This window comes from Ipomoea triloba, chromosome 2 (assembly GCF_003576645.1).
Source record: "Ipomoea triloba cultivar NCNSP0323 chromosome 2, ASM357664v1".
NCBI lineage: Eukaryota > Viridiplantae > Streptophyta > Magnoliopsida > Solanales > Convolvulaceae > Ipomoea > Ipomoea triloba.
The window spans coordinates 15,568,091-15,640,179 of NC_044917.1; the positions used below are offsets into that span (position 1 = coordinate 15,568,091).

Below are 72,089 nucleotides of genomic sequence, written 5' to 3' on the forward strand. Positions count from 1 at the left end.
TTAGCACAATGGAAAAGAAGTATAACCATGCAAGAGGGAGAAAGAGTTATGCGAAGTATGTTGAGTTGAATACAAAGGCAGCAGTGAAGTCCTCTGTCCAAGAATCTGTTTCTAGTATGGTGGGTAGTGGGTATTTTGTTCACCCTTCTAGTGGCAGTAGCTCAAAGTTGGTTCAATTTAGTTTTAACTTATTGAAGAAGTATAGTGGAATTAAGGTATAATTGAAATGAAACTACAGTATAGATGAAATGAAACTATGGCATATATGAAATGATACTGATTTTTTAACTTAATGCGCTTTTAATATTTTGTTTTTTTATTGCATAATGAAATTGCTTTGTAATTCAACTGAAAATGCCTTCGTTGTGAAAAGTAATTGTAGTATAAACAATGTGATAGTGCAATCAGTCAATAATATTTCATAAAATGTCCTCTATTTTACAGTAAACCCTATAGTATCAGTTGATACACACTACAGTTTCTTTTCTTAAACACTGCAATTTCTTTTTGTATATATTACAGTGTCAGATGGAATTGCTCATTTGAATTGACACCACCTTATTAGTTAAGTTTTATAAACAATGTAAATTAAAATTAAATTTTACATAATGATAGTTATATATCAAGCTATTGTCTTTTTCTTATACCACATAATAATATTTGACAAAACATACTCAGTTCCATTTTGTGAAAACTATAGTATCAGTTGACGAATAATATATTTTCTTTTTATAAAGACTGCAATTCCTTTTTGAATATTAAACTGCAATTTTAGATTGAATTACAGATAAGAATTGACACCACTTTATTGAATTAAACAGAAGTATTTGTGAATGAAAATGTAGCATGCAGGAAATGATATTCTATTGATATATATTGACATGATAAGTCAACAACTTAATAGTTGTGTTCACTGTCACCAATATTTTTAATAGAACTCTAATGTTATCAATGGACTTGTTAATCAGCAAAACTCTCAATGAAACCTTATACTTAGTTTCCAAAAACCTGCACATCAAATGTAGTCCATGCTACCTTGGTTTCTAAAACATTTACATCAGAATGTTGTCATGTGTCAATGCATCCACATATGTCCTTACAATCCCATTCACAATCACCGTTTTTTTCCGACAAATAATTCTTGAGCTTTCTTTATCACATCTGCCCTGCATATATTCACTGGCATCATGGTAATCCGCGATGCATACAAATACCCGTAGAGATGTCAAGTAAAGGTCATGCATTTGTGTTACTTGTCTGTTACATACATATTTTTTTAAAACAAAATGAGCAGTAGAAATGTGTAAAGTACTATGTAAACTTACATTTGGTTTCTTCGGAGTAAAACCACATTTCCATTGTGGATTGCCCATGTATGTCTCCTTGTGCCTCATGCAGTATAATTCATAGTCAATCTTTTTATCCACTGATCTCCAATTCATTTTTATCAACTCAACAGGCAGTTTTTTCACATTCTCTTCTAGATTGGTGTGTCATTTTTTATGCAAATACATTGCAAATGCGTTTTCTGCAATTTAAAACTAGTTAGATATGCATCATATATTCATGTGTGTCTTTATAATGAAGTATGTAATTAGAGTACTTACTAGGACTTGTGGACTATCACCATACTTTTGTTACATTTTTAGCCCTTTGGTGGAGTGACATGTTGCCAATGATTTCAAGCATTGACATCTTGAAATTGAAGCACATGAGGAAGAAGTGACCATGCTGGAAGATGGTAAAGAAAATCTGTTAACAATTAATAAAAGATTAGTAGTTTGTTTGACCTTAAGTATAATATTTGGTTTGCATAAGACATGATTTACCAGCTGAGCATCACTTATATCTAAGTTTGCAACATTTCCTATCTCAGTGTCCAAGCACTGATCAAAGTCTAGCTATTGTCCAAAATGATGCTTTGCGCAATTTGATGGGCTGTCTAGTTGGAGCTGTAAAAAAATCATTTTTATGTTATACGATGTTATTTATAAAAATCATGCATAATGTAAAAATTTGTGTTGCTTACAAAAGCTTGTGTCGAGAAGAACATACTTTTTGGCTTATCAACCCTTCGATTGAGATCTAACTGGTTTAGTCATAGACAACAAATGTCTAGGAACATACTCTCTGGCTCTCCACTTCTCAAAGTCTGAAATGTGTCTCTGCTCAGGTAGTATCCACCATTAATAAATACATCTTCCCTAGCAAAAGTATAAGTATAAATATTTAAGATAGTTAGGTAAAAGAATTGATATAATAGAGAATGTGATGAGTGTGTTTCATACGTTAAAGGATGTTCTTCAGTTGGATCAAGGAAAACATAATCTGAAATTAGCTTGTCCTTGGGACCAACATTCTTCAGTTGTTCATCATAATTACTTCAGTGTCAGTTTAATACAACTATAGTTTCATTTATAAGTATGTGAGGCATGCTGTTCAGTTTCATTTTACAAACACTACAGTTTCTTTTCATAGACACTACAGTATCAGTTGAATACTACTACAGTTCCCATTAGGCATCATACAATATATATGGTAGACATGCTGGTCAGTTTCAGTTCATAGACACTACAGTTACTTTTCATGAGCACTTCACTATTAGTTGAATATAACTATAGTTTCAGTTGACAACATATAATAAATAAGTATGTGAGGCATGCTTTTCAGTTTCATTTTACAGACACTACAGTTTTTTTCATAAACACTACAGTATCAGTTGAATACTACTTCAGTTCCCATTAGGCATCATACAATATATATGGTAGACATGCTGGTCAATTTTAGTTCATAGATACTGTAGTTACTTTTCATAAGCACTTTAGTATCAGTTGAATACAACTATAGTTACAATTGACAACATATAATAAATAATGTGTAAAAATCAGTGTATATATAAAAGAGTTAAGCATACCTATCAAACAATCCTTCTGGTGTTGTCTCTAGTTCTTCATCATTAGAAATTGTCTGTTCACTATCATCTTGGATATCCCTTGCAATGTTTTGGATTTTAATAGCAAGTGATTGATCTTGTTGTTGGTCTATTGTTGTAGAGACATCTTGTGCTGGTGCAGTTGGAGTAGAGGACAATCCAAGATCAAAACTTGGTGTTAGAATTTGATGTGGTGATAGTGATCTTGCAGGCTGCATTGGGCAATTATTTGTTGTTTGCAAGAGTGCATGTTCAAGGGCACTCACTTCCTCCAGAAAGCTTGGTTGATTAAAAATATCATCATCATCTAATAATCCCTCTTATGGTGGTGGTTGAGATGAGGATACAACATTTACCATTCCAACAATGTTACAAAAGGTTTCCTTTATGATTTCTCCTCCTGTTCTTGTATTCCCTATTTGAGCCATTATTTCACCAAACTCAACAACGGTGTCCGCCATCTTCCTCAAGACAGTAGTAACTTTGGTTAGGGATTCAGTTGACAAATCGTCAGCAACAGCCTCATCATTATATCTAACTATATGCCTCATCATTAGGTGACAAAAGGACAAATTTCCCGAAATGGCCCTTGGCTCGACCACGCACGCCACCACGCGTGGTGGAGGGCGTGGATGGCTACTGGAAATATTCCATGCCCCTCCACACGCGTGTTGGGCTGCGTGGGACGATACTGCTTTGCGGCTTCGTTTGTCTTTTGCTCTGTTTAGCCTCAAATCCCTTTCCAACCTGTAAAATACTTCAAAATCTTTCCTAGAATCGATGTTAGAAGATTTTGATGACATCCGAGCTAAAATGCACGATATTGTTATGATCGAATGGCAAAACGTTACACTTCTATTCCATTTTAAACCCTTTTTATGTACTATTCTTGGTGCTTATCAAAGTTTTCACACTTAAACCTTGCTTGTTCTCAAGCAAGCATACTTTTCTAAACTCTAATCATATAAGCACCAGGAATAGTATGAACTCTCATCGGTTGATCAATCAAGTAATGTGCGGGCAGTTAGAATGGAGTGAATGAAATCCTCTACACTATCCACCAAGACCGCTAAGCTTATGTCATTTAAACATAAGGAATATGCCAAGGAAGTTGGAGTCTCAAAAGATAGATTTGTAAGAAAGAAAATTATATTCACACATCTTCAAGCATGCATTCAATCGGAGTTCACCTTTCATTTTTTAGGGGCCTAGAAAGCCGATCCCACTAGTGGGAACGATGCGCTCACCCTAGCCGAATTTCCAATCGTACGCCAAAGCCCCTTTACATAATATAAATGAGGGTATGGACATGGACCGCTCATCGCCATGGCTTGGGCGATCACCTATTTTCTCACTTCCTAGGATAACGTCATCAGGCGACCCGACTTCACATGGAGCCCCATGTTTCTTCGAAGACAGTGCAATGGGTGCCTGAATCCTAGCGAAGCAGCTCACCTCCTCTATATTTTTCTCATCTTTCAGGATTTCTTCGGGGTAACCAACTTCACATGGATCTCCATGCTTTTTCGAAGACGGTGCAATGGTTACCCCGTATCCAGACTAGATGGCTCGCCTCGTGTTTTCATCTCTAGGAATGGCCTTTGCCTTTTTCTACTCTTTCACCATGTCAACCCCTCATGCCTTTTTCTAGGGAGTAGGGATTTTTTTACTCAAAGCTCACTTTAAGGCTCACTTTTTGCCCCAAGTCCTACTAAGATTAGTTCAATTTCCGGGATTCGCTGAGCTTATCTTTCTCAAACTAAGGGGGTACGCACTCCCACTTCGAGAGATCCTTGACTCAGGTCCCACAAAAATGATAGGTGAATATCATGCAATCACACAGAGATATTGACAATGTAAGATAAAAAACTTCAAATTAGGTGCAATTTGTACTTGCAAGGCATATTTCAAATATTAACTTTGACACGAGATTAGGAGCCCTCCTGGATAGTATTGACAATAACATTCCCTCTTAATTCCTAAGCCCTATTACTCGATCAGTCAACTAATTCAAGCAAGGTGATACCCATCATTTCCACACTTAAAAGATAACATCGTCCTCGATGTTTCCATAAGGATCGGCGGACAAGGGAATAGGGTTCAAAGGGTTTCTACAAACGCCCCTTTTCCACACTTAAAACTGTGAACTGGGCTAAAGCAATTCTAATATAAATAAAATCACATCCGACACAACAAGGTCATGCAACTCTTCATATATGCATCAAAGAAATATAGCAATCAAAATCAAACAGGGCATCTAAAAGGGATAAAAGAAATACTCACAGGGTGCATCCCTATTAAAAATATGTGCAATCCGAACTTGCCCTTCAAAACTTGGTTAGAATAAAGGTAAAGAAATAAATGAAGAATTTAGATTCTACCTTTCAAAATTGGTACTCTTGGATGGAGGTGGAGTGGTCTCTTTTTCTCCTTATGCGTGGGTTGCCTCCCACGAGCGCCACGTTTAACGTCTTTAGCTAGACGAAACGTGCAAAACGAGATATAAACAGTAATATAACCAAAAATATAAACAAAAATAAAAGGATTGTCCACAGTCATAGTTTTGAATCATCGAACACAATTCATCATCATTTTTCTTTTATGTGCTCTCCCTCTCTTCATATCTTCTTGATGGCCTTGACTTCTCTTGCAATCTCTTCCAGCTTTTGCATTTTCTCCAAGTGCAGCTGATACTGAAAGTTCTTGAGGGATCTCCAATCTGTGACTGGGGTGAACCAATTCGGAATGTTGAAGCTTGCATGGTGGGAAGTTTGTTCCTCAGTTTGTGGTGGAGGTACTGATAGTGCAGGCTCGCAGGGTGGTGGAGAGTACATTGATGAGTCCACAGGTGAATATATCTCATGGGAATATGGGGAAAGAAATGACATCGGCGAGGGTGTAAATCCGGAAGATGTCATCGGCGTGTCAGAATGATCTCCCGCCATCTCGTTGTCTTCCCTTGTTCGCGCTAGATATCTCATATTAAGCTTCGCAACGTCCTCGGGAGATAAGGGAATGATGTGTGCTCCCTGCAACCTATGTTCGAACCAATGTATCTTCATCTGGTGACCCAAAGAAACACACAATCTGGTTACCAACGGGCCTATAAAGATTGCCCTAGTTGACTCTTGTTGTTGGGCAATGAGCAAATTTTTGCATATTAAGCTCATATTCACCGAGCTGCCTGTGTCTATACTCCATAACATGAATAATTCTGTCTTGGAGACTCGATCATAAGTCTCCGGCCTTCCTTCCCAAGAATGCGCAATTACCTTCCACAAAACTCTTAAGTCCTCCCTCACAATGTGAGACACTCTCACTCTTGACCCAACCCAATCAATACCCGGCCTTGCAACAATCATCGACCAATATTTCCTCTGGGCATCTCTATCTTCGAAGTCATGTTTCAGCCTTCGATACCAGATCTTTGATTGGTCGCCTTCTTCATAGAATCCTAAGAGAACTCCCAAGTAATTAGCCGAAATATGATAGTCTTGGTTAAAGAGCCGAAACTTGATCGTTGGGCTATAGAGGTCTCTGGTCACTCCCTCAATATGCAGACTCGCGATAAATTCGTGGACCAAGGGAATGAAGGTATCTTGCCTCCAGCTCAACAGATGATTCCAATAAGGCTCATGGATCAACCTTTCCAGCCCGTATTTGCACTCAAATTCTTCTAGAACGGTTAAGTCAATGTACTTCCACTGCACTATCGGGAAGTTAAGTAGCTGCCTATATCGACCCAACATAGTCGGTGTCATCAACAGAATTTGGTTCCCTGTTGGCACTTCAATGTAGTTAGTTCTTGTGTTCCTTGTGTTGTTTTCCTCCTCAGGTGCTTTTCCTTTTCGGAGCCTCTGAGCTATTTGTTGTGCAAGTGCAGTTGGGGAAGACATTTTCCTCTAATATAAACAAGCAAAACACCATACAAGGAAAACATTTTCCACTTTCAATATAAATGTGAACAATATTGCACTTTAAAGAAAAGATCATATAATCTCATTGCATGCAACATCATCTTGGCGTTTCATCAACAATTCTATCATACACATACATTAGCTCATTCTATTCCATATTCAACCCATATTCAAAAAGTCAACAAAATGGTCAACTTCATCTTCTTCCTCAAGACTAGCTTGAGGTTGAAAAATGGAGAAAACATAAAAGTTCAAATTGGACCAAATAACATGTTGGGTATGGTAATGTGGTACCTAATGAGTAGGAAAGTTGCAAACTTTACCAACCATGCCTCATATATCATCATAGATCTCATCATAACAAGAAAACATTCAAGGCATATGGGTTTCGAAATCTTGATATCATTAGGTGGAAAAGGATGGAATACTTGTCATATATGGGCAATGTAAGCTACATACAAGTCTAAGAAGTCATATAATAGCAAGATATTTCAAGAAAAGCATCTATCATCAAAGACCCATTCATATGCTTCAAAGAGATTTATAGTTCTAGCATTTAAGCACTTAAGAGTAAAAGAGGAAGAAATTTACCTTTGGAAAGATTTTAAGAGAAGAAAAAGACTAGAAGATCTTGCAAGGAAATGCTTTTTGATGAAGTTTTTTCAGCTTAAGAGTGATATTAGCTCGTGGTGGTGAAGAAATGGGGTAGGGAAGGGTTTTAAACTACTTCGCGCGAAATTTCCGCGAAAAATCTGGTGCCCGCCCACGCACGTCACCACGCGTGGTGGTGGGCGTGGCAACTCACTGGTTTGTTCCCACGCCTGCTCACACGCGTGGTAGTAGGCGTGGAAGGCGTGATGTGCAAAATTTTACCTTGATTTTCCTTCATTCCTTTGCTAATGCTGATGTTTGTCGATCGATTGTGGGCAATTCGTGACTCTCGGGTTGATGATCTGTACTTGTTAGCTCAACCGAGGTTATAGAAACATTATTGAAATAATGATAAAGAAGAGTATATTATGGATAATAAGAAAAACTTAAAGGAATGTAAGATAACATTGGGACTACCTACCAAGTGCGCCATGGTTTAACGTCTCCTGGCCAGATGTAGTATGTCCTATCCTTCGAGGCATACTGACTTAGGAACCTTACCAAGCGTCCCGTGAACTTTAGCTTCAAGGTATGTCCCAAGATGGGTAACATCCTTGAATTCCCACAAAAATAAAGGAAGAACATTATGCATTAATGAAAGATTTTTAGACTCAAACACCCTCCTTAATTCTTCTAGGATGGTGTGCACTTCCTTTTCCTCGTCCTCTCCTTTTTTTCTAAAGATATATTCATTTGTAGTACTTGCTTCATACCATATCTCATCACTCCCATTTTCATTTTCGCATGTAGTCAAGTCTCTCCACTCAACTTCCTCAACTATGTCAAAAGTGAATATCCCTTCATTTTCTACCATATCTTCCTCACAGTTTCTTTCCTCTTCTTCCCATTCTACTTGGTTAGAAAAATTACTCTCACTCTCACACGAGTAGAATGAAGCATCGTCCCCCTCACTCATCAATTCAATGTCACCCAAGTCAAAGGATTCTTCTTCTAAAAATTTAAAACAATCATATTCATCTTTAAACAAAAGAGAATCCTTATAATCATAAATCAATATATCACAATTTTCTACGGAGTCATCCTCCCGAAATTTAAAGCAATAATAATCATATGTAAGGGAAATATTAACGCAAAGGGAGTCATCCACGCAAGTGTCAAGAGTGTTTTCAATAAGAGCATAAGGATTTTCAAGAATATTAATGCAAGAATGATTAAGAATTTTACCACATACTTGTTCTTCGTCTTCCCACACTACTTCGATATCTTCTTCCTCACTCTCCATCTCTGCCTCTTTTGGATCCTCCAATTCAAAAATTGGGACTTTTTCAAGCACCGGGGTATAACATTCCTCTTTCTTTTCGACATCCACCTTCCTTCTAACATTTTGTTTTTCACTTTCTCGTACAATCCTTGAATTGGCTTCCAAAGTCAAGATATCACCTATGATGGTGGAGTTAGCACGTGATTCATTAATTTTTATGAGCTCCTCCATCATGGTTAGCATCTTTGTTTCAACCTCTTCTAATGGAAGTCCTTCCTCTCAGAGGGTAGCAAGATAGTCTTTCAATCCGCTCTTGATTTCGTCTTTTAAATTAGCCGTATCCTCCTTGGCCATCCTCGTGAATGCTTCTATTTTTTCTCTTAGAATTTCAATTTTGTCCTTGGCCGGTGGGATATAATCATAAGGATTAGATGGGGTAAAATATTGGTTGGAAGGTGGTGTTTCAAAGAAATGTGAAGTATTGTTTCCTTTATGAAATTGTGATGGAGGTGGGTAGTGGGTATTTAGGTGGGAATTGGGGAACGAATTTGGCTCGTGAGTATATCTTGGATCAATTTGTTTCATCATTTGCACAAGCTTACTCTCAATATTTTGGGATATTTCTCTAGAGTTCAACGAGTCATTTTCTTGAGAATTGGGTGATTGTGAAGGGTAGTAATTTTCTTGGAAAGGTGGAGGTGGTGTTTCGTATGGGTGTGGATAATGATTGTATGTATGAAATGGATAAAGATAGGGAAGTGGTAAATGGTGGTGTGGAATTGGGTAAGGATTTGGAGGCGGGTAGTGATATGTTGGTGGACGGTAAGTATAAGTGGAATGGGGTTAGTAGGGATATGGTTGTGATAGAGGATTTCTATAAGATGGTCATCTATGATGTGGGTAACCACGGGGATTCATTTGAGCAAACGTTTGTAAGCTTCAATTGATTTGATGAAGAAAATTTCATGTGCAAAGCTTAACAAACAACAAACAATTCGCAACTAGAAGTAGTTGCAAGTGAGTAGCAAAATATTCAAAGATAGTATACTCACTTCCTCAATCAAATAAACAAAAATAAGAAAATAAAACAAACAAAAAGAAAGAAAGCAATTCAAGAACTCTTTCAAATCTACTTCAAAGATGTCAACACAATTCAAGAACCGTTTGCCATCCCTGACAACGGCGCCATTTTGACAGGTTGTTTGTCTAGGGTGAGGTGGGTGTGTGATGAAAGGTGTTAAAACGAAGAGTCAAGACTCCCCGAGTGTCGTGTCTCTCAAGGATGACAAATTAGAACGAATGTGTGTGTTGGCATTTAAGAAGTTGAAAGGGAAGAGTTGCAAGGATTACTAAGGGTAGGATTCATTTGTAAGTAAATGGAAGGTTGAAAGTGGTTGTGTAAAAGGAATGGAAAGGCGGAGATTGGGGCTTTAGGCTTCTTCCCTACGTGGTCTACCGTTGTATGGTCTTGCGAGCAAATGACGTTTTAACACCACGTAATTTTTGGACCTTATTAGTTTTAAGATAGGACTGCTTCGAGGACGAAGCTTTCTTTTATGGCGGGTAGATTGTGATACTCGGTATTTTTAGTTAGTATTATTTATTATTTTTGAAATGAATATAAATAAAATTTATTATTATATAATTTATAATTATATTAATTTATGATCATACTATTTTATGAGACCCAAAATTATTTGAGACTAGTGAACTAATCTACTATTATTTTATTCCTAAACTTAATATAATAACCAATTCCTAATTATATACATATAAGTTATGTATGTATATATGCTAATGTATATATTTATATGTTAATATATGTTAATGTATGCTAATAGCTGCTAATGTAGTACAGTACGTATATATATGTTAGGCAAAAACTTGTGTGAGACCGTCTCACCATGAGACGAGACCGTCTCACCATGAGACGAGACCGGTCGGGTCGGGTCAAGATGCAAATGTAACACTTATATGCACAAATGCCATACTTATATGTTCAAATGTAATACTAATCAAGAATAAAAAATTTGTTACTTATTAGGGTAAATGTAATACTTTTAAGGGAAAATACAATACTTTTACATTTCGATTTAAAAGTATTACATTTTTCCTCAAAAGTATTATATTTGCCCTTATAAGTGAGAGGTACTTGTCAACATTACTTATTATGAAAAATGTATTACTTTTTCTCTTATAAGTAACAAAAATTGTATTTTTGAGTAGTGTTATATTTGAGCATATAAGTGTGAGATTTGCACATATAAGTATGACATTTGCATGGTGCTTTGACCCGACCCGACCCGTCTCACGAATAAGGATCCGTAAGACGGTCTCACACAAGTGTGACCCTATATGTTAATATATCTACTATTATATATGTTAATATATATATATTTAAGTTTTCTTATTTTTGAACTCTAAAGCCACAAGTATTCACCTATGAACTTAAATCTATTTTAATTTGACCCAAATCAAAATAAGACTCCACTGAAAGTTATACCGCAAAATGGCCACTTTAGATGTCATTTAAGCCAAAATTTCCAACAAATTCCCACATGAACACAATTGATTTTAGACTAAGATTCACAATGCAAGATGAACCGTGGTATAATTAGCCGAAAGAATCCGCCATTCTTGTTTTGCTAGGAGTCCATAATAAGTGTCTCCAGGTCCTTAGAGCCCATTGCATCATCTATCTTATTGATTTTCTCCTCTTGACAGTATAGAGTAATAAAACCATGCAAAATACAAATTGAGAGTTAAACTACAATATAAAGCAATGCTTTGTGATGGAGGTGACTCGATCAAGGAGTTTAGGGCTCAGTGAAGATTATAGCAATGCATTACCGTTGAAAACGAATTGAACATCGGTTGATAAAACATATTGAGAATAATACTAGTGATAAAATAAAGAATATAACCTGAAAATGTATCTCCAAAAATGAAAGACAAGACCTTTTTCTAGCCTGTTGTTCAATCAAATTCAACTATAATATAGTGTGTAGTAGCAGATGTGTTTCTATCAGCCATAAATATAACCTTCCTCCATGACCCTTCATTGCTTTCTGCCCAAACGAATACTGTAAAATTAACAAACTTAACTAAATTGTTCCAAAGGTTTCGCACTGTTAACGAATGTTGCACTTTTGTTAAAATCCTCGAGCACTAGAATTCTCACTGCCTCCAAGCCATTTTGTAATGTAAAATCAAGCTGAAAAGAACATAATTAACATGAGTAAATTTTGTTGTGCCTTTAATGGCAGAGATGTTGATCACGTACCTCTGCACGTTCTTCTCTATTAAATGGCCGGAGAACATAACTTGCAGGATCCATTCTCCCTGGGGGCCTTCCAATTCCTAACCCAGAAAACAAGTAAAACATATATAAATAAAGCAACTCCAATATAGTGCAAAACAAGTAAAAACTAACACTATCTTATAAGTACCTATTCTTAAACGAGGAAAATCACGGCTACCTTTGAGGCGATCGATAACACTCCTCATCCTTAAACAGGGAAAACAGTGCAATCAGATTGGGAATGCACATATGCATCCATAACTGTAGTTTCAGAAACCAATGATGGAAAAAGAGTTCTAGTTTTTTCAAGGGAATATGTATAGTCTAAATATATCTGGTCTTTTTATTTCTAGTATATATTCAGGAAATGAAAGAAGGTTAAGCTTCATTATATTAAAACTCCTCCAGATTTCCCCCAATCAAAATTAAAGGCACAAAATGAAAGAGGGATGAGTGTACTGAATCAGATACAGGTCGAGTTGGAAAAACAGCAATGCAAATCCATAAAATTCACAACCCATACTAATAAGAAATTATAGGGCAAACATAAATACAAGTGGACAGATAAATGAGCATATGCACTGTATGCCTTAATTGAGGCAAACACTTAAACCAGAAATTACCCATTGTGTCCTCCATGTCCACCTTTAGGCAATAACCGCAACTTTGCAAAAGGCAAATCCATGTCATCAAAAATCTGAAAGAGATGAATAGAATTAGTTAAAAAGAATTATAGTCTCTACACTCAAGCTTCAATAAATATTTTACCACAAGAACTTGCTTCAGTGGAATCTTGTAATATGAAACAATTGCTCCAACCTGTTAAAAACCAAAATTCTCAGTCACATATTCTGAAGAAAAGTAGAGCAGAACAAAGATACGCGGTGAAGAGTGAACTTACAGACTCACCGCTCAAATTCATAAAAGTCTGGGGTTTAGCAAGTATGACCGGAACCTCTCCAATAAAACCTGGATAAACATAACCAAAACCACGAAAGGAAATGCATCATAAGAACAAAAATAGCCTTTTTCTTCTTACACTTTTAAAATTTAATTATTAGGGCATATTGTTATTAATCAAAACTAGCTAAATTGGGAGAAATACTAGGGTTCTTTTTGGCAGTGGGGCATATTGAAGAAACAATGAATATGATCCTGTAAGTTTGGGTTACCGAAAATACAATAAGATAGATTAGCATAGCAGCAGGCAAATTATTCTATGGACCCTGATTTAAAATAACCTTCAAATATGTAGTTGAAGTTGACATATTCTGTGCGGTTAACAGTTTGTAAATAAACTGAAGACACGTAAGAGTAACTACAGACACATAATATGTTCTTTATATTGTGTCTACAGTTCATGTGTCTATAGTTACCATGTTAGGTGCCTTAATATATTTACAGACATAAATTGTTAATATATTAAGTGTAGACACATAATTTTATTTTTTTTTAGATCATGGACAGTAGTCCATGGTATAACAATTGATAGGAGCAAAAGTAAACATGCATTATTCAAATTAGTTCAGAAAGCTAGAAGTATTACAGAAGAAACAGATTAGAAGTAACCTTTCCCAAAGAGGGCTTTGAAGGAAACACTGCTCATTGATATCCCTTCGGCTTCAGCTATTGTATCCACCATCTCAAAACCAACCTGTATTAATCAAGGAAAATTAATTATCCAACACATCTCTCAGTTTCTAGCCTCTAGGCTGGGAAAGGGGTTCTAGGTTACCAACATTGTGGCGAGTGCAGTTGAACCGTTTGCCGGGATTTCCGAGGCCAACTATCAGCCAAGGCTGGGGCTTTGGCTTCGGTTTCTCCTGTTTGGGATCCATTGATGCAGGTTTCTCGGTAGACATTGAATGCCAAAATTGATGAGTGATGATTCCGGTAGGACTGCAGTTCAACCCTGTTAAGTAGGAGGAGCAAAACAGGATTTTGGCCCAGGGGGCGGAGGGGGTGGGGGAGAAGAGACGGCGACCCAGGCGGAGAAGGGAGGTCGCCGTTGATGCGGCGGCTAAATTCATTACGGAGGACCTTCTCGTCAAAAAGTTGGGGCGGGGCTGGAAATCCGATTTGACTTTGGACATTAATGATCAGCTAAGCATTCAAGGGAATGGAGAGTACGGCGACGTTTCAGTTCCTGATTGTAGAAATATCGTGCAAAACGCCGTTGCCGGGGATCGAACCCGGGTCACCTGCGTGACAGGCGGGAATACTCACCACTATACTACAACGCCTCGAGTGCTTCTTGATATACAATTAATATAAATATAATATACACAGTTCCTGATTGACGAAATATCGTGCAAAACGCCGTTGCCGGGGATCGAACCCGGGTCACCCGCGTGACAGGCGGGAATACTCACCACTATACTACAACGACTCGAGTGCTTACTGATATACAATTAATATAAATATAATAGATACAGTTCCTGATAGACGAAGAATTGTACAAAACGCCGTTGCCGGGGATCGAACCCGGGTCACCCGCGTGACAGGCGGGAATACTCACCACTATACTACAACGACTTGAGTGCTCTTTGATATACAATTAATATATATAAAAATTAATAAAAATATCATAAGAAATGCTAATTCAAGTTCTGAATAAGTTGCTTAACATCGACCGAGAGATTCTGTCTTGGTTTCATTTTAAGAAATCATTTTGGTAGTTCAAAAATTTGATGTGGAATTTCTACAACACTTTACTTGTTGTGCCCTTAACTTTACCTCATTACACAAAATACAACATAACTTTTCATTTGAGTTAATATTAGATGTAACTTTTATTTTTAATCACTTTTTAGATTTAATTCTTGAAAAAGAATTTATTATATTTAGGACGTCTCTATTAATGATTTTTTTCTTTTTTTCAAGTTTTTCTTTCTTAGGTGTAAGAGAGAGGGTGAGATGGATGAGAGAGAATATTTTTGGTTATTTTGCATAGTTTGTTGTAGGTCCCATTTTCTTTTTTTAATGTGCATTAGTGCGCAATCCGCTAGGCATGTAAAAGTTGATTTTCTTTTTTATCAACAACTTTTTTTCCTCATTTTTTCCCCTCTTCTCTCTCCTATGTGGCAAAACAAATTTGACAAAAACCTTTGGCCGATTGGATTGCTCTTAGAAAATGCAAAGGTAATAATAATTTGTTGTTCTCAACTATCTCTATATGTTGTCTATTGGATTATTTTTTTACCACTAAATTGGTGAGTGCCCAAGATTCATTTAAATAATATGTGGCCATGTTTATTAGGTTTCTAGATTTAAATGGGGTAGCTCTTAAGCTGGAATAGATAGATTTAAATTGTCTTGTCTCTTTCTTATCCCCTTTGACTTTAAGAATGTTATATAAGTTTCAATCCTGACTCTTGGTGCACAATGGTGGAGATTATTGTGTTAACTTTGGGGGTGATGCCATTGTTGTGAACATGAACTAGTAGTGGCAAATTCACTTCTAGTGTAGTGGTTACTCTACAGTACAACATTTCTTTATTTTCACGTTATCAACTTTATTTTCCCAACAATCTAGAATTGAATTTTAGCGCTGATAATAGTGAATTTGATATTATGATATCTTGTTCAACCTTGGTAAATGAAAATTGAAACTAGCCAAAGATGGAGTGCATTACAATTTTCGAAATTCATATCCCATGTTATGTTTGTTTTAGCAAATGTAGGAGAAACAATGTATAAACATCAACATAAACAGTCCTAGAGGACATTAGTTTGTGGGAACGAACATATAAGATTCTGCATAATTTTCATTATGCATGTATGGTATGAAGCATTACCATTTCTCTATTTTCTTGTTTCGCAAAACACAATAGTAAGACGATCATAATGGTAAGATGAGTATTACATTTATTTGCTTAGTAGGTTTTACACACGCATTGCGCGACTGATTTAATATACAATGTTTGTATTTAAATAAGTGATTGAAAAAAAAAAGTGATAGAGAAGGGACAAAATCATATTTTTGACATATCTCTTTCACTTATATCCGGGAGAAATCTAAACTAAAGGGAGTCAATGATGCACACTACCTTCAATCTGATTCGCCCAACCAAAAAAAAAAACACTTGAAGGCTCAGCAAATTCCCTAACCCTAGAGGATTAATCCTGAAATCTGGTTTGTATGAAGTTGCAATTGTACTAAACTTTTTGCATTTGACATAATATAGGAGATTGAACCAGAAACATTGTTGTTACTAAGTAGAAGCCACCACTTATCGTGATGGAATTAGTTGAAGAGGTAAGTAGTACGGACCAATTAAATGTCTTAGGAATCAAATATCTTGGCTCGTGAGGCTCAACCGATTTCTACCTCTCGCTCGTCTACTCCACAAGATTGATGAAGTCACAGTAGATGCTAGCCAATTAGATGCAATTGGTGAATTCAACATCAAAGAATCAATTTCAAGATTGAATGAGTTTGACAGTTGCATCGATTATAGTGGAGTAAGTGTTCTTGTTGTACATAATGTTGGTTTTCTTGCTCCATGGCAATCTATATGTGGATTAAAGCTAGGTTTATGTAGCAAAAGCTTCATGAAATCATAAAATCATGAAAATTTTATCTTTATTATATAGTTCTTTAGCTCTAATATGAGGATTTGTTTTTAACATTTCGAGTGGGGTGGGGTCTTTTGGATCAAGAAAGTTTAACTTGTTTCATCAAATTCTTCATTTTACTGCTGGTAATAATTAAATATGCGAACCCCAAAAACAAGGTGATTCATTGAAGCTTTTGCGTTCTTGATGCATTAATTTCACTACAAAAATGGTAACAATTGGTAAATGAGTTAATTCCAGCAATGGTCCTCCAACTATGTTGATTTTTCAAAATTAGTCCTCGACTTTTAATTTGGACAATTTAGGTCCCTTGAGTTTCAAATTATTTCCAATGTTGGTCCTTTCGTCAAATTTTGATTAAATTGAGGTTAAATAAAGGGGTAAAATTGTCTGTTCACATGTTTAGTGTATTATTACTCGTATTTCTCCTATCATATACGTTGTATATATGAATATAATCTCAGTCGAAGTCTCAATCGAAGCCATATAATCTCATTCGATGTCTCTTCGACTGATATTATATTCATATATATAGCGTATAGGACAGAAGAAATACGAGTATACAAGTAAACGGACAATTTTACCCCTTGATTTGACCTCAATTTAACCAAAATTTGACGAAAGGACCAACATTGGAAAGAATTTGAAAGTCAAGGAACCTAAATTGTCCAAATTAAAAGTCGGGGACTAATTTTGGAAAATTAACATAGTCGGAGGACCATTGCTGGAATTAACTCATTGGTAAATCAAAAGGTGATGTTTAATTGATCAAATTGATTGTATGCAGACTACAAACCAGTGTTTAGAGAATTTTTGGCAACTCATTCAGGGTTGGAATTCTTACATTGCAGCTGAATTTCAAGAAAAAAATGTGGTAACTTTTTGTTAATTTGTTTTGTGTCTCTCAATTTGTTTGATTTTCTCCTTTTTTGAAGGTTCATTTAATTTGCCCCTTTTTCTAATGTTCTAATAAATGACACTGACAGGATAATCGGACAAAGTACTGGATCTGACCCGAAGCACATTTGGATTGACCCAAAATAGTTAAAGAAATCAACTTTGTTAGTTGATAAGGATCAAGAGTGAAGCAGGAAGAGGTGGAACGGTTCTTAAAGTCCAATGCATTACCGCCTCAACAAAGGGCAGTTACGGATGATAGCGCACAACAATTATTGAGGAGTTTTGACACTTATGGAAGGGAGTCATTACACTTATTAGGAGGCCGTTAGTGCCCATAATTGTAGTCGTTACCATTGTACAGTATAAAAATTGAGCCCATGTAACAAATGGGGTGGCACACTTGGAAACTTTGTACTAAGGTGATAACAACACAATTTATCTCTGTTCACTTATAAACAAATATTTCCGGTAACATATTTACCACCATTAGTGCTCTCTTTTAGAGCTTGAGATCAACGTCGATGGTTCTCCTAGCCTGAACATCAACAACAATGGTAGTGATGACATGGATTCTGGACAAACAAACTCAAGTGACCTCCGGGACCAACTCAACAACAACCTTGAGGGTGATCTTCGTGACCAACTCAACAACAATTCGTGGTGGAGGGCAGCAAGAACCCAGGGCATAGGTACCACCTGCGGATCTCCAAGCGATGGCTCATGTCATTCAACAGACAGCGACGACTCTAACCCAATTGGTAGCAAGAATTCAAGGTCAAGTGCCCCGGGCGTTCGCTCAGGAGGATGAAGTGATACCTCCACGGCGAGAGAGGACCTAGAGTCGCGGTGCGACCCATGCTACTGGCGGTCGCCCTTAAACTCAACTTCACTCTAGGCGAAGAGAGGTGAAGAGCCCAAGGGAAGGAATTTAAGCAGGCCGCTCTATCGGGCATCAGCCGACCGCTTCTATGCCCGTCTAGGAACGTTTCTGTCTAAAGAAATTAGTCCTCTTGACTAACCACTCAATTTGATACTTCATTCTTTTCAATGTCACTTTGTGGTAGACCCTTGAAGAATGAGGTGTTGTAGTGAAGAACGAGAAGCTTGGTGAAGAAATTTGTTCTTACTAACTTTGTGGGGTGATCACTTGTATTTGGGTGAAATTTAATACTAGTGAAATCTCTCCTATGCTGAGGAGAAGAGTAGAATAGGGGATTTCCCGAACCACTATAAATCATTGGCTCAGTTTATCTATCCCTTATTCTTTACTTTAATATTCTTATTTGTTTGAGCTTAACACACAATCTTTTTCAAGAAGCAAACTGCTACAAACGTTTAAGCAGTTTTTAAAGTCTTCCACAACGCACTCTTGATTAAAACTTTATTAACAAAAGTTGTATTTATTTATCTTTCGAAATTCAAGTTCAATTAGAACAATTTTTCAAAATTGAAGAAAGTTGATTCAACCTCCCGACCTCCCCTTTCTAGACTTTCTCACTACCTTGGGACCAACAAATTGTGAAATATAATTTGAACCAATTTTTTTTTATTTTGCAATATTTTAATATTAGACATGAACTTTCGCGCATCAACACGTGCAAAATGCTAGTGTCAAAATAAAGGTCAAAAGAAAAAATGTGAAGTGTAAAATTGAAAAAAAAAATGTAAAAGAACAACACAGATAACACAAAGAACAAACACTTAATACAACTTATATTACTAGCACAGTTTTAATTTCATTTAAGAACTAACATTATTATCTCTTATTAAATTTTAGAGATTAGAAGTATGTATTACGAATATATCAATAATAATAATAATAATAATAATAATAATAATAATAATGTTATTATTATTATTTATTAACGTGGATGATAATTTTGTATTAAATACTTATTATGTTTTTATTTTTTAATGCAATCAAATATTAAAATACAATTCTTGAAATCTATTCATTTCATGAATCAAATATGGTGTAATTATAATTAAGTCCTATTCAGGATACATCGTGTATGATAAAAAAAAAATAGTATAATTGATATTAACCAATCATGGGATTTTTAAAAAGCTAGTGTCCTAAAAGTCTGAAGATAATTTTTCCATATATTGATTGTCTTGTGTATGCAGTAATTGGATTCCCCTTGGCTTCTTATTTTTCCCTGCCCAGTACTAAAAAAGATGTCTCTACTGCGCTCCATGCCGTACCTGAATTACTGACCATTCTCGCCCACCGCCTACCTTAGGTCGGTCCTCCCGGGTACCACACTACACAAAATAATAAAATGTCAAATCCAGGAAGTGCCTCCATAAATTCCCATATAAATACCAATTTATGAATTTGAATTATTTTGTACCATAATCTTTAGTACTAGGTAATCATGTTAGATTTGAGATAATACAACTATACATAATTAACTGTGTTAATATCAATTTTAATGTTCTGAGTATTGTGAATTTTTGACTAAAAACAACTGAAAAGATGGGAATGTCTAGTACTGTCAAAGCGGGCTGGCCCGTCCTGTTAGGCCCGCCCCACCACGGGCCAAATTTCTGGCGGGCTTTTGCGGGCCGGCCCGTTAGGCCCGCGGGCCAAAATTTGTGTGACTCTAACCCCGTCCCGCGCGGTTCACGGGCCCCGCGTGGTTTTCATCTTCCTCTTTTTTTTTTTTAAATAGTAATATATATATTCACAGTATGTAAATATATATATATATATATATTCACAGAATGTGAATATACATATATATTCACGCACTGTGAATATATATATATATATATATATATATATATATATATATATATATATTCACAGTGCGTGAATATATATATAGTCACAGACTGTGAATATATATATATTCACATGTGCTATGAATATATATATATTTTTTATTTTTTTTTACTTAGCCCACGGGTCGGCCCGCGGTCCGCACGGGTTAGCCCGCGCGGGCCGCGTGTTAAATTTGGTCCGTCTCATTAGGCCCGCATTTTCGCGGGTCTATTTTTTCATGACCCTAACCCGCCCCACTGAGGAGCAGGTGCACATGCGGGTCAGCCCGCGGGTTTTGGCCCATTTTGACAGCCCTAGGAATGTCCATGAATTACCTGGCTAAGAGATGAAAAGATAAGTGGAGGATGAAAAATGGTAGAAAATTAAAACTCAAAAAATTATAATGCAGAAAAATTACACTTTCCGTCCCTAAGTTATAGGGTCATTGTAGAATTCATCCTTGAGTGTTGGTCATGTTCACATTTCGTCCCTAAATTATCATTGGCATTTCACTTTTCGTGCTCACTTTTCGTCCATGAGTTATACTAAAATTGCAAATTTTGTCCCTAATGTTTTACTAGTAAAGTGACAAAAAGTGCAAGATCAATGATAATTTCAGTACGAAAAGTGAGTATGACCAACACTTAGGGACGAATTTTACAATTACTATATAGCTTAATGATGAAAAGTGCAATTTTCACTTATAATGATCGATTTAAAGGTGACGACCAAAAGTAGTAAATTGGCAATAAATATAAGTCAAAAATTGGTATTAAACCACATAATTAATTGGTATAAACTATATTTATTTATTAAAGAATTGAACAAAGCTCAACATATGATGTATATATTTGAACGGTTTATATTTGAACATGGTATTAAATAATAATTAATTGGTATAAACTATAGTTATTTATTAAAGAATTGAACAAAGCTCAACATATGATGTATATACTTGAACGGTTTATATTTGGACATGTTTGCTACGTTTGATAGAGTCATTCTAAACGTTTATAGTTTATTTTAAATTATAGCTAGTTGTATTTGTTCAATTAGTGATGGCTTTATATAGAACTCTTAGGGTGTGTTTGGTTGGTGGGTTTAGACATAATGAATGAGTATGAAAGTGATTGCTTGTGTTTGGTTGATAGGTTTTGTGAATGCTACTATGGGTTTGGAATACCCCATTAATGAAAAAACTCATACCCTTACTAAATAAGGGTTTCATCTCCCTTCCTCCTTTCTTCCCCAACTATTAATAATCATTCGCATTCCACCCAACTACCAAACATGCTAAATACTTTCACCAAAACCCATTACCATTACCAAGTATTTGATACCCATTCCGATTCCGATTCCCATGTGTGAACCAAACACACCCTTAATTTCATATGTTATCTCTCACATTAAAAATAAAATAAAAATTGCACATGATAGAGTTTAAGTAATGTGCGCCCTTAGTCCCTTAGATAGTATTGTCAATATACCTCAAAAAAAAATTCACTTTCAAATGTATTAGAAGAAATACTGTGATTTTGGATTAACAATACTTCATTATTACATAATAAATATTAAATGATATGATTAAGCGGCATGAAGTGATTCTTCCAAGTGGGAGGTCATGAGTTTGAATCTCAGTGGGAGCAATGTTGACTCGTTGGGCTTCAATAGATTGAGAAAGTATATGGACAGATACTGCATTCTAATAGAGTTAGTAGTATTAAAAAAAAAAGCAATTCAAGAGGCCATGAACTTCTTTTAACATTTTTTGTTCAAGAGAATAAATATAATGATAAAATTAAATTATAAATATTTTAAATCGATAATATCTATAATATATAAATACTAAAAAATTTCTGACCAACTACTATGTAATGTGATGACACCTCTATTACCCTTTCAAATGGACAATGCTCTTTGTGTGAAAATTAAAGGCTCATCTATTAACTGAAAATTTTCTCTAGTTTTTAATATTCAATATCCAGATCAAACTTGTATTACAATATAACATAACTAAAAATATACGAATCAATAATATATTGAATTCAATCAAAATCTAAAATTTGGTGTAAATTTCAAGTTTTAATTTTGGTAATGTGAATAATGTCTAACTTTGAGCGTAAGCTAATAAATTATATTTATATAAGTAAATGCGATTAGAAAAGATAGAATATGGTTATAAGAAAAAAGAATATGATAATAAATAAATATGTAAATAGATAATGGGTGAGAGTGTGGTTATAGTAATATATATAACCAAGTAGATTATACATGATTCTATTTTACATTTAGAAAACAGTTTTAAAAGTTCTTCTATTTTTTAGAAAATCGAAAAATGTTTTCAGTTTTCATTTAGTTAATGGGTCTTAAAAAACATAAAACAAAGAACAATTTTTTGGAGTAAATGAGCCTTGAATCATTTTGACATTTTGCAAATAAAAAATTAAATATAAAAATTAAATAAATAATTCATGAGTGGAAAAAGAAAACGAAAAATCAGAAAGATATAAAGTCAAAGCCACAGTAAATGCAAAGGGTGTACAGTAGACACACTTTTCTTTGTCCGTCCAAAAGTACCGTACCGAGCGGACTTGTAACCTATAGATAGGGCTATCGGAGATTTCTTGCATATTCATGAATTAATGATTCTTTTTTGTCTATATTAACAAATTTTCAATTTAGTCTTTTTTCATACTAAAGGAAAATACAACAAAAAGAAACTATAACTTTATCAAATTTTACTCTTTTATATTTGAAAGTATAATCGTACAGCTTTTTTACTGCATATAAAATAACTATGAAGAGGTTTAAGGTTTTTTTTTTTTAAAAAAAAAAAAAAAAAAACTCAAACACTTTATTAACCACCAAAACAAATACAAAAAGAGACTGGACCAAACCATATCTCAAGTATAAACGGGGACAAACTAGCTAATCAATAATCAGAATCTATATCTAAACTCGTAGTGGCTACACCTCCTCTCACGCCCACCACATGCCCATCCTCCCTTGCGCCCCCTAGCGTGCTAAAACCACTCCTCATGCTCAATATAATTCTCATCCTCAAAGTCATCTCCTTCAGACCATCCAAAACTCGGCTCATACTCCGAATCTGAACTCTGGTCATGTAGCTTTGAAGAAATCCTCGGGCTAGCTCTTAAGAGGTTTAAGGGTTAAAATTGTTAGTGTACGGCATGAAAAAAAAAAATTTCCTCTCATTGTTCTAATCTATTTACAGAAGACGTATGTGACCGAGCTACAAATCTTTATTCATGAGACAATTTCACAGAAGATTCGTTACGGAAAAATGCACATATACATAAAAACTAAAAAGTGATAAAACAATAACTTGGTACAATCATCAATTATAGAATACGTACAACCCATACATAAATTTGGAACAAGTCATTTGTCTTAATCCCACCAGACCAAACAAAAAGCAAGAGACAGTGCCCCAACTGCCTCCTAAAAAGCTCTCAACCTAATTCATTGGTTATATCATATATGTATGGGTGTAACAAACACATCAAAGCACAAGACACTCTAAGCATTATCATTTAATAATACGAGTAAAATCAAAAGTGACAACCCTAAAACAAGGGCCCCCTGCATGTTCTTAACTTTTAAGTGCCCCAAATTAAGCCTTTTATGGATTCTGATCTTCTCTCCCTCCCTCCCACCATTTTATATCTTTTACGTATAATCCAAATTTAACTGGGTATATATATATATATATATATATATATAGTGGTGATCGAGATCAAGGTGCGAAAAGAACTTTTTGTATTCATTTGTGTTTTTTTTATGTAAATGTATTTTTATTTTTTTGAGAACTGTAAATGTATTTTTATATAATTAAATGTGTACCTTTTTGTATCTATAGAGATCGATGTAGATTAAATGATGTGAATAACTTCTAACTTAACCTGTGGCATGAACAATACCCATGAACTATTGAGATTACTTGTGTGTACTTTTAATCAATTAAAATTGTGAAATGATCAGTTATCACCATGTAAATCTGGATCATTATGTCTTTTTCAAATAAAAAAAAAGGTCTTATTTAGCAAGTTTATCAAAAATACCCTACATTAGGAGCACAAATTTGTCACTTCAGGTAAAAGCCTAAAAGGTACATGTAATTATATTTAATTCACAATGTCCTTGTATGTTATATACATACAAAGAAAAACTAGCAGCAAGTTGGGGGAAAAAGGAAAATACTACTACAAGGAACTCTCAATTTTTACTCTCTCTCACCAATTTTTAGTGCAGACATTTTATCTGGGACCCACATGATGAAAATATCTATCCTTGTTTAAGATAGAGAAAATATCATTTTTAGTCCCTCAATTATAATACATGTATCAATTTTGGTCCTTGACTATTAAAAATTTCAAATTAGGTCCATGACTATTCAATTTGTATCACTTTTGGTCATTGACTATTAAATGACTATTCAATTTGTATCACTTTTGGTCATTGACTATTAACATTTTCAAATTAGGTGCATGACTATTCATTTTGTATCACATTTGGTCCTGCTGTTAAATTTTCTGGCCAAATTTTCGGCGAAGTCATCGGGGGTGACTGGCGTTTTCTATTTTATTATTATTATTTTATTATTTTTAAGTTTTTTATTTAAAAGTTACGAAGTATTAAAATAATTTTTAAAATAAAAATTAAATAAATTAGTCGGTCACCGGTGACTTCGCCGGAAATTTGACCGGAAAATTTAACGGCAGGACCAAATGTGATACAAAATGAATAGTCATGCACCTAATTTGAAAACGTTAATAGTCAAGGACCAAATATGATACAAATTGAATAGTCATGCACCTAATTTGAAAATTTTAATAGTCAAGGACTAAAATTGATACATATATTATTTTTTAAGATAAAAGTGAAAGACTAGAATTTGGAAGTACAAGAAGTATAACTCCTGAAAAATGGGGTAATTGGGGATTAAGTTTGTATTGATTGATGTATGTGGTGAAAATCTTGAATTTATAACACATCACAACACAGTGCAAAATTGAGAAATGAGTTTATTACATACAATACAAAAAAAAAATGAAAATAAAGGAAAACAAAAATGATCATTATTTCTTGATGATCTTCTTATTATCTTTACCAGTCTTAAACAAAGATCCCAACCCAAAGAGATTAGTATTTCCCATGGGGATATGGATACAACTAGGGGGCGGCACATTGAGCACCGGATTGATCCGAACGGCGCCGTTTCCATGGTTCGGCCTTAACGGAGGCTTCTGCGACGACGACGATAATGGAAACTCATAAAAGTGAACCGATGAAGATGATGGAGTTTTCTTCTTTGTTTGCTTGGAGCCAGTGGAGCTGCTGCGTGGCAAGGAATGAAATGACCAACTTGACCCTCTCTTCTCGCTGTTCTCACAGTGCAGACTGCTGCTCCTCCTTATGCGCCAGAAAGGCCTAGACTGACTTTTCACCTTCGACGCTTCATCATCATCTTTTTTGGACGCCTGGGGCTTTTGGTGAAGAGGGAGAAGGAAGCCATTGGAAAAGATCTCATCTGCGCAAGAGGTTTCTGTTTCCGTTTCGATAATGTTGCAGAAATGGAAGTCGGAGTTGGATTCGGAACTGTAAGGGCAGTGATCTCCGGCGGACGAAAGGTGGTGGGAGAATGAGATTCTTGGGCTGCCGGCGGGAGTTTCACGGCCGGTGTCCATATCGGCGTTCATTGTTCAGCTTAGAGAGAGAGAGAGAGAGAGTGATCTGATGAAGAAAAAAATGGGAGGAATTTAGATTTTGAAAGCAATCTATAAAGACTGGCATTCACGAATTTAGATTTAAAAAAAAAAAAAAAAACAATGGGAGGATGGACTCTTCAGAAGTCAAAGAATAGAGGCGTAGAAGTAGATATGGTTTGATTTGAATTATTATAGCCAACACAGAAATTGGACAACGTAATGTGTAAATGACAGGTTACTGTGAAATCAAGAGTTATATTAGTCCTTCGACCAAAAAAAAGGGGTTATATTACTCCGCTCTGAAAGTGGTAACCCATATAGAGAATATGATTCCGACATTTAAAAATCACAAGTTTAATTGTCGTCAATATAGGCAAAGACCTTGTGGTCTAGTGGCATCCGGTGTCCCGATTAACAGTTTCATGGGTGGAGTCAACTATTGACTCTTTGTGTTTCATTAGGTTGAGAAAGTAGCTATGAAGGGACTCTATATTATAACAGAGTCAGTAGTACTTAAAAAAAAAATTTGTCGCCAATATCATTGAATTCCTCACACCAGACTCACTTAATATGATTTACTTACAAGTAAATTTCAAAATTTTCCGTGTACAAAATCAGAGTAGTTTTGAATTTCCATAATCACTCAAAAAAAAGAGTTAAAAAGAGTAAATTGCTCCAAGGTTGTTTGTTACTTTTTTTGTTTTTTTTTTTGTTTTTGTTTTTTTTTTTTGTTTTTGAGGAAGGTTGTTTGTTAGTTGTGATACAACAACAACAACAATATAATAATAAAATTATGTATTAGGTAGTGAACAAATATAAATTTTATTTTTTGAAGAAGAAAGCTTAATTCATTAAATCATAATCAAAATGCTCAACAAGGAAATGAGGAGGTATAAATTTTGTTTTTATTCTTTAGAGTTTTAATAATAATAATAATGAGTTTCAAATAATTATAATAATAAATAATAATAAACTACTCGTATAAATACCATATCAATTACTACATAATAACAATTAATTAATAATTTCAATCGTGATACTAAATAATTATAAAAAGAACTCTCTGTAATAGACACTAAATAACTTACAAGTTAGAAATAATAAAACAAAATTGAATTTATAATATCGACTGTCGACATAATAATGCCTCCTCCGTTCTCAATTATTTTGACTGCGACATCACACATATATTACGATAAGGTTTTTGTCTAGTTGAGAATATAAGTTGTTTGATAGAGGACAATGTTGGGAATCTCATATTTATAGATTTGTCTATTACTCCATAGTTGTTATCTAATTTCATTTTAATATGAAATTATGAATTTGTTTTGGTTAACACAGGCATGAATTGAAGCAAACAAGTTATTATATTACTTTATTTGGTACAAGACTACAAGCTAATTAGGAAAATGGTCAAATTGAGCTTTCAACTTTACACGAAAGTATAATTAGGTCTATAAACTTTTGAAATGTGCAACTAAACACTTCAACTTATTAAAATCAATCAAATAAGTTCAATTTATCGCTTTTTTTTTTTTTTTGAAACAACAATTTATCACTTAGTCACCAGTAAGTAAACAGTCGTTGACCACTGTCGTTCACAAAAACTTGACGCCTGGTCGATCAGACTCGTCGCCTTCTTCCAATCGAAGAAGAAGAAGGCAACCAGTCTTGGTCGTCTTTTTAGAGAAAACAACTGAGCTGGTCACTTTTTCTTCAAAGAAGGTGATCAGCGACCGTTCCTCGATCACCAGTGGCTGATTTTTTCTTTAGAGCACCGTCGAAACCCTAGTAACTTACTATTGCAAGTCACTAACCGGTTATTGGGTTCAAATGCACCAAAATGACAAGTTTAAGTGTATGTTTAATTGCACATTTTAAAAGTTCATGAGTCTAATTGTACTTTCGTGTAAAGTTATAGGGCATATTTGACCATTTTTCCCAAGCTTATTTAAGAACTTATAACTCATTTTAAAGTCAATTTAGAAACTTGAAAAATGACTTCAAGAAATCATTTTCTGAATTTTATACTATTTGATTATCATAGAAAAATGAAATTAACGAAAAATACTCATTATATATAGTCAAAAGGAGAATGAATCATTTAGGCGAAAAATGTCTTCTAAAATTTTTACTCTGAAACATTTTTGGATCTTTTCTCCCCCTCAATTCTCTCTCTCTGGGTGGTTTTAAATTGGTTTGTTGCCCATTAAGTTGTAGGAATTTTGACCTAATTTAGATAAGAGAAACAGTATAATATGAACTCAGAAAATTTCTCTGTGTTACAACACACATTCCAACATCAGCATAAGCAGTGAAAAAGGAAAAAATGGGATATGAACAGACTCAACAGAGTATATAAAAGCCAAACTTCACCACACCAAAAATAAGAAAGGAAATAGTATATCGACACTAGATTTTAATAATGTAGTTCGAAAACTTCATATTCTGCGAGGCAAAACACTCTATGGTGATAGCCAAATTCACTATAATACACAAGATTTGAAATGACTAATTTACATAATTGTAACCCCAACTAGTTAATTTATTTGCATAATTTTTATTATAGTTATTTTAAATCCTTATAATTATTATAAATTTTAATATAAGTAATAATTATTTAGAAAATAAACAAAGCAGAAAATGAACAATTTTTTTTTTAATTTAGAGTTTTTGTCAAACACACAAAATTGTTTTATAACCTTTAATTAAACACTAGAAAATTAAAATATTTTTCAGAAACGGACACATACATCTTCGTTCCAGAAATTATTTTCTGGTACAAATAAACTATAAGATTTATTTAGTAATTAAGGAGAATTTCAAATAATAGCTTATTTTGAAAAGTTATTTCATGTAAGTTTCAGAATATATAGACTCATAGCTTATCATCTTTAATTTTTTTTTTTACTATTTTTATCCTCCTTATTAAATCGTAAACCTACTTCATATCACTTTACTTAATAGCTAATTTTATCAAAAACTTCTATAATCCATTTGGAACATGGAAAAATTTTCTAGTGTTAGGTTGAAAATTAAAAATAAAATAGTAATTTTTTTTCTGTTTGATTCATTTTTTAAAAAACATGAACATCTATTACAAAATAATTTTTAATAGAATATTAATCAATTTAATGATGATAATAATTATTATTTATATTAAAATAAAAGTTGCATAGTTATAAAGATTAATAATAATTATAATAATAAGATATAGATACATAATTTTTAACTTGTAACTTATTATAATAAAAATAAATACATAAATTAATAAATATAATAATTCAAAACTTAAGAAATTGAAGAAATTTTTTATTTTTTAGACGTGTGCCGGTCGGACCAATATTTTTATTGTTTAGTTTGACATAGTTAGACTCATATTTAATTAGAAATTGATAAATGTAATGATGGTGAACTAAAGAATTTGAAAATAGTCTTTTGGATTGTGGGTCTATTCAAGATTTTTATTATTTGGTTCGGTCTATTCCTATCTATATTTTAATCCATCATCGATAAATATAATAAAGCTAAAATAAAGAATTTGAAGAAAAAATATTTTTAAAAAAAAAATATTTTGAGTTATGAGTTGGGTCAAGTCAAGATTTTTATTGTTAGGCCCTACTTGATCAAACTCATATTTTTACTAAACTAGTCTCATCCCATTTAAACAATAACCAGGCAAATGGCGGGTCCACCTATCCATTTGACATCACTCAAAGAGAAAGAGAGAACTGAGTGATATAAGAATCCAAAAAATGTCTTTTGATTAAAAAAGTCAGAAGATATTATTAATCAAAATGGATTATGTTTCCTTTGATCGAAATGAGTATTTTCCGTTTTCTCTTAATAGCCTAACACTGAAAAATTCAAAAAAAGAATTTCGAATGTCATTTTTTGAGTTTTCAAATGCTCATATATTTAATTCAACTGGCTAACTCATAATTTTTTTTTTTTTTTTTTGCCAAAGGACCTTGTGGTCCAGTGGCACCAAGTAGCTTCCTCGTATGGGAGGTGGTAGGTTTGAGTCTTAGGGTGTGTTTGGAAAGCAGGAAAATGGTTTCTGGAAAATATTTTCTGAAAAATGACTTATTTTCCGGAATACATTTTTCATTCTTGTGTTTGGATGTGCAACAAAAAACTGTCTTTATGTGTTTGGCTAATTTTTCAGAAAATGAGCAAGAAAATGATCTAGAAAACAAAATAAAATCTAAAAAAAATAAAACAAAACAAATAAATAAATAAAAATTCCAACCCAGTCGATTTGTGAAACCGGTGGTGCGAAACCAATCGACTGACTGGTTTCGCTGACCAGTCTGGAAACAAGTCCATACTGGTTTTCCGCAAAACCAGTCTGGCCGGCTGGTTTTGCAAACCAGTCGGTCGACTGGTTTTGCATGACTGGTTTCACAAACGCAGTTGGCAATTTTCCGAAAACGCAAATGAGAAGACCCAGGCAAGCTGTGTGGAAGAGATGAAGGCTCCAAAAAATGACTTCCGGAAAAATATCCGGAAGTCATTTTCCGGAAAAGAGGCCTTCTTTTCCGTTGACCAACCTCTTAATTTCCTTTGACCATATTTTCCTTCTACTTGCCAAACACTAGAAACCCGGAAAATGATTGCCGGAAATCATTTTCCGGGTTTCCAAACACACCCTTAGTAGATGCGATATTGAGATACTGCATTGTAATAGAGCTAGTAGTATTCCAAAAAAAAAACTTATATAAGTTTTTAACTTTTAGCTATAAACTTATTAGTTTTCAGCTTTCAATATCACCCGAAAGCATTTTAATATTTCAATTAAATTAATAGTTCAAAATCACATAAGACATTAGTAATATTTAAAAGCAACATACCTATATAAACATTATTCATCAATTTTAATTCATGTCACTACATCCATTATATATGAACTTATTTTTCTAAATAAATCATTCTTTAAAATAATCAATAATATTAAAAATTTAGGGGCAAAACCCAATCATAAAATGGCTTCCCTAAAGAAAAATAAAAGAAGAAATATTATTAATATCATATCAACTTTTACAAATCCTACTTCACTAAAAATAAAATAGATAACTTTATATTAAGGGTCCCTTTGAAAATCATAGAAAATAAAGTCAAATAAAAATATTCATTTTGTCAACAAAAAAGACTAAATTTGGTGAAAAATGTCTTCCTAAATTTTTAGTCGAAGAAAATTTTTTAAATTTTTATTTTCCTTTCTTTTCATTTTCTCTCATATCTCTTAAAACTAGTTTCGGAATTATTATTGCCACTACCATCACCCCACCACCACTTATTATTATTATTATTATTATTATTATTATTATATAACAAAGAATATGTTCATTTTTATAAAAACTAAACCAAACAGAAAAACAATGCAATTTCTTAACTTTTAATTTAGCCAAATAGAAAAAAACATAATTTTTTTTGACGTTTAATTAGTCAAACACTAAAAAAAATTAAAATATTTTTCAAAAAATGAGTCATTTTCTGTAAATCATTTTTTAAAAATATATTTTCTAGATTTTCAAATGGACGCTAAATAACTTAATATTTAACATTAAATCGATAAATAACAATGTAATGCATGCATGCATCGTTAACTATGATAATATGATACTACAATGTCTGTTTGCTGGAACAACAAAAGAAAATAAAGCTGTGACATTTTCGTCAAATGATACATTCTCTTCATCTCTTAACAAGTTAACATATTCAAATGACCAAAACCGAATACGGCTTAGAACATCTACAACAAAAGTATTTTTGTTTGTTTGTTTGTTTGTTTGTTTTTCTTTGTTTTGTTTTGTTTTTTTTGTTTTTTTTTTTTGTTTTTTGTTTTGTTCTGTTTTGTTTGTTTTTGTTTTTGTTTTTTTTTCGCTTGCTTGGAAGAAAGATGGAGGGAAAAAAAAAAGAGACGAGAAAGAAAATACTCGATGTACAATAAATAAAATTTTTGTGAGTCTCATAGAAAAAAAATTATGTACTAGGATGTGTGTTTGGTGCACCCAAGAGTATATTTCTTGAGATGATTTTTTCATAGTCAAATAGGAATGAGAGTGAAGAGAGTGAAGGGGGAAAAAGGAAAAAAAGAAAAAAACACAAACAAAATTGACAAATAAAAAAGAGTAGTATTTACACCCCATTGCACACCCTGGGTGCAACGGGTGGGTACGAAGCGCACCAGAAATATTTTTTTTTTTTGCGAGCCCCACAAAAAATCGCGTTGTAAAAATTCAAAATCTTCTCTCTTATTTCTCTCACCTCCACCTAATTAAGTTCATATCCCACCAAAAATTCTTAAAAGAATTTCTGATTACATTACTCTTACACAAATGAATTTTCCGCAAAAAACCTTGTGGTCTAGTGGCACCCGGTTTACACTCCCACGTAGGAGTAGTACTTGAAAAAAAAATGAATTTTCCTATTTATGGAAAAACCATTATTTTAAAGCCATTGTCATAAGTCATAACGTATTATTAACATAATAAATCCATTAATACTTGAATTCGATTCCACTATTAAACTAATAAATATCATATTAATATTTGTTATTATTATATACTCCGTACTTTTAAAATTATAAAACGCTATTATCTAATAAAATAATGTCATATATTTCTTTAATATATAGATTATCGTGATCAAATTGCTTGCTAGGATTTGATCACCTACCAACCAAATTAATTAATAAATAATAAATAATAAATCTATCGTGGATAAACTGTAGGATGCATGACAAGACCTCCAACTAACTTCAATATCGTCCTACATGATGAGCAATATGTTTTGCTAATATATATAACTAAGTCAAACATATTAATGCTAAAGACCTTGTGGTCTAGTGGCATTCGGTGTTCCGATTTACACTCTCACATAGATAATGGGAGTGGGTTACTTGACTCTTTGTGCTTCAAGTAGTACTAAAAAAAATTAATCAAACATATTAATTATTACTACTTGTGCTTCAAAGTAGTACTAAAAAAAAAAAGTCAAACATATTAATTATTACTACTTGAACTAATTAGACATAATTCTGATGTAATGAATAAATCCAAACATTTGCTGACACCCACCAACCCCCTCCCCCTCCCAAATACTCAAAATGTGTACATACACATAAAATAAAGAGTTAATTTCATTTTTGGTCATAGATTTATGTGTGACATTTCGCTTTTAGTTCTTTTTTATCAGGATATCTACTTTTAATCTTAAGATTATTGTGAAATGACCAGTTTTGGTCCCCCGTCAACAAAATCGTTGAAATTTCGTTAAATACAAAGACATTTAGATCTTTTTATACAAAGTAGGTTGACCACTACCAAGAGTGGATGTTCTGATAAAAAAAGACTAAAAATAGATTGTCACCTATAATTCTAGGACCAAAAATGAAACTAACTCTAAAATAAAATACAATTAAAAAGATGTGACACCTAAAACTCACAAGTTTAATTCTTACCAACATCTTCTTAATCGGTCGTTGAACACATCACATATAGTCTTCCAATTATTAATTTAACTCTCTCAATCATTATATTGTGAATCAAGATTCATTATGTGCATTGCTAATTATAATAATGTCATCATAATAATTATTATATCAATACTAATGATAATAATAATTGCAGTTGATTTCATTATTGAAAGATCATTATATTTAAATATGAATGAACTAAATGAGTGTTTTGACAAAAATTTCAGATATTGATATAATTTACTATTTTTTTGAGACTCAATCTCATGACCTCAGCCACTACATGCCATCCGAGTACAAGGTGTTTGGTAACCTTTTTATATATATTTGATTAGCTTTAATATCAAATTAAATGATGCACCATTTTCAATTAAAAGTTTAAACTAATAATTGAACTGCAAATTAATTATTTATATATGGGTTGGTCTCCTGTGAGACCGTCTCACAGGTCTCAATCCGTGAGATTGGTCGAATCTAATAAAAATGGGTCATAACAAAATTACAGATATAATAAATACTTTAAGCCTTATATATAATACTTTATATCATAGATGCAGTACTTTATAGCAAAATTTGTAATTGACACTTTGTTTGAAATAAAGTAATAAAAAAATGAATTGCAAATATTATCAATACTTTAAGCGTTATATATAATATACTTTATAGAATAAATGTAATACTTTATAACAAAACTCTAATAGACAATTTGCAAGAAATAAAATAATAACATAACATAATTACATATATAATCAATACTTTAAGTCTTATATATAAAACTTTATAGCAAAATTTTAATACACAATTTGCATGAAATAAAGTAATAGAGTAAATACCATCTAAGGTCCCTCGAGTTTGGTGGTTTCGCCAAGAATAGTCCCTAACTTCCGTAATTACAACCCGTGATCTTCCAGTTGCGAAAAGTGACCTGCTACCATCCTCTCGTTAGTTCCTTCCGTTTAAGCCGTTTAAAGTGGGGATATTTTTGTCTTTTGCCATATATATGTATGAAGCCTAGCAAAATTACTGACATAACTGACCTAGTAAAGCATCTAGCTCTACATTTTTCAATATTCACTTAATAATAGGCTCTTTTGCCATGAATTTCAAGAGTGCTTGGTAAAACCATAATAAGGGAAATTTCAGTATTTCACCATACCTTTGCAAATATAATTAAAACCCATCCAACGATATCGATGAAGAATATTTCCAAGAGCCACATTGTCTGTTTTCAACCATAAATCAGATTGCTAATTTTTTGCAAGAGGGATAGCAATGACAAACAAGCATAAAGCATACAACTATAATAAGGGAACTTCAAAGATAGAGCAGCACCAAACAAGCTGAAGTATTCATCTGAATATGAAATTGTGCTCACTCAACAAGCTGGGCTGCTTGAGACATGTTGTTTAAATTGAAGAAGCTTCTGGGATAGTCTTCTCAATTTTGGGAATTTCTTCATCATTTCTCAATGGCAGCAACCTAACCTTAATATTTGAAACAATCGACATTAAAAAATTTCAGCCCTAAGAAATGTTTTTTACCATAAATTACACAAGCATCTAAGAAATGTATTTTACCATAAATTACACAAGCATCTACACTCTAGATCAATTGCTAATGAAAACAAAAAAGATCTGAAGCTCAATTTCGACGGAGAGAAAGACCCTGTAAATTTACCAAAAAAAATTTGGCAAATTATGCTGTGGACCCAAGTCCACCTTGCACAAGGTGGACCTGGGTCCAAAACTACGTCGTTTTTGTCTTTTTTTTTTTTAATTAATAAACATATTGCTAAATATAGAGTTGTCCAAAAATGTGTGAATGTAGAGGTTTCAAAGTGTGAATGTAGAGTATAGAAATTGTGAATGTAGATTTATGATTGTGTGAATGTAGAGTTGTCCAGAAATGTGTGAATGTGGAGGTTTCAAATTGTGAATATGGAGTATAGAAATCGTGAATGTAGAGTTATGCATGTGTGAATCTGTAATAGAGTTAAGAAGTTCTAGCAACTTGTAACCTTGTAATGTGTGAATGTGGAGTTCTCAAGTTGTGAATGTGGAGTATAGGACCTGTGAATATAGAGTTTTGAATGTGTGAATGTGGAGTTTACAAATTGTGAATGTAGAGTATAGAATGTGGAGTTTACAAATTGTGAATGTAGAGTATAGTTACTAAACATATAATTCTGTAATGTGTGAATGTGGAGTTTACAAATTGTGAATGTAGAGTATAGTGTATGTGAATGTAGACCCAGGTCCACAACATAACAACCCGCTCAATTTACCTTGGGCCATAAGAAAGAAGATTTTAAAAAAATCAATCTATGGTTTTGTTTGGTTATTGGAGAATCCGCCGTTTTTAGCGTTTTGGCGATTTGGAGTAGCGAATTTGCTCCAAACCGCCAAGTTATAAAACGCTACAAGTAGCAGCGTTTTGCATTTGGCATTTTGGGAAAAGTAATACTTTCCCCAAAACACCCCTATATAATAATAAAAAAAAAATTAAACTTACAATTTGCCGAGCGCTTGGCGCGCTGGGCAAATTGATTTAATAAAAATGGAGCCTTGAGGCTCCTTTTATAGGAGCTCAAGGCTCCATTCCCACTTATCCCACCGATGTGGGATAAGTGGGGAAACAAAGGGGGAGCCACAGTGCGGCTCCCCTCCCCCCCCACCCCCTGCCTTCTTCTTTTTTTTTTTTTTTTTTTAAAATTAAAACATTATTATTATTGTTGTTATTTATTATTTATTATTTATTGTTATTTTATATATAAATAAATAAATAATATATATATATATATATATATATATATATATATACCCTTTTGGTCATTTTACATGTTAAACGCTAATTTAAACAACTAATTTTACCTACAAACCGATAATACAATCCACTGGTCAAACTAGCTAATACAATCCGCTATTTAATAACCGCTAACACAATCCGCTACCACTAAAAACTAACCGCCGATAACCAAACATGCCCTATATCCCATTTATATTCATATGTCGAATATTCCGAGAAGAAATGGAAGCAAACTTGCAATGCAGGCCCAGATTTCGAACCAGATCGCAAAGAAATAGAGTTCTGCGGCAGAAGAAGCTGGTGGGTCTGGGCAGAGGAAACGCCACTCGGAATCAAGAAGCGAAAACTGAGTGAAGAACAAGTCAACCTCCTGGAAAAAAAAATCGGCTATGAACTAAGATTGGTTAGCGGCGGCGATGACCGATGACGCCGTCGTCGTGGACCTCCTCTTCTGCCTCAAACAGTCCCGTTCTCAGAGGCGTGCACTCCACCTCCACCGCCGCACCCCGCCGCGACTAAGTTGTTGCATATGAGCTTACCTTTTCCCAGATGGGGCCATCCATCGCCAGCCAAGATTGAAACTGACGGTGTTCGCGACTAAGTGGCTATGGTTGAATCATCAACGACAAGCTTACAAATTTTAGGTACTGGACATGGATTGACATTCCATTTTCTTCTACAACAAAACCAATTGTTTCTAATCTTCATTACTGATTTCCAAACACCTAACTCCATTCCGCTGCCCGGATCCACTCCACTCGTCGACGGCTATGCTGCAATTCTTTGGAGAACAAAATGTGTATTTTCTTAGAAATTGACTTGGTTATGGAAAAAGAAGAAAATATCCCCACTTTAGACGGTTTAGACGGAAGGAACTAACGAGAGGATGGCAGCAGGTCATTTTTCGCAACTCAAAGGATCACAGGTGGTAATTACGGAAGTTAGGGACTATTATTTGAGAAACCACCAAACTCGAGGGACCTTAGATGGCATTTAGTCTAAAGTAATAGCGTAACAGAATTGTAGATATTAATACTTTAAACCTAATCTATAATACTGCGTACTTTATAGCATAGATGTAGTACTTTATAATATAAATGAAATATGCATTTTGAAAGGAATAAAGTAATTAAATACTTTAAGCTTTTATATATAATAATTTATATCATAAATGTAGAACTTTATTGCAAAACTGTAATAGACAATATACAAGAAATGCTCAAGAATGCCATTATATTCCCCCAAAGACTTGATAAAACAAAAGGAAATTGGAGGATGTGTCCACAGTGATTTTAGATTTTAGATGAAGAATGCTCCATTGTGGTACACAAGGTTATGCCAAAGAAGTTTAAATATCCAAAAAGTTTCATTATCCCTTCCTTTATTAGTGATTTGAGTTTTGAAAAAGTCCTAGCCGATTTAGGGGCTTCTATTAATTTGATGTCTATGTGTTTGTTTGAACAATTGAATTTACCCCTCTTAAGCCTACTAGGATGTGCATCTAATTGGATGATTGGTCAACCACATAACCTAAGGATATTACGGAGGATGTACTTGTAAGGGTGCACAAATTAAATTCATACCCGATTGACTTAGTAGTGTTGGATATTGACCACGACACGGAGGTGCCATTGATTTTGAGGAGGCCATTCTTGGCCGCCGATTGTGCCCTCATAGATGTCGGGGCCGGGAAACTAATCCTTACAATTGGAAATGCTGAGGTTTCTTTCAATATATACACCAACGTAAATCAACCAATGACTCTTAATTCTTCTAATTTTGTGTATTGGTTGCATAACAAAAAGGATTTGAAATTCATTGGACCAATGAGCCATTATTTTATAATTGATGCCATGAATTCTTATTGCCTAACTAACCCTTTTATTGTCTAAGGAAAATATGTTAGAGATAGGGGCTACAAAGAAAGATGTAAGAGAGAAAGACTAAGAGAATGAAGTGACCAGAGACAATGGGGGCACCCATGGATAGTACTGTCAAAGCGGGCCCCCTCTCCCCACTGCGGGCCGGCCCGTTAGGCCTGCGGGCCAGAATTTGTGTACCCCTAACTCGCCCCGCGCAGGTTTGCGGACCCCGCGGGCTTTTTAATCTTTTTTTAATTTATTTTTTAATAATTTAATATATGTAATATATATATTCAGTGTGTGAATATATATATATATATATATATATTCACACACTGTGAATATATAATATATATATTCACAGTGGGCGTGCGTGAATGTGAATGTATATATTCTATATTCACAGTGTGTGAATATATATATATATATATATATATATATATATATAGGGTCATGTTCAGGTGTGGCCGCGCCCTTACGTGCGGCCGTACGATTTACACCACTCAATGTTAAGAAATGCACCACTCAATGTTACGGAATGCACCACTCAATAACATTGAGTGGTGTATTTCATATTTAAGAAATGCTTGTTGCCTTCAAAGACCTATTAATATAAGACATATAAAATATACATAAATGTTTGACATCACTATATTAATAATAAGTATTAATTATATTTATAAATTTACATACGTTTCAACTATATCTTTAATATCATCACGTGGCGGATTACCAGTGGAATCAAACCAATAGATTTCATATAATTTAGGACAAATAGCCATCAACATCCAATGCCCCCTACAAATAAGAATTTTATTAGTTTATAGTATATTATATATAAGGTATTGTATTTTAAAACATAATCAAATACTTACTCGAAATTATATGGGCCTAAATAGCGATCTTTCATCTCACCATATCCCATGGTTTCACTTATATAGTTTATCCTCTCATTTCTAGTCAACAGTTTCGGTTGAATCCAACTTGGATCTAAAAATCCATACTTGGTTTGTGATTGAAAACCATACTGTTTATAAATACCCTTGCTCACAATCAAAAGCAATCATATAAATTACTAATAATTATGTTAAATAAAATTAAAACTATTTTGAGCAAATAATACTAAAAACATATTACCTTATTAAGAACTGAATAATAGAAATATCTAAGGTATCCATATTCAATAAGCGCATGATTTCCAAACTCTCAATTTGTAATTCATAATCAATTTTACCAACAACACCACGAGGCATTTGCGTCACCACATTGTGTTCAAGACTACAAGCAATCTAATATGCCTTTCTACATGCTTTACTCACAGAATCCGGATAAGCTAAAGTCAATGCATGATGATGAGATTTCACAACTAATTCAAAAGTCGATTTGGTCTTTCCTTTTAACTGTCCATTTTAATATAAATAACAATTATTATTTTTAAAAAAGTCAATTGTATACTAGTTTAAATACAAATACATTTATAGCGTACATACCTTATCAGCTTGAGTACATAACTCTATCAGCTTCTTTGGCCAAATAATAAACTGTTGAAATGCAGAACCTACAAGCTAAACTTCACAGGTGGGGAATGGTACCTTTGCACGTGGATCAATGACTTTGTCTATGCTCACCTTCACTTGATCTACATTTAGTGTAACCCCATGAACTTGTCCACCACTGTAGGCTATCCCAAATGCTACTGGACGTCTAGTGGGGTCTTCCAAGTACAATTGGCATCGTGCTCCTAACTGCATTAATTAATGAAGAGTCATAGAAAATATATTTTAATAAATAATAATAATAAGATTAATTATAAACAATTACTTACCGCCGGTAGATCAGCAAAAGGGTCTGGGGAACTAGTTTTGACTGTCATTTTGTGGTGAAACATGCTCACATATGACATCATCCTGCCTTGATTGTGCAGCTTGATGAAGAGGAGTCTGCATATTACTAAATTGTTGCATCATCGCAGCAATCCGTGCTTCTAATCGTGCTTCTAATTGTTCTTGAACTTGAACTCGTGCTTCTAATCGTTCTTCAACTCGTGCTTCTAATCGTTCTTCAACTCTTGCTTCAAATCGTTCTTCAAATCGTGTTTCAACAGTAGAGTCAACCATTCGTTTAACGTCTTCTGTAGGCGTGTGAGGAGTACGTTTTGCATTACCAAATACACTTTTTATGCCATATCCTCTTCCCATGCCTCTAACACGGCTAGGATGCTCATTAGTACCTAGCGCAGCAGATAGTATATCTTGTCTTCCTGACGCAACGAATGCTCCTTGAGAAGCTTCCATCTCAAGAGAATCCTAGCATTTATAAACAATATTTAATAATTATATGTGTAAATAAAATTACCTATTAACATAGAAAAGAAAATTATAACTTACCATTTTTTCTACGACCACTCTAGTCGCTTCACTGTGAATATTTCCAGACTTGTCCATTCTTGCTCTCTTCCACTTTTCATGTCTACATGGAGGAGATGGGGGACTAATTGTATGTGATGGTTCTGAATCTGCAATTTCTTGTTGTTCTTTCATCTTCTTATCCATCATAATTTTTTCCAATCTTTTATAACATCCTCGAGATAAATGATGTGGATGAATATTCTTAGCTTGTATTTCTTGATGCTTTTTTCTTTTTGCCTACATATAAACAAAACATTAAGTAGCAATACATAATATAATTAACAAACTTATCAAATTGAGTTAATAATTGATAGTAGAATAATGATACCTCATATTCTGGACCTGTATGAAGCTGCACAAACTCATTCCATATCACTGGATTAAGGAATGTGTATTTATCACATGGATTCATACGTGATAAATTGCCAAATATATACTTGCTAGTCAATTTTGTTTTAAAATCTTTCCACCGTTGACCCGCATATTGTATCCAATGCTTCTTCATATCATCTGTGTTGGGAATATTGTAAGTACTCTGTAAGAAAAAGTTATTTATTAGTATCCAATGCAATTATATTAATTTATTTGGTAAATAAAAATCTAAATATCAAAAAAAGGTTACCAGAATTTCTTCCCAAACATTCTCCTTAGTATCCATTGGAACATTAGCCCATGACTTTATTGTGATAGGAACGTTAATACGTGCCACTAATGCCGCATAACTTGAAAGTTTCGCTTCGGTTGGCCCAAGAGGTTGCATTCCATCAAATTGAAATGGCTTCTTTCCTAAAGTATTACACCCTAGAAAGACTTTCTTCAAATGAGTTGCCCCTCTTGTCTTAGTATTAGTATCACTACCTTGAGTTGAACCAGTACCTCGGGTAGTACTATCATCAGTAGGATTATTTGATGAATCCATAAGCCTATTCAAATAGAAAAATTATTAGATGAAAAACTTTAAAACAAGTCATGCGTGAAATAATATTAAATGAAAAAACTTTTAAAACTTTAAATGAAAAATATATATATAAATATTACAATAATAAAACTTTAAAATACAGTAAGAACTTAAAGCATTACATGAAATAATCAATGCTCCCATATCCCTTCATTATGATCATCCTGTGATGCATGCACTTCATCTATTTCATTATCTACAATAATCGGCAATAAACATGAAGAAAATGGCGGTATTTCCTCAACATCAACATCTTCAATCCGATCTGTAGTAATTTGTCTCTTCCCATGAAGAACAACTGACCATTTTTTATCAGAAGGGTCACTAACATAAAATACTTGTTTCCCTTGGGATGCCATTATGAATTGCTCATTTTTGTGACCTTCCCGATTAAGATATACAAGCGTAAATCCTAACTCATCAACTTTCACACCATGTTTGCCATCTACCCATCTACATCGGAACACCGGGACCCTGAACTTCACATAATCAACCTCCCATATTTCTTCAATCACACCATAATATGACAATTCTGCAATTAGAGGATTTTTATCTTTTGAACTACTGAAATGCATTGAATTGGTAACTAAAGATACTCCACTATTTTGCATAGTGCTTTTTTCATCGAAATTATGAATTTATAGGCTCAAAAATACATAATAGTTCCTAAAATATGAAATATATTATAAATAATTCCTAAAAATACATAATAATTTATTAAAATTCGAAATATGAATTTATAGGCTCTATAATACATAATATTTTCTAAAATTCGAAATATATTATAAATAATTCCTAAAAATACATAATAATTTATTAAAATTTGAAATTATGAATTTATAGGCTCAAAAATATATAATAATTCATAAAATTCGAAATATATTATAAATAATTCCTAAAAGTGCATAATAATTTCTTAAAATTCGTAATATATTAACAAATAATTCGAAATTTGAAATATATTAAAAAAATAATATTTACCGGTGGGAGGCGGCAATGGGAGGCGGTGGAACCTCGATGTGGCGGGGGAGGGGGCTGTGACGTCCGGTGTGCGATGGCAGACTGTGGCGGTCCAGGGTGGCGGTGGCGGAGTGCCGAGGGCCGAGGGCCGAGGGCCGAGGGCGGAGTCCTCGCGGCCAGATGGCGGAGCTGTGGCGATGCGATGTCGCGATTGGAGGAGCGGTGGTGGTCCAGGGTCGCGGTGGCGGAGTGCGGAAGGCCGAGTGCCGAGGGCTGGATGGCGGAGGGCGGTGGCTGTTCGCGTGGATCTACTGTTTGCGTGGAGAGGGAAATATTTGGTTTGTAGTGTTCCAGATCTGCTGTTCGCGTAGATTTGGTGGGCTTTTAATTAAAGCCCTACGGCGTCGGTTTCCTGAACAATCGACGCCGTAGCCCATTTATTTCATTTTTTTAAAAAAAATCTGAAAATAGCTTGTTAATTAGATTTAAAAAATAATAATAAATATACGACGTTAGTTCACTCATGAACCGACGTCGTACTTATTTTTTATTTTAATTTACGGCATCGGTTATGCGCAGAACCGACGCCGTAATTTATATTTAAAAAAAATAAAAACTTAAATATTAAATACGACGTCGGTTTGGTTACCAAACCGACGTCGTTTTATTTCCGTAAATTTTTTAAAAACAAATGACGTCGGTTGTGTACTACAACCGACGTCGTATCCCTTTTGGCGTCGGTTTTTTTTAAAAACCGACGTTGTTTAGGCGACGTTAAATGTGTTTTCTGTAGTAGTGCATCTTTCTTTTCACTTTGCCTCATGTGACCACCATCATCCTCATTGTCACTATCGGGTGCAATGGTGACTCCTCAACGTCTAGCCTTTACCAAAATTTCTTCCTCCAATCCACACCTCCTCACATTTGGTAGAGGGTTCTGATGTTCAAATGGAGGTGGAATGTGTTGGAAGTGTGTCGCCTTTATATTTTATATACTCAACATGGAAAATATATTCATTCTACGAGTATAAGAGTGTTGACGATAATCGATTCTCGAGCATTACAAGTTCAAATTTTGATTTAGGTGATTAGTCGAACTCTTTTTTTAAGAAAAAATGAAAGAAAAGATCAAGTTCTGATTGACTTGGAATTTTTAAACATATAATAGATATTTTGTAAAGGAAAATGATTATTTCGTCATATGTTTTTTTACCTCATAGATTCTCTTTTTGATATTAATCAATCAAAGAGCCACTAAAAACATGTAGAATAGTCAAAATATTTTCATTGATACAAAGAATGATTTAGTTTTTTCTAACTCAGTCAGCAAAGAAATACGGTGGAAAGTGGAGTGTCTAGAATTACTCTTTTGTAAATGTATGTATAAATCACTTATGGAATATTAATGGTGTGTGAAAGGCCCAAATTATACGGCGATCCACGTATAAATAGCCGAATCATAGTTGAAGCCTATCGAAGTTATGAATATATAATTATGGATGTATGAATTTGAGCAAAAATGATGTGAAGTTGTATTTCTCGCTCAACTTGGTGACAGTTTTGTAGTTTGGTCATATCTCATCACAAGAATGTCCAAATCAAGTGATTCTTAATCCAGGAGAACTCAAAGGGCTACACATTTTATGAAGACCCTCGGGTGATATTGGGATGTTATCATGGTCAAATATGGCATGGAAGGCCAAAGTACCTAATTTTCCCCAAGGGTGTGCTATAACTATTGGGAAATATATTACTCCGTATATACAAGTGAAGACAAATTGAAGGCAACTTTTGGAGAGTTAGTGAAAAATTATGGAAAGGAAAATTATTAAAGTAGATGAAAAAATTACATTTTATTCCCTAAACTTTATGTTATTTACAACATTGGATGCTACTCAAATATAAATAGTCTAGTCATTTATCGTTCCCATCATCCCAAAATCACTCAAATCCCCTCTCTTATAGTTGCTATTCCTCTTTCTAGCAAGAGAGAAATTATCCATTGTTCCCTCTTTGCTATGTAGAAAGAAATTGTAATACTTTTCTTATAGTAAGTGATAAGCACCAAGAATAGCACTTATAAGGGGTCTTTATTGGATTAAAGTGCATCGTTTTGACTTCCGATTACAACAATTGCATGCATTTTAGCTCAAATGCGATCAAAATCTTCTAACAACATTTCTAGAAAGAGTTTTGAAGTATTTCATAGGTTGGAGAGGGATTTGAAGCTAAAATAGAGCAAAAGACAAACAAGCCGAAATGCAGTAGCGTCCCACGCAGCCTCACACGCGTGTGGCTGGGCGTGGAATTATTCCAGAGAGCCACCACACCACTCACACGCGTGTGAGCAAGCGTGGTCGGGCCAAGGGCCATTTTGGGAAATTTGTCCCCTTCTTTTTGTCACCTATATAAATCCCTTTTGCCCTAAACCTAAGGAGAACGAGAATAGATCAGAAATTCATAGAATAGGGTAGAATAGATCTAGAGGGTTTTCTCCCCTCTTGGGGGAAAATTCCTTTCTTTCATAGTTTAGAATAGATCAAGGGCAAGAATGAAGATTGGGATTTCAAGATCAAGGTTGTAAAGATCCCCTTTTAAGGGTGGTAACCATTCTCTCCAATTTCTAATTCAATACTTGTTTCTTTGAATTTTCCTTTCTTGTTCTTGTTTCTTAGTATGCTAGAGTAGATTAGATAGGGGATTGGTGGCCCCATGGTAGATCTATGTGGATGTTTAATATTATTGCTTTAATTTGTGAATTGCTTGTTTGTTGGATGTTGAATTTTTGTGGATGATGATCTTCAAGCTTTGTGCCTTTTGTGGCCACATTAGGTAGCAAACCCAAAGGAAGTGAGTGTGTGCGCGATAGCGGCCACTCACGAGTCTAACTCACCCACATCTCCGCTCTTAGTCCGAAAGGACGAGATCCGAGAGGAGTGGTAGACAAAGTGTTCGATGAAATGCCCCAACCGAATGAGGATGTGGGAGACCAAAGTATGACGCCACTTGGTAATGTGCTACGAACTCCCTAGTCTATTCCACAACTTGCACTCGCAAAACCATCCAAAGATAGACCACATGGAAAAGCCTAAAGCCACAATCTCCACTTTACTTTTCTTTACTTTACACAACCACTATCAACCTTCTCCTTCTTACAAATGAATCCAACCCTTAGCACTCCCGTAACTCTTCCTCTTCCACCTCTTNACGTATAAATAGCCGAATCATAGTTGAAGCCTATCGAAGTTATGAATATATAATTATGGATGTATGAATTTGAGCAAAAATGATGTGAAGTTGTATTTCTCGCTCAACTTGGTGACAGTTTTGTAGTTTGGTCATATCTCATCACAAGAATGTCCAAATCAAGTGATTCTTAATCCAGGAGAACTCAAAGGGCTACACATTTTATGAAGACCCTCGGGTGATATTGGGATGTTATCATGGTCAAATATGGCATGGAAGGCCAAAGTACCTAATTTTCCCCAAGGGTGTGCTATAACTATTGGGAAATATATTACTCCGTATATACAAGTGAAGACAAATTGAAGGCAACTTTTGGAGAGTTAGTGAAAAATTATGGAAAGGAAAATTATTAAAGTAGATGAAAAAATTACATTTTATTCCCTAAACTTTATGTTATTTACAACATTGGATGCTACTCAAATATAAATAGTCTAGTCATTTATCGTTCCCATCATCCCAAAATCACTCAAATCCCCTCTCTTATAGTTGCTATTCCTCTTTCTAGCAAGAGAGAAATTATCCATTGTTCCCTCTTTGCTATGTAGAAAGAAATTGTAATACTTTTCTTATAGTAAGTGATAAGCACCAAGAATAGCACTTATAAGGGGTCTTTATTGGATTAAAGTGCATCGTTTTGACTTCCGATTACAACAATTGCATGCATTTTAGCTCAAATGCGATCAAAATCTTCTAACAACATTTCTAGAAAGAGTTTTGAAGTATTTCATAGGTTGGAGAGGGATTTGAAGCTAAAATAGAGCAAAAGACAAACAAGCCGAAATGCAGTAGCGTCCCACGCAGCCTCACACGCGTGTGGCTGGGCGTGGAATTATTCCAGAGAGCCACCACACCACTCACACGCGTGTGAGCAAGCGTGGTCGGGCCAAGGGCCATTTTGGGAAATTTGTCCCCTTCTTTTTGTCACCTATATAAATCCCTTTTGCCCTAAACCTAAGGAGAACGAGAATAGATCAGAAATTCATAGAATAGGGTAGAATAGATCTAGAGGGTTTTCTCCCCTCTTGGGGGAAAATTCCTTTCTTTCATAGTTTAGAATAGATCAAGGGCAAGAATGAAGATTGGGATTTCAAGATCAAGGTTGTAAAGATCCCCTTTTAAGGGTGGTAACCATTCTCTCCAATTTCTAATTCAATACTTGTTTCTTTGAATTTTCCTTTCTTGTTCTTGTTTCTTAGTATGCTAGANCGTAACTCTTCCTCTTCCACCTCTTAGAAGCCAACACACTAATTCGATTCCCATTCGCCATCCTTGAGAGACACGACACTCGGGGAGTTTGACTCTTCGTTTTACCACCTTCACCATCCACTCACCCATACAAACATCGTTCAAAATGGTGCCGTTGCCGGGGATGGCAAACAGTTTCGAATAATGTTGACATCTTAGAAGTAGAATTTTAAGAGTTCTTGAATTGCTTTCTTTTTGTTTATTTTATTTTCTTATTTTTGTTATTTGCTTGAAGAAGTGAGCTTATATTATCTTGAATATCTTGTGCTTACTTGCAACTACTTTTAGTTGCAAAATTATTTGTTGTTGGCTAAGCTATTGTGCAGGAAATTCTCTTTAATCAAACCACTTGAAGCTTGCCAATAAGTGCTAAAATGAATCCCCATGATTACCCACACCATGGAGGACAATCCTATACAAATGCTCAACCCCAACCATATCACTATTACCCCCATTCCACTTATACTTACCCTCCACCAACAGACCACTACCAACATCCATACCATTACCCAATTCCACCAACATATCATTTACCACCTCCATATCACTATCCAATCCATACACCAAACCATCACCAATATCCTTATGAAACACCACCTCCACAATTCCAAGAAACTTACCCTTCACAACCACCAAATTCACAAGAAATTGACTCATTAAGCTCTAAAGACATATCTCAAAACATAGAGAGTAAGCTTGCACAAATGATGCAACAACTTGATCCAAGCAATACTCCCGAGTCAAATTCATTTCCCAATTTCCAACTAAACACTTATTACCCACCTCCATCACAAAACCACAAAGAAAACAATACTACCTATTCCTTTGAAACACTACCCTCTTACCCATATAATACCCATATAGATCCTTGCGATTATATCCCACCGGCCACCGATGAAATTGAAATTCTAAAAGCAAAAATTGACGAATTCACTAGGATGGCCAAGGAGGATACGGCTAAACTAAAAGCCGAAATCAAGAGCGAACTAAAAGACTATCTCGCTACCCTTCGGAAAGAAGGACTTCCACTAGAAGAAGTTGAAACGAAGATGTTGTCTATGATGGAGGAGCTCATGAAGATGAATGAGCCCCGAGCTAACTCCACAGTCATGGATGACATCCCCACTTTGGAAGCCCATCCAAGGATTGTACAAGAGGTCGAAAACGAGCAAAATGCTAGGGGAGAGGAGAGTTTCGAAAGAATGGAGGATTGTTACGCCCCGGTACTTGAAGAAGTTCCAATTTTCGAGTTGAAAAATTAAAATGACGTAGAGATGGAGAGTGAGGATGAGAACATCGAAGTAGTATGGGAAGATGAAGAGCCAAAATATGGTAAAATTCCTAATCTTCTTTGTGATAATAATCTTGAAAATCCTTGTGCTCTTTTTGAAAACACCCTTGTGGATGACTCCCTTCGCCTTAATACTTCTATCATATGTGATTATGATTGCTTTAAATTTCGGGAGGATGATTCCATGGAAAATTTTGATATGTTTATTAATGATTATAAGGATTCTCTTTTGTTTAAATATGAATATGATTGCTTTAACTTCTCGAAAGATGAATCATTTACTTTGGGTGAAAATGAGATGGTGAGTGAAGAGGATGATGCTTCATTCTATTCATGTGAGAGTGTGAGTGACTTCTCTAATCAAATAGAGTGGAGTGATGAAGAAAATGAGTGTGAGGAAGAGAGGGTAGGAAATGATAGGTCTTTCACGTTCAATCTTATAGAAAAAGATGAGTGGAGAGAGTTGACCACACTCGAAATTGAGGAAGGGTGTGAGGAGATATGGTTTGAAAGAGATGAGAAAATCATTAGAGGGAGAGGAGAGGAAAAGGAAAAGGAAGTAGACACCATCTTAGAAGAGCTAAGGGGGTGTTTGAGTCTAGAATTCTTCCAACTATGAATTTTATCTTTCCTTTATCTTTGTGGGTGTTCAAGGATGTTTCCCACCTTGGGACATTCCTTGAAGCTAAGGTTCACGGGACGCTTGGTCGAGTCCCAAAATCTGTGTGCCTTGTAGGATAGGCCACTTTACGTCTGGCTAGGAGACGTAAAACCATGGCGCACTTGGGAGGCAGTCCCAATGTTATCTTACTTTTCTTTAAAGCTTTTCCTTATTGTCTATAGTATGTTTTTCTTAGTTTTATTTCAATAATGTTTCTATAACCTCGGTTGAGCTAACAAGTACAGATTATACACCCGAGAATTATAAGTTGCCCGCAATCAATCACAAACATCATCACTAGCAAAGGAAGGAAAGGAAACCAAGGTAAGCTTTGCACAGCACAGCTTCTACGCCACCACCATGCGTGTGGATAGGCGTGGAAAACCTCTAGAGAGCTGCCACGCGCTCACACGCGTGCGAGCAAGCGTGGGAATAAACCAGAGAGCTCCCACGCCTACCACCACGCGTGGTAGCGTGCGTGGACGGGCACCAGATTTTTCGCGGATTTTCGCGCGAAGTGGTTTAAAACCCTTTCCTTGCTTCATTTCTTCCCCACCATGAGCAAGAACTCTCCCAAGCTGAAAATATACACTTTCTAAGCATTTCCTTCCAAGTCTCTCAACTTTTCTTAAGGATCTTAAGTCATTTCCAAGGTAAGAACATACTCTTCTTTTCTATTTACTTGTTTAAATGAAGAACTTGTCCTATTTTGAAGAATATCTCCATGGGTTTTTCTTGTGTGACATTTTTCTTGAGATATGTTGTTATGGGATGACTTGATAGACTTGCATTAAGCCTACATTGCTTCTATAAACTAGAAATTTCATGTTTTAACATCTCTTTGTGACTAGATCTTGAAATTGCTTGATTTGGGTATCCTCTTGTCATGATGAGATCCTTGTTGATATAGTGAGCATGGTGGGTAAAGTTTGCAACTTTCCTACTCTATAGGCACTACATTGCTATATTCTACTAGTTATTTGGTCCAATTTTAACTTTCATGATGCTTCCATTTTTCAACCTTGAGCTAGTCTAGAGGTAGAAGATGAAGTTGACCATATGTTGACCTTTTGACTATGAAATGAGTATGGAATGGTATGAGCTAGTTCTTGAATGAATAGGATAGAATTGTTGATGGATATCAAAATAATGGTTGCATGCAATGAATTCTTATGATCTTTTCTTTAAATATGTGCAATATTGTTCCTAATCAATATTTAAATTGGCAAATGTTTTTCCTTGTGTTTCCTAATCAATATTTAAATTGGCAAATGTTTTTCCTTGTGTTGCTTTGATTGCCCATGATATAGGAAAGATTTTTCCTTGTGTTGCTTTGATTGCCCATGATATAGGAAAGATGTCTTCTTGTGTTGCTTTGATTGCCCATGATATAGGAAAGATGTCTTCTTGTGTTGCTTTGATTGCCCATGATATAGGAAAGATGTCTTCACCACATGACCTTGCACAACAAATTGCTCAAAGGCTCCAAAGAGGGAAAGCCCCGGCAGAAGAAAATAGAGCGAGGAGCGCTAACACTCGCTATATAGAAGTATCCACCGGAACTCAAATTTTACTGATGACAGCAACCATGCTAGGCCGGTATAAGCAGTTGTTAAATTTCCCTATTGTGCAATGGAGACATATCGACTTGACAGTATTGGAGGATTATGAGTGCAAATATGGACTGGAGAGGTTGATTGCAGAGCCATATTGGAACAATTTGTTAAGCTGGAGACATGATACTTTTATCCCTCTAGTGCATGAGTTTATTGCGAGCTTGAAAGTTGACGGAGTGGCTGGAGATCTCTACAGCCCTACCATTAAGTTTAGACTCTTCAACCAGGACTATCACATATCGGCCAACCATTTGAGTGTTCTCCTTGGATTTTACGATGAGGAAGACCAGTTGAAGCACTGGTACCGGAGACTAAGGCACGACTTTGGAGAAAGGGACATTCCGAGAAAATATTGGTCGATAATCGCAAGACCAGGAGTCGAATGGGAAGGGTCAAGGGTAAAAGTCTCTCAAATTGTAAGAGAGGATTTAAAGGTTTTATGGAAGGTTATTGCTCATTCATGGGAAGGAAGGCCTGAGACCTATGACCGAGTCTCAAAGGCGGAGCAAGGAAGGCCTGAGACCTATGACCGAGTCTCAAAGGCGGAGCTGTTCATGCTATGGAGTATGGACACCGGGAACTCGGTGAATATGAGCATGCTATGGAGTATGGACACCGGGAACTCGGTGAATATGAGTGCGATTTGCAAGAACTTGCTTGTTGCACAACAGCAAGAATCAGCCAGGGCAATTTTTGTAGGCCCGATGGTGACGAGATTGTGTATCTCACTAGGTTGTTGCTCCCGATAGGGTAGGGAAAAGTCTAGAGGGGGGTGAATAGACTTTTCTAACTTTTCAAAAAATATTATAACACTTCAACAGAAAGAATCCAAGTGAATAAATTCAACTTGAATTGCGCAGCGGATAAATAAACGGTAAAGTGCTATAATCAAAGTTACGCAAAAAATGAAGAGCTTCACAACATGCAACACGTTAGAAACATCAGATATAACTCAAATAAAGAGTATATAAAGTTTGGCTCACATGCGGACGTGAGAACTATCAAACCCAGATCAAAAGATATAACTAGTGAATAGTTGGGTTCGTAGTATAACATCAATTATAACTTTCACAGGATGAGGTTGAGTATGCAAATATGTCTTGCATGCAAAAAGGATGTCACGTATATCAATAAAGCACTTAGGAATAAATGTGACAAAATATGCAATGCATGTGATGCTCAGATAGATAAATATGCAAGCAGATATATGAGCAGATAAAGTAAATGACACAGGGATTTATAGTGGTTCGGAGGTGATGTAATCCTCCTACTCCACTTTCTCCTTCCTCCAGGAGAGATTCCACTATTTTCAATCACCTAGATACAATAGTGAATCTGTGCTCTTCTAGCACTCCTCTACTCCGAATGCACTTTCGCTACAGCAACACTCAAACCCGAACGTCTTGCACCCAGCTACGTTCACGAGCGTCTCGCACCCAGCTATGCCCTTCAACCAAGTGTTTTGCACCCAGCTACACTTAGTCTCCACAAGTGTTCTGCACAAAGCTGCACTCCTCCGAGTAATTCGCACAAAGCAATCAACCAAGTGTTTTGCACCCAGCTACACTTAGTTTCCCCGAGTGTCTTGCACAAAGCTACACTCCACAATTTCTTTTTCAAGAAATAAAATATTTCTTTTCTAAGACTTGATTTCTCTCGTGTATAGCTCACTACTTAGCACCTTCAAATCTGATATGACTTGTAGTGTATTTAGTGCTAATATTTTTCTGTGTCGTGCTCTTTCACGTATCTGCTTTCTATTCAGTTCCCTCGTTTGTGCATTAATCAAGTGCTTCTTGTATCAAATCTTCTTGTATCAAGTCTTCTTGGGTTTATATAGCTAAATTAGCTATTTGCCCGTTGTAATTCTTCAGAGCATTAAATGCTTTCAGATGGTCTTTGTCAACTTTGATGGCCCCGTCAGATGAATTTGAATTTTTGCTTCTGATAATCCTCCAACGTTCTTCTGCAATCACTGATATGATTTTCCTTGTAACTTGTAGCCATCCATCTTTGACTTTGGTAGTGTGAACACTTGACTTTGTTCATAATCCATAAGTCAGACTGCTCTGAAAATATATCCGTTCGGTGACTCTTGCTTGAGCATAATTGATGAAAGTATACTGACTTTTCTCATGATGATCTTCAGCTCATTGTAGGAAATTTGAATTTACCTTTCTTGAATAAAAAAACAGACCATCCTATTTTCCTCCTTGGTTATGCCATACTCATCCTCAAAAATGATTTTTTTTGTTCTTCCCCCTATTGATTTGGGTTTCACGTAAATCATGCATGGCATACTAGGTTGACCATTAAATGTAGGTCATCCTCATCCTCCTTTCAAGAATATACATAGTTAGCCTCATCTCCAAAATGACTTGTAGCTAAGTCATCCTCATCCTCCTTGAATTAATTCCAATAGGCTAAGTCATCCTCATCCTCATTCTTGAACTTAAATTCGGTCAAGTCATCCTCATCTCCCATCTTGATTTAATTCAAGTCATCCTCATATTGATTTTCGGCCAAGTCAACCTCTTCTCCAAACTTGATTTAATTTTCGGCCAAGTCATCCTCAATGGCCAAGTCATCCTCATTTCCATAAATTAAAGAGGCAAGGTCATCCTCATCACCAAAAATATTCTCCTTGCATGAGTTAGCCTCTAAAGTATTTTGTGAGGGAACCCATTCGAGATTGACTTCAATTTTGACTTTTAATTGCAACATCTTCATCACGAATTAATTAATTCTCTCAAAGAATTAATTCTTGCAATTTGAACCGTTGACTTGCTCCGGGATGTCTTCAAGTCTTGATCAATCTTCCAAATTCTCTTCCATTTATAAAGTGAAAGCGAATGACTTACAAGTATAATTAAAAAAATTTATACTATTGTAATTTCCGCTTAACCGATTCGGCTTGTACTCGACGTAATCCTTTACTAGACTCAAAATAAAATTGGGGATCTAATATTACATTTTTGGTTCATCAAAACAATTACAATATATTCCTAACATAGGTCATCACATGAAGATACACTGGTTCGAGCACAGACTTCCAGGAGCGAACATAGTTTGTTTATCTCCCGAAGATGTCGCAAAACTTCACTTAAGACAACTGGCGCGAACGAGGGTAGATGAGGAGATGGCGGAGGACCATGCCGACACGCCAATGACATCCCCAGGGTCCACACCCTCACCAATGTCATTCAATTCCCCGTCTCTCCCGGAAATGTATTCGCCTTTGGATTCTTCAATGTATTCTCCACCACCAAGAGAGCCGGGACCGTCTGTACCTCCACCACAACCTGAAGAGCAAAACCCCAACTCCTCTAGCTTCAACATTCTGAGCTGGTTCACCCCAGTCACTGATTGGAGATCCCTCCAAAATTTCCAATACCAACTGCACTTGGAGCAAATGCAAAAGCTGGACGAGATTTCGAGAGAGATCAAGGAAATCAAGAGAACATGAAGAAAGGAAGAAACTGAAGAAAGAAAAGAAAAGACAAGTTTTGATGATGATGACTTGTGATATGATAATTCTGAACAATTGATTGTGGACAATATCTTTACTTTTGTTTATATTTTTACCTACAATTCTGTTTATGTTTTATCTTGCACGTTTCGTCTAGCCAAAGACGTTAAACGTGGCGCTTTTGGGAGGCAACCCACAAATAAGAAGAAGAAGGGACCACTCCACCAACAACCATGAAAGACCAATCTTGAAAGGTATAATTTCAATTCCTAATTTATTTCTTTACCTTTACTCTGACCGTGTCTGAAGGGCGAACATAGACTGCAAAACTTTGATAAGGATACAAATTGGAGTTTCACTTTGCACCAATTTGCACATTCCGACCCAAATTGAAAATTTTTTATGAGTGCTTGCATGCTTTCACCTTGTATTTTGTTTGGACCTCAGTCAAGGATCTCTCGAAGTGGGAGTGTGAATCCTTTGAGTTTTAGAAAGATAAGAATTGCGAAGCCTGGAAACTGAATTAATCTTAGCAGGACATGGGGCAAAAGGAGAGCCTAAGTGAGCTTTGAGTGAAAACAATCCCTAATCCCTAGAAAAAGGCATGAGGGGTTGATATAGTGAAACGTGAATAAAGGCTTAAGGCCATTCCTAGAGATAAAAGCGAGGTGAGCCATCTTGTCTGGATAAGGGGTAACCATTGCACTGTCTTCGAAAAAGCATGGAGATCCATGTGAAGTCGGTAACCCTGAAGAGATCTTGAAAGATGAGAAAATAGAGAAGAGGTGAGCCATTTCGCTAGGATTCAGGCACCCATTGCACTGACCTTCGGAAAAGCATGGATCTCCATGTGAAGTCGGGTAGCCTGATGACGTTATCCTAGGAAGTGAAAAAATAGAGTGATCGCCCAAGCCATGGCGATGAGCGGTCCATGTCCCTGCCCTCACTTATATAATGTAAAGAGGCTTTGGCGTTAGGTTGGAAATTGGCTAAGGAATGAGCATCGGTCCCACTAGTCGGATCGTCTGGAGGCCCCTAGAAAATACAAGGTGAAACCCAATTGTCACTTGCATGCTTAAAGGTGTGAACAAAACTTCTCATATAATATCCATCTCCCGAGACCTTGACATCCTTAGCATATTCCTTACATTTGGTTGGCATGAGTTTAGCAGTCTTGGTAGTGTAGGGTATTTCACCCACTCAACTCCGAACACCTATACATCACTTGATTGGTTAACCATGAAAGAAAGAACTATTCTTGGTGCTTACATGATTAGGGTTCAGAAAAGTATGCTTGCTTGAGGACAAGCAAGGTTTAAGTGTGGAAACTTTGATAACCACCAAGAATAGCACTTATAGGGGGTCTTTATTGGATTAAAGTGCATCGTTTTGACATCTGATTACAACAATTGCATGCATTTTAGCTCAAATGCGATCAAAATCTTCTAACAACATTTCTAGAAAGAGTTTTGAAGTATTTCACAGGTTGGAGAGGGATTTGAAGCTAAAATAGAGCAAAAGACAAACAAGCCGAAATGCAGTAGCGTCCCACGCAGCCTCACACGCGTGTGGCTAGGCGTGGAATTATTCCAGAGAGCCACCACGCCACTCACACGCGTGTGAGCAAGCGTGGTCGGGCCAAGGGCCATTTTGGGAAATTTGTCCCCTTCTTTTTGTCACCTATATAAATCCCTTTTGCCCTAAACCTAAGGATAACGAGAATAGATCAGAAATTCATAGAATAGGGTAGAATAGATCTAGAGGGTTTTCTCCCCTCTTGGGGGAAAATTCCTTTCTTTCATAGTTTAGAATAGATCAAGGGCAAGAATGAAGATTGGGATTTCAATATCAAGGTTGTAAAGATCCCCTTTTAAGGGTGGTAACCATTCTCTCCAATTTCTAATTCAATACTTGTTTCTTTGAATTTTCCTTTCTTGTTCTTGTTTCTTAGTATGCTAGATTAGATTAGATAGGGGATTGGTGGCCCCATGGTAGATCTATGTAGATGTTTAATATTATTGCTTTAATTTGTGAATTGCTTGATTGTTGGATGTTGAACTTGTGTTGATGATGATCTTCAAGCTTTGTGCCTTTTGTGGCCACATTAGGTAGCAAACCCAAAGGAAGTGAGTGTGTGCGCGATATCGGCCACTCACGAGTCTAACTCACCCACATCTCCGCTCTTAGTCCGAAAGGACGAGATTTGAGAGGAGTGGTAGACAAAGTGTTCGATGAAATGCCCCAACCGAATGAGGATGTGGGAGTCCAAAGTGTGATGCCACTTGGTAATGTGCCACGAACTCCCTAGTCAATTCCACAACTTGCACTCGCAAAACCATCCAAAGATAGACCACATGGAAAAGCCTAAAGCCACAATCTCCACTTTACTTTTCTTTACTTTACACAACCACTATCAACTTTCTCCTTCTTACAAATGAATCCAACCCTTAGCACTCTCGTAACTCTTCCTCTTCCACCTCTTAGAAGCCAACACACTAATTCGATTCCCATTCGCCATCCTTGAGAGACACGACACTCGGGGAGTTTAACTCTTCGTTTTACCACCTTCACCATCCACTCACCCATACAAACATCGTTCAGTAAGATACTTTTATTCTTGCCCGTGGTTTTTACCCTTCTATGAAATTTTCACGTAAAATATGTGTTTCCTCACTATTATTCTCTCATACATTCAATCACTTTTAAGAATCAATCTTGGTAGAGTGACCTTACATGTCTAGGAAATTATGATTGGGGTAAATCACCTATTTGGTCCCTCAATTGTTGGTCAATTGTTAATGTAATCCTTTAACTCCATATTCATCAATTTAACCCCTGAAATAAATTAAGTTTCGTCGATTTACTCCTTCTGGTCACATTCCGTCGATCAACCGGTGAGGAACCCATTTAAGCAAGGGCAATTTAGACTTTTCATATGTTCAACCCCCTCTCTCCCTAGCCTATTCTGGGAACTTGCTTTGTTCTAGACTCATCAATTTGCCCCCATCTAAATCTTACCCTACAGAAAAAAGAGAAAAAGAATCCATTGCTTTCNGAAAAAGCATGGAGATCCATGTGAAGTCGGTAACCCTGAAGAGATCTTGAAAGATGAGAAAATAGAGAAGAGGTGAGCCATTTCGCTAGGATTCAGGCACCCATTGCACTGACCTTCGGAAAAGCATGGATCTCCATGTGAAGTCGGGTAGCCTGATGACGTTATCCTAGGAAGTGAAAAAATAGAGTGATCGCCCAAGCCATGGCGATGAGCGGTCCATGTCCCTGCCCTCACTTATATAATGTAAAGAGGCTTTGGCGTTAGGTTGGAAATTGGCTAAGGAATGAGCATCGGTCCCACTAGTCGGATCGTCTGGAGGCCCCTAGAAAATACAAGGTGAAACCCAATTGTCACTTGCATGCTTAAAGGTGTGAACAAAACTTCTCATATAATATCCATCTCCCGAGACCTTGACATCCTTAGCATATTCCTTACATTTGGTTGGCATGAGTTTAGCAGTCTTGGTAGTGTAGGGTATTTCACCCACTCAACTCCGAACACCTATACATCACTTGATTGGTTAACCATGAAAGAAAGAACTATTCTTGGTGCTTACATGATTAGGGTTCAGAAAAGTATGCTTGCTTGAGGACAAGCAAGGTTTAAGTGTGGAAACTTTGATAACCACCAAGAATAGCACTTATAGGGGGTCTTTATTGGATTAAAGTGCATCGTTTTGACATCTGATTACAACAATTGCATGCATTTTAGCTCAAATGCGATCAAAATCTTCTAACAACATTTCTAGAAAGAGTTTTGAAGTATTTCACAGGTTGGAGAGGGATTTGAAGCTAAAATAGAGCAAAAGACAAACAAGCCGAAATGCAGTAGCGTCCCACGCAGCCTCACACGCGTGTGGCTAGGCGTGGAATTATTCCAGAGAGCCACCACGCCACTCACACGCGTGTGAGCAAGCGTGGTCGGGCCAAGGGCCATTTTGGGAAATTTGTCCCCTTCTTTTTGTCACCTATATAAATCCCTTTTGCCCTAAACCTAAGGATAACGAGAATAGATCAGAAATTCATAGAATAGGGTAGAATAGATCTAGAGGGTTTTCTCCCCTCTTGGGGGAAAATTCCTTTCTTTCATAGTTTAGAATAGATCAAGGGCAAGAATGAAGATTGGGATTTCAATATCAAGGTTGTAAAGATCCCCTTTTAAGGGTGGTAACCATTCTCTCCAATTTCTAATTCAATACTTGTTTCTTTGAATTTTCCTTTCTTGTTCTTGTTTCTTAGTATGCTAGATTAGATTAGATAGGGGATTGGTGGCCCCATGGTAGATCTATGTAGATGTTTAATATTATTGCTTTAATTTGTGAATTGCTTGATTGTTGGATGTTGAACTTGTGTTGATGATGATCTTCAAGCTTTGTGCCTTTTGTGGCCACATTAGGTAGCAAACCCAAAGGAAGTGAGTGTGTGCGCGATATCGGCCACTCACGAGTCTAACTCACCCACATCTCCGCTCTTAGTCCGAAAGGACGAGATTTGAGAGGAGTGGTAGACAAAGTGTTCGATGAAATGCCCCAACCGAATGAGGATGTGGGAGTCCAAAGTGTGATGCCACTTGGTAATGTGCCACGAACTCCCTAGTCAATTCCACAACTTGCACTCGCAAAACCATCCAAAGATAGACCACATGGAAAAGCCTAAAGCCACAATCTCCACTTTACTTTTCTTTACTTTACACAACCACTATCAACTTTCTCCTTCTTACAAATGAATCCAACCCTTAGCACTCTCGTAACTCTTCCTCTTCCACCTCTTAGAAGCCAACACACTAATTCGATTCCCATTCGCCATCCTTGAGAGACACGACACTCGGGGAGTTTAACTCTTCGTTTTACCACCTTCACCATCCACTCACCCATACAAACATCGTTCAGTAAGATACTTTTATTCTTGCCCGTGGTTTTTACCCTTCTATGAAATTTTCACGTAAAATATGTGTTTCCTCACTATTATTCTCTCATACATTCAATCACTTTTAAGAATCAATCTTGGTAGAGTGACCTTACATGTCTAGGAAATTATGATTGGGGTAAATCACCTATTTGGTCCCTCAATTGTTGGTCAATTGTTAATGTAATCCTTTAACTCCATATTCATCAATTTAACCCCTGAAATAAATTAAGTTTCGTCGATTTACTCCTTCTGGTCACATTCCGTCGATCAACCGGTGAGGAACCCATTTAAGCAAGGGCAATTTAGACTTTTCATATGTTCAACCCCCTCTCTCCCTAGCCTATTCTGGGAACTTGCTTTGTTCTAGACTCATCAATTTGCCCCCATCTAAATCTTACCCTACAGAAAAAAGAGAAAAAGAATCCATTGCTTTCCGCCGCCATTCTCGCGAACTGCTTTAGTTCATAGTCACAGTAACGGACACTCGTGAAGGGAAACTCGACGCCGGGTTGTTTGAATCGATGGATCATGGAGGAGCTGCTGCTGATAAACTCCACGACAAGGATGTTCATATCCACGGCGGCGCGTGGCGCCCACGGCTAGAGAAAATCATAGATAAGCAAATCGGGGCGGAAATCTTCGAGAAGCTTCATGAAGCTCAGGCAGGCTTCGTCGACGGCCTCCTTGAGAATCGACATGAGGCGCGGCGGGAGTCCATTGGTTCCTTGAACCTCTTGGCGGCGCTCACGGTGAAGAAATAGAGAGGGAGAGTTGAACATATGAGTTCCTTGAACTTCTAATGGGAGATGGATTGGAAGATATTGTTCGGCAAAACATCTGTCTCTGTTTCCGTAATGCTGCTGCAATTTGTTCTTCATCTCCACTGCAAAAAAAGCTAGGCTAGCTAGGGCACTCAAATTTCTCAGGTTTTTCTAGGATTCCCTCTTCTCTAGGGTTTAAAACCCACCAAAAAACAACATAAAAGAGATGATTAATCAAAGTAATTTTGGCAGCCAAGGTAAAGTTGTAGGTTTAGACTAGTCGAACATAATCTCCTATTCGTTTGCAGGTCCGATAAGTAGAGAANTTTTAGCTCAAATGCGATCAAAATCTTCTAACAACATTTCTAGAAAGAGTTTTGAAGTATTTCACAGGTTGGAGAGGGATTTGAAGCTAAAATAGAGCAAAAGACAAACAAGCCGAAATGCAGTAGCGTCCCACGCAGCCTCACACGCGTGTGGCTAGGCGTGGAATTATTCCAGAGAGCCACCACGCCACTCACACGCGTGTGAGCAAGCGTGGTCGGGCCAAGGGCCATTTTGGGAAATTTGTCCCCTTCTTTTTGTCACCTATATAAATCCCTTTTGCCCTAAACCTAAGGATAACGAGAATAGATCAGAAATTCATAGAATAGGGTAGAATAGATCTAGAGGGTTTTCTCCCCTCTTGGGGGAAAATTCCTTTCTTTCATAGTTTAGAATAGATCAAGGGCAAGAATGAAGATTGGGATTTCAATATCAAGGTTGTAAAGATCCCCTTTTAAGGGTGGTAACCATTCTCTCCAATTTCTAATTCAATACTTGTTTCTTTGAATTTTCCTTTCTTGTTCTTGTTTCTTAGTATGCTAGATTAGATTAGATAGGGGATTGGTGGCCCCATGGTAGATCTATGTAGATGTTTAATATTATTGCTTTAATTTGTGAATTGCTTGATTGTTGGATGTTGAACTTGTGTTGATGATGATCTTCAAGCTTTGTGCCTTTTGTGGCCACATTAGGTAGCAAACCCAAAGGAAGTGAGTGTGTGCGCGATATCGGCCACTCACGAGTCTAACTCACCCACATCTCCGCTCTTAGTCCGAAAGGACGAGATTTGAGAGGAGTGGTAGACAAAGTGTTCGATGAAATGCCCCAACCGAATGAGGATGTGGGAGTCCAAAGTGTGATGCCACTTGGTAATGTGCCACGAACTCCCTAGTCAATTCCACAACTTGCACTCGCAAAACCATCCAAAGATAGACCACATGGAAAAGCCTAAAGCCACAATCTCCACTTTACTTTTCTTTACTTTACACAACCACTATCAACTTTCTCCTTCTTACAAATGAATCCAACCCTTAGCACTCTCGTAACTCTTCCTCTTCCACCTCTTAGAAGCCAACACACTAATTCGATTCCCATTCGCCATCCTTGAGAGACACGACACTCGGGGAGTTTAACTCTTCGTTTTACCACCTTCACCATCCACTCACCCATACAAACATCGTTCAGTAAGATACTTTTATTCTTGCCCGTGGTTTTTACCCTTCTATGAAATTTTCACGTAAAATATGTGTTTCCTCACTATTATTCTCTCATACATTCAATCACTTTTAAGAATCAATCTTGGTAGAGTGACCTTACATGTCTAGGAAATTATGATTGGGGTAAATCACCTATTTGGTCCCTCAATTGTTGGTCAATTGTTAATGTAATCCTTTAACTCCATATTCATCAATTTAACCCCTGAAATAAATTAAGTTTCGTCGATTTACTCCTTCTGGTCACATTCCGTCGATCAACCGGTGAGGAACCCATTTAAGCAAGGGCAATTTAGACTTTTCATATGTTCAACCCCCTCTCTCCCTAGCCTATTCTGGGAACTTGCTTTGTTCTAGACTCATCAATTTGCCCCCATCTAAATCTTACCCTACAGAAAAAAGAGAAAAAGAATCCATTGCTTTCCGCCGCCATTCTCGCGAACTGCTTTAGTTCATAGTCACAGTAACGGACACTCGTGAAGGGAAACTCGACGCCGGGTTGTTTGAATCGATGGATCATGGAGGAGCTGCTGCTGATAAACTCCACGACAAGGATGTTCATATCCACGGCGGCGCGTGGCGCCCACGGCTAGAGAAAATCATAGATAAGCAAATCGGGGCGGAAATCTTCGAGAAGCTTCATGAAGCTCAGGCAGGCTTCGTCGACGGCCTCCTTGAGAATCGACATGAGGCGCGGCGGGAGTCCATTGGTTCCTTGAACCTCTTGGCGGCGCTCACGGTGAAGAAATAGAGAGGGAGAGTTGAACATATGAGTTCCTTGAACTTCTAATGGGAGATGGATTGGAAGATATTGTTCGGCAAAACATCTGTCTCTGTTTCCGTAATGCTGCTGCAATTTGTTCTTCATCTCCACTGCAAAAAAAGCTAGGCTAGCTAGGGCACTCAAATTTCTCAGGTTTTTCTAGGATTCCCTCTTCTCTAGGGTTTAAAACCCACCAAAAAACAACATAAAAGAGATGATTAATCAAAGTAATTTTGGCAGCCAAGGTAAAGTTGTAGGTTTAGACTAGTCGAACATAATCTCCTATTCGTTTGCAGGTCCGATAAGTAGAGAAAGAGTTTAGTATGAAAAGTATGGATTACGGACGGCGTCAGTTATTCGTTTGCAGGTCCGACGGTGTTCATTGAACTTCTCGGCAGCGGCGCTCACGGTGAAGAAAGAGATCCGACGGTGTTCATTGAACTTCTCGGTAGCGGCGCTCACGGTGAAGAAAGAGAGAGGGGGTTGAACATATGAAAAGTCTAAATTACCCTTGCTTAAATGGGCTCCTCACCGGTTGATCGACGGAATGTGACCGAAAGGAGTAAATCGACGAAACTTAATTTATTTCAGGGGTTAAATTGATGAATATGGAGTTAAAGGATTACATTGATAATTGGCCAATAATTGAGGGACCAAATAGGTGATTTACCCTTATGATTGGGACTAGGTAATTAATTAAGTAGTCTACTTGTGACTCAACTCTCTTTTCAAAAGTTATTTTCCGAGGTATTGTTCATAAAGCCATTATTATTTAATCATTTCTCTAATATTTTCCTACTATTCTATATGAAATTGATTGATTTGTACGTATTTTAGGTCAATAAGTTCCATAAATAATAAAATATGATGCGTGTAATTATATATTCATATTTTATATGTTTATAAGTTAGATTAAGTTCATGAGATGTTCAAAGAGGTGTATTAAAAGATTCAAATTTGAAATGACTAGTTACATGTCATTAATTCGTTAATTGAACCCTTCAAAAAGTGAACACGAATATTTGTTGAGTTAAACCCAAATAACTTGACCACAGTTACTATTGTTACTTATATGTTACATTATTTGAATGTATGGGGTTTATTCCACTTCAAATAATAATTTCAATTCAAATTTTATTATACCCATTTTCGTGTGTGTATACATACATACATACATACATACATACATATATATATATATATAGGGTTGTATTCACATGCAAACCCCCTTAAAATAAAAAGTGTGGATAAATTTGGGCCATAGGATTGGAGTAGATAGATGGATTAGATCTACGGATATATAGTGATTAAGGAATCAGCGTTTCTAAGAAAGAGGGTAATTACGGAAATTCAACAATAATTTAATTATGGATTATATTTATTATGTATATTACGCTATAATTGAAGAACTGTAAGTATGGTAGGATTCGACTATGTATTGTTGACGCGCAGCACTTGCACAGACGACAAACGGACGCAGCGATGAGGCGAGATTGCGAGAAGAGATGGATGCAAATTCTGGGGACATGGAGACGATCAACTCAGGTAAACCTAGTACGAACTGATTAACCCAGTTATAGGTCACCATCTTAGTGATATTGTATAAACTTTGCATGATGCATTATGCATACAGATAGTAATTGTAGTGGTGGGGGGAGAACTTTGGGGTGTTGTACGCATCATGACCAGAAGTGAATTAATAGGATCATTTTAGAAGCCAAAACTGATCGACACATTAGAATGTATTCTGTACAGAACATATTGTTAATATATTTTGCTTGCACAAACAAATTGGAGACTGTGCACACATGTGTGCCTTAGGATATGTGTGTGCGCAGATGGACAACTGAGGTCATGAAAAGAAATTGAGTTTCACACCAATATATTCACAATGCACACACCTTTAGATTTACCATGCACACAACAACACACACGTCAATGGGCGTCTGAATTGAGAACTCTGAACTTAGTTAACATATATATCGTGCACACACCAACAGGCGTCTGTGCACACAACAATGGGCGTCAATGGTGGTAGAAGACATGCTCAAAATGAAAGAGAAAAATTCGAATTTCTACTTTGATACAGGTGTGTGCACGTTATTATTAACGTGTGTGCAACCGTATTCGAATTCAGGGATTAGTATCACTACTAGGCAAATTTTATTACATTCATGGAATCATCTTCAAATCTATTTTAATTACTGAAGTCGGTCGTGTGTTCTGCCATGTGTAAGTGTGTGCTTTAAAATGCAAACGTGTGTGCACTACTAATTACGAAATGGTTTCTATATGCAGCTACAAATTAGTCTTTGTTCCATTCACGGGAGTGGATAACCTTAAGAGACGCATAACATTTGGGGGCATGCCTGATTGCAAAAGAAGATGTGGAGTCCTATGACGTTGTAAGCCACCACGACAACCGCAATTGTCCAGAAAATATAGAACCATAAGAATATTAGACTGCCATACTTTAGAGAAATATAGTATCCTATTTTTCAAGTATTTAGAATACTTTTTTAAGACCAAGTAGTTTGTTTACTCAACTGATTCATAATTGAATAATTTGAAGGCTACAGTTGGAATAATTTGAAGGCTAGAATTGATGGTTTGTAATTTTGTATGCATAGTGTTTAGTTGCTTATAAGGATGTGTAGTGCACACAGGTATCGTAGGGTGCATCTAGTGTGCACGCATGAACTAACGGATATTGCAATTACTAATAGAGATCTGATCACGACATACTGGATAAAGCTAGCGGAATAGAACGAGTTAGAAAATACATATACATTTTATAATGTGAGCTAGCGCAAATCTTCCAATAGAACTTCATAAAGTTACTAAGACGTGGCTAAACGAGGGAAGTAGACACCTATACTCATATGTGCCACGAATACGGCATTAACTATTGGCAGTACAAAACACCTAATACGTTATGCACGCACTTTGTGTGCAGCTGTGCACACAGGTTTACAACAAAAAACCAAACACATAGTCTAAGTGAAAGGAAGTAAAATGTAAGTATTAGAGACATTAAAACCACGGTATATATAAGAGAGCGCAAAACCCTAGTAGTGTAGACAAATATAAACTGACAACCCCCCCCCCCACCCTCCCCCCACTGATCTCCGAGAACTCCCGCGCATGAAGTAGACCCGAAGTCTAGCCACGAAAAAAGGAACCATTCTTGGAATTATTCACGAAAAATGCCCACCACGGTCAACGTAAACTTCTAATATCATAGAACTTCAACAAGGACCCAAATCCATGACCTCTAATATTATCATTCTGCTAGGTTGACTAGTCTCTAAGCGCCTCGACCAAAATCGAAGCCAGTGACCTAGCCTTGACCCTAGGAAACGATGCATCCTCTTCGGCAATCAGCTCATCATCGAGGGCATTCCACAATAGGTCTTCTTGAAACCTAGTAATGAAGGCTAAGGGTGGCGACACAAAGTCGTTGTCACTTACACAACTCTATGAAGCACCGAGATCACGTCATGGAACCTTGGACTTCTCACCTAAAATAAACACAATAGTAACACCCAACCATGCACACACCTAAATTACTCCCCAGCTGTGGTGGACATATCCAACGCAAAGCAATAAAATTTATATAAAAACAAAACCCCCACAGAACACTATAACAGAAGTTTGCACACTAATATAGCCCACCATGCACACAGTCATTCCAAAACCCACCAAGCACAGAACACGACCAACACTACTAGGTAAAACAAAAATAGTGCATTTCATACCAAATTACACAAACTCACAGACAACCATGCTAACACCACATTCACATACCCACACCAAGTGCACACATATAGCTTGAAAAAAAAGCCTAAACAACACACTGCAAAATTGAAAACATACTGCACACATAGTTACCCAACCATGCACACAACTTTTCCAAAGGGTAAATAACGAGCAGAAAAATATATCATAGGAACTGACAAAACTACAAGACCATGTCCGACAGCAATAGAATAGCGCCCCAACAACCCCAACCCCAACCTCGTTCAACCCCATTTCATTGACAAATATACACCATTTTAAAGATGGAATAGAATAACAAAACATAACAAAAACACCAAGCAACAACCCTAACCCAGCACACAATATAGAAAAGAGACAAAACAAACAATCCAACATCAGAAACGGAAATGACCAACAACTACGAACAAAACTGAATAAAACTAAAACAACAAAATTAAACTGAAATTCAAAAACTTAAAGCAACCAAAAAATAACCCTACCCAAAGACCTAAACGTAATTTTTTTAAACCATAAAAATAAAAAAAAAAAAAAAACCTAGGGATGCAAATTCTGGTCAAAATTCGGCAAGGCATCAACAACACACAACAAAAGACAACTAGGTTGACAACAAAGAATGCATACCACCAAAGAAAACGAAAACATAAACACAAGAATAAGAACACGGAAAAAAACAAAAAATGCCAAAAGGAGGAAAATTTTACCTCTACCGACACCTTGACTTGGTAGCCCCTGCTACTTGCCTCTATTGTTGCCTAAACCGACGACCATTGGCACCTGGACGATGAAGAGGGAGAATTAACACCACAGGATGCGAAGAATGAACAGTGACGCTACACCCGACTTCGGTAACGTGAACTAGAGAGAAAGAGAGAAAACTACGGGCGAAAAACAAATTAACAAGGCGCGTGTGGAGTGAAAAACGGATCTGCGTAAGTTACACAAGAGTAAAATCACAAAACTACCCCTACGCTAAGAATAAAAACTGAAGAGGAATTTAAACATGCGACAAAAAAATAAAACAATCCTAACCGTCCAAATCTCAAATCAAACGGTGATAATCAGTCCATACGTTTTTATTTTAAGAGGTGTTTTTACCTGAATGTAAATCTATATACATATACATATATATATATAGAGTCATTTTCATTTTTGGTCCTACTGTTATTGGTCAGTGCCAATTTTGGTCCACTTCATTAATTTTTGCCACATTGCAACCAGTCTTATTTAGTTCTTGTCACTTTTAATCCACCGTTAAAATTTTCGTCAAATTACAGTCCAAAACAGGGGTATTTTTTTTTTGTCTTTTCATGCTTTGGTCATCTCCTTAACCCTTTGTAGTGGTTTTCCTTACACATTTTCATCCATTGAAGAGGTCCGACGAAAGCCATGTGAGCCACATTACAAAGCCATGGGTTTCACCGAACCTCTTCATTAGATGAAATCTATAAGGAAAACCAATGCAATGGGTAAAGGAGATGATCAATACATGAAAAGACCAAAATACTCCTATTTTAGACGGTTATTTGACGAAAATTTAAACGGTGGACTAAAAGTGGCAAAGACTAAATAAGATTGGTCGCAATGCGGCAAAAATTAATGAAGTGGACTAAAATTGGCAATGCCCCAATAACAGTAGGACCAAAAATGGAAATGACTCTATATATATAGGGTAGGGTTCCAATGAGATCACTTGTTTAGGTAAGATCGCGAGATTAGATCTTGTGCATTCATTTAATATTTTGGTTTAGATTGATTGACACACACACTCCGTTCGCACACACTTTAACTTGAAATCTTAATCAATCTAGACCATTAACATATTTTTAGATCAAATCTTGTATATCAATCTAAAAAATTTTAATGGTCTAGATTGTTTGACGCACCCACTCCGTTCGCAAATATTTAATCACTGTTCGCACACACTTAATCACCGTTCACACACATTTTATCACCGTTCGCACATACTTTAACTTAGAATCTTAAATAAATCTAGACCATTAAATTATTACATGGATGCACAAGATCTGATCTCACGATCGTACCTAAACAAGTCATCTCATATTATCCTATATATTATATAGGATAATATGAGATGACTTGTTTAGGTACGATCGTGAGATCAGATCTTGTGCATCCATGTAATAATTTAATGGTCTAGATTTATTTAAGATTCTAAGTTAAAGTATGTGCGAACGGTGATAAAATGTGTGTGAACGGTGATTAAGTGTGTGCGAACAGTGATTAAATATTTGCGAACGGAGTGGGTGTGTCTATATATATATATATATATATATCAAGTATACTACAAAGAGTACATCCTGAAAGGGCGACCAAGTGGGGTGTGTTTGGAAACTCATAAAATGGCTTCCAAAAAATATTTTCATTTCCCGTATTTAGTTCTATTCCAAAAAAATTGTCTTTGTGTATTTAGTTCATTTTTTAGAAAATGAGTCAAAGTATATAATATATTTATTAAAGGAATTAACACTGAACTGATTTCCGACAGAAACCAGATATCTAGGAATCTAGTTTCCGTATGTTTCCGGCGATGGGTTTTGGTCCCACAGCCGGAAACCTTCTGGTGGCCAAGGTTCGCCACTAGGGCAAATTATTGCACGGACCATGGTCCACACAGCTGTGTGAACCAAAAATAAAAAGTACATTATTTTTGTACTGTAGGTACATTATTTTTGTACTGTAGGTACATTATTTGATAGTATATATCAAATAATGTACCTTGAGTACAAAAATTATGTATTCTAAAATAATGTACATACAGTACAAAAATAATGTACCTTCAATACAAAAATAATGTACTTTTTATTTTTGGTCCACACAGCTGTGTAGATCATGGTCCATGCAATAATGATTGCGCCACTGGTGGTAAAAAAAATTTAGAACTATATATAAAAATAAAAAAAAAATTAAAAAAAGAAGGAAAAATATGGCGGAGAAAGAATTCTAGAGGAGAAGAAGGCATGGAAGATGGCGGAAGAAGAAGCTACGTGTCTGGAAAATGACTTCCCAAAAAAAAGGAAGTTGTTTTTTCATAAAAACAAGGACATTTCCCCCCTTGACTAGAAATCATTTTTCATGATTTTAATTTTCTAATCATTTCCAAACACGGAAAACCCGAAAAATGATTTCTATAAAATATTTTGTGGGTTTCCAAACACACCCTCAGTCAAGCCTATTGCATATGCCGGATCTTGTAATTAGTGTGATTTATCTTTCTTATGATGTTACAGGTTAATTACATAGAATTGAAGTTTGCCTCGTGCACACATTCTTAAATAGTGAATTAGTGATAACAAATTTTTCCCATCATACGAAAAAATGTATGCCATAAAGAAATATGTTATTTGAAAATTATATATAATTCATGCAGTAGACGTACAGGCATAATTGTCTCATGACTTATAAGTCATAAGTATTCATCAGATCAATTGATTCCTACAGCTGCAGAAAGCTTGTCCCACTGCAGCAGTAGTAGTTGATTCAATCCACCACCCAAATCATATTATGAATCATGGTACAAACTATAAACATTACTTCACCACGTACAACCTACAAAATCTCTATCCACCAGAGCAATTCAAGACCCTATATGTAAAATGAATCAATTCAATTTTACCTCAAAACATGCAGAGCTACGCCGACAAAATCGCAAACTAAATCCATAATGAGATGATATATTTATTATTTTTTGAGTGAAGCTATGCATTGGGTAAATCGTGCATTATAATCCTAGTGTCTTCATGCGTGCACAAAAAATTTAATCTTGGCATTCCATTATCATGGGCCTCTTTCTTATTCATGTTTCTAGTGAAATTCAATTTGGACTCTCACATTGTTGCCTTCAGTCGTGACAGAAAGTCAGACGACGAATTACTAAACTAAGTCCCGAACCCCGGGCCATATTTATTACATTATATATATTATGCTGTGCCAATTGCAAAATCGTCGTCTCATGCGTACAGAAACCTGCAGCTCTGCTCCACCCAATATGTACAATAACAGCGCGGCCATCCATCATGTGAACAACAGATCGAAATAACTATACGATAATACCATGAACATAAAATATTTATGCACCGTTCAAAACTTCAATCATTACACCATGAAACATAACCCACCTTTTAAAATGAATCATTGATATGAGATATTTTTTTTAATATACTGAATATTCATTTTTAATATATTAAATATTTATTTTTTAAAATTTCATTATTTATGTATTTTAAAATTCATTATTTTCTAATATACAAAATAATGAATCTTTAATCAAATAATGAATTTTCTTTTTTTGTTAACTAAATAATGAATTTTCAGTATATTACAAATCAATATTTATTTATGTTGGATGGTATAATTTGCCTCAAACTTGGGCTAGCATGAATATTAGAATAATAGAATTGAAAGACAAATAGCACTCACGTCTAGACAAAAACAATTGGCCCGTCGCAGACTAGAAATTTAAGCAATATAATTATTATACCATGAACTAGGATTGATATTGCATTATGAACTCTAATCTAAAAATTATATATTTGTGATTGGCATATTTTGTACATGCAATTAATAATTTTTAATTTTCTATTTTTATAAATAAATTGAAAGCACATAACATAGTAATACAAATACACAATATGATAACTACATATACATAAATTGTTAACTTTAGGTATAGAATATGTTATATGCAGACACATAAGATGTTGATTAACATGCATGTTATGTGTCTACCGTTAACATATTTTGTACATGCAGATTGTAGTTAACAATTTATGTGTCAATACTTATCATGTTATATGTCTATAATTACTATCTGATGTGTCTTCAATAATTTGTTTCGGGAATACAAATAGTTAATTGCAGGTACAGAATCTAAAGATTATTTTTTTACCAGCAAGGTCCACATTACAAGGTAGACCTTGATCCATGGTATAATTGCCAAATTTAAGGCAAATTTTAATGTTGACCATGGTCCATGTAGCAACGTGGACCATGAAGTAGGTATTATTTTAATTAGACTTCAATTTTATTTGACAATATTGCTTTATTTTTTAATTTCATTTTTTTACACACTAGTTTCTTTATAGCAATACCAAAAAATTATTTTAATTCTACTACAATTTTATTTGACAATATACATTATTGCATAAGCTATATTTTTTTAATTAGTCTCATTTTTCACACATACTAGTTTAATTATAGTAATGCTGAAATATTATTTTAATTACACTTCAGGTTCATTTGACAATATATGTTATTGTATGGCTCTAAATTTTAGTTTCATTTATCATACACACTAGTTTCATTATAGCAACATTAAATTATCATTTTAATTATACTACAACTTAATTTGACAATATACATTATATTATTGAATAAGCTCTGTTTTTTAGTTTTATTTTTCACATATATACTGGTTTCATTATAATAACACTAAAATGACATTGTATTTCTACTACGTACAGTTTCATTTGACAATCATAGTCCACACAATGCTATGTGGACCAACTGAAATTTAAAGGTAAATTATATTTTGTATTATGGTCATTGCAATTTATTATATACTAATAAAGGTACACATATTAATTGTCTACTGAAGATTCATTATTTAGTACCAAATAATGTATATTCAATGCCTAAATGATATAAATTCAAAAATGTATATTTAATATATTAAAAATGTACCTTTAATATAATATTAAAAATGTAACTTATGTCATATTCCATATTACAAGTGGACCATGATCCATATATAGTATTATGATTGAAATTTCAAGCCTGATACTCTGGGTGTGTTTGGTTGGTGGGTTTAGACATAAGGAATGGGTATAAAAGTGATTGCTAGTGTTTGGTTGATAGTTTTGAGAATCCTACTATGTGTTTGGAATACCCCATTAATGGGAAAACTCATACCCTTATTCAATAAGGATTTCATTTTCCTTCCTCATTTATTCCCCAACTATTAATAATCATTTCCATTCCACCCAACTACCAAACATGCTAAACACTTTCACCAAAACCTATTACCCTTACCAAGCATTTGATACCCATTCCGATTTCGATTCCCATGTGTGAACCGAACGCATCTTAGGACTTTTTGCCTAATGCCAGCCAACCTAGATTATTTCATTTGACCAATCCCTAAACCATACAATTAGGTACGACGACACGATGACTCACATTTTTTAAAGTTACATGTATGGGTGTGTTTGGTTGATAGGTTTAGCTATTAGTAATGGGTATCAAAGTCATTGTTATTGTTTGGTTGATAG

At 35.6% G+C, this 72,089-nt stretch overlaps 2 protein-coding genes and 3 non-coding genes across 5 annotated transcripts; all 5 read right to left on the reverse strand.

Moving 5' to 3' along the window:
* Positions 1 to 11,545: 11,545 nt before the first annotated feature.
* On the reverse strand, positions 11,546 to 14,106 carry LOC116009547 (peptidyl-tRNA hydrolase, mitochondrial-like). The gene is made up of 8 exons (XM_031248760.1): positions 13,763 to 14,106; positions 13,593 to 13,677; positions 12,925 to 12,992; positions 12,792 to 12,842; positions 12,647 to 12,720; positions 12,172 to 12,230; positions 12,006 to 12,082; positions 11,546 to 11,936 (listed from the first exon to the last, which is right to left on the reverse strand). The coding sequence occupies exons 1-8, from the start codon at positions 14,051 to 14,053 to the stop codon at positions 11,823 to 11,825; spliced, it is 819 nt and encodes a 272-aa protein (XP_031104620.1). The 5' UTR covers positions 14,054 to 14,106; the 3' UTR covers positions 11,546 to 11,822.
* An 88-nt stretch (positions 14,107 to 14,194) lies between these two features.
* TRNAD-GUC lies at positions 14,195 to 14,266 on the reverse strand. The gene has a single exon. It is a non-coding gene; the product is annotated as a tRNA-Asp (tRNA).
* A 74-nt stretch (positions 14,267 to 14,340) lies between these two features.
* TRNAD-GUC lies at positions 14,341 to 14,412 on the reverse strand. The gene has a single exon. It is a non-coding gene; the product is annotated as a tRNA-Asp (tRNA).
* Positions 14,413 to 14,486: 74 nt separating this feature from the next.
* Positions 14,487 to 14,558, reverse strand: TRNAD-GUC. The gene has a single exon. It is a non-coding gene; the product is annotated as a tRNA-Asp (tRNA).
* A 10,809-nt stretch (positions 14,559 to 25,367) lies between these two features.
* On the reverse strand, positions 25,368 to 26,074 carry LOC116011394. Its single transcript, XM_031250957.1, has one exon. The coding sequence runs from the start codon at positions 25,986 to 25,988 to the stop codon at positions 25,368 to 25,370; it is 621 nt and encodes a 206-aa protein (XP_031106817.1). The 5' UTR covers positions 25,989 to 26,074.
* Positions 26,075 to 72,089: the final 46,015 nt, after the last annotated feature.

Excerpts from the sequence above, each read along its gene's own strand:
- LOC116009547 (XM_031248760.1), bottom strand. The coding sequence starts at position 14,053 with ATGAATTTAGCCGCCGCATCAACGGCGACCTCCCTTCTCCGCCTGGGT. Across the intron at positions 12,843-12,924 it reads TGAATTTGAGCGGTGAGTCT|GTTGGAGCAATTGTTTCATA; the intron begins GTAAGTTCACTC and ends GGTTTTTAACAG. Across the intron at positions 12,231-12,646 it reads GGACATGGAGGACACAATGG|GATGAGGAGTGTTATCGATC; the intron begins GTAATTTCTGGT and ends TCCCTGTTTAAG.
- LOC116011394 (XM_031250957.1), bottom strand. The coding sequence starts at position 25,988 with ATGAACGCCGATATGGACACCGGCCGTGAAACTCCCGCCGGCAGCCCA.